The sequence below is a fragment of the Natator depressus genome, chromosome 5 (genome assembly GCF_965152275.1).
Source record: "Natator depressus isolate rNatDep1 chromosome 5, rNatDep2.hap1, whole genome shotgun sequence".
NCBI classification, from domain to species: Eukaryota; Metazoa; Chordata; order Testudines; family Cheloniidae; genus Natator; species Natator depressus.
In genome coordinates, this window is record NC_134238.1 from 16,521,828 (window position 1) to 16,593,916 (window position 72,089).

Sequence of the window (72,089 nt, forward strand, 5' to 3'; positions counted from 1 at the left end):
TGGCTATTATCCAGGATGGACAGGGATGGTGTCCCTATCCTGCTTGCCAGAAGCTGGGAATGGGTGATAGGGGATAGATCACTTGATGATTACGTGTTCTGTTCAGTCCCTCTGGGGCACCTGGCATTGGCCACTGTCAGAAGACATGATACTGGGCTCTATGGATCTTTGGTCTGACCCACTATGGCCGTTCTTATGTGTCAGTGCTAAAATTTGTCTCCTGATGATGTAAGCGGCTCATTAAAGTGCCACACTCACTCCACCTCCATGAGTGACGCAGAGCCTCAATCAGCCTATGCGGGATGATGTAGTATGTGTGTAGACACTGAATTAGTTGTGTTCAACCTCCTACTTCTCTAGCAGCTGTTCACAACGTCCTTGTCCCCGCAACAGTGACCGCTCTGGTCACAGTTTTGAACTCCACTGCCAATAGACTGGAAGCCTGCCACCCCCTTTAAAACACCTTGAATGTGTTTGAAATGCCTTTTCCTGACTGCCCACCTTGGTGAGTACACCTAGCAACTCACCCTTGTGTCTGTTCGACTGCCCAAATGACCATGCTGGCTCCACACACAGAGTGCTACCAGACTCACAGCTGCCTGGATTTTTTGGCCCATGGGGAAGAGAGGCTGTGCAAGCTCAGCTATAGACCAGCCATAGAAACATTGACATCTATAAGCAGGTTGCATGGGGAATACTGGCAAAGAGGCATGACAGGGATCAGCAACAATTCCTTGTGAAAGCGAAGGAACTATTCCAGGCATACCACAAAGTGAGTAGTGCTGCCCCAAAGCTTTTCCAATGAACAGCATGACTTGCCTGGCAGTGACCCCACCAGCACCCCACAGATGACTGTGGATACCTTGGAGGATCCTGAGATAGACGCACCTTCTATGAACAGCAAGGGGGGAGGTTAGAGACACATGAGGGGTGGGGGGAATTCAAACCATGTTGCAAGCCAGGAACCATGTGAAACTCTGCACGAGTCTAGCCAGTCCCACCAGGCAAGCACAGATGAGCCTGCTGATGAAAGGGAAGGGAATTCAGACAAGTGCGTACATGCATTATTCCTTGCAATGTTTTTTTTTTTGCTTATCCTTTCCCTCAAACCTCATCCCCTGTCTGCCTTAGTATCTCCTATAAAAATGGTGCCTGTCCCATCTACAAGGTAAGACAAAGGTGGTCATTGCTTTACTGGTATAACGTTAGAAAATAAAAGGTTAGGGATAGGGTGACCAGATCACAATAGTAAAATATCGGGACACATTGGGGTGCTCTCAGCCCTGCCCACAGTCCACCCCTGCTCCTCCCAGGCTCCGCCCCCACTCTGCCCCAGGTCCCACCCCCTCCCCACCACGCCCTTCCTCATCCCCCGGCCCGCCGCTGGCTTGCTGCGTCCCTCCTCAGTCCCCCACCCACTGCTTGCCTCTTCACCCGCCACTCGCTTGCCACTAGCCTTTTCACACCCCCACCTGCCCCTCACCCCTACGGTGCCAACTTCCCCTCTGCCCAGTGGGTGCTCCCCCCCGCCTCTTCCCGCCCCTGCACCGCCCTCACCCCACCTCCATTCCACCCCCTTCCCCAAGTCCCCGCCCCTGCCCTGCCTTGCCTCTTCTCCCCTCCTCCTCTGAGCACGCTGCCTCCCCGCTCCCTCTGGGGAAAGTCCTAAGCACCGCCAAACAGCTGTTAGGTGGCGGGAAGCGCTGAGAGGGTGGGGGAGGAGTGGCGACGTGGTGCGCTGGAGCAGGGAGAAGGAAGTGAGGAGAGGAGAGCTTGCCTGTCAGTGGATGCAAAGCACCCACTAATTTTTCTCCTAGTGAAAAGGCTAGTGGTGAGCGTGGGTGCTCCAGCCCCAGAGCACGCACAGAGTCAGTGCCTCCCTCCTGCTCGCCTCCTTACCTGAATATCGGGACAAATGGCATCCTGATCATACATTGACTGGGACACGGGACAAAGGGTTAAATATCATAACAGTCCAGATTTTATAGGGACATCTGGTCACCCTAGTTAGGGAATAAATTCTAAAAAGGATTGTATGACAGTGTGGTTACATAATCCACATCAGATCAGTGTCCGGTGCTTACGTAGAGGTAGACCAAACAAAGGTAGAGTCATCATCTGCAAAATGCTTTTCATTCTTTTGGCTTGTTGGGTTAGGCGTGGGAGCTATGCAGAGTATTCTGTTTATCAGAATAAAGATGACTTCGTTATCCTCTTGAGAGTTCTGGATGAAACCTACATTGGAGATACTCTGCAATCCTCTCCTGAAGGTTTTAAGGGATGGCAACCTTTTTTTTTCGACCGCAACAGGACACTTTCTCATACCACTCTGCAGTGCTTTTGGCTGGCCCCATTGCAGTAAACAGCATATAAACATACAGATCCAGGCAGCTTCGGTCTCTGTGCCTTTATTATTCTCAGGAGTGAGGTATCAGCCAAAATCAGCACTGCCTGTGAAAATAGTGCCAATATATCCACAGCCAATTCCCTGTACCCACGCCCAGGGAGGGGGGGGGTCTAAAATTTTCATAGATTCCAAGGCGAGAAGGGACCATTATGATTATCTAGTCAGACCTCCTGAATAACGTAGGCCATAGATCTTCCCCAAAATAATTGCTAGAGCAGATCTTTTAGAAAAAACATCCAGTTTTGATTTAAAAATTGTCAGTGATGGAGAATCAACCAAAACCCTTGGTAAATTGTTCCAATGCTAAATTACTCTCACTGTGAAAAATGTATGTCTTATTTGTGATCTGAATTGTCTAGCTTCAACTTCCAGCTATTGGATCATGGAATACTTTTCTCTGCTAGACTGAAGAGCCCATTATGAAATATTTGTTCCCCATGCAGGTATTACAGACTGTAATCAAGTCACCCCTTAAACTAAATAGATTGAGCTCCTGGAGTCTGTCACTATAAGGCATGTTTTCTAATCCTTAATCATTCTTGTGGCTCTTCTCTGAACCCTCTCCAATTTAACATCCTTCTTGAATTGTGAACACCAAAACTGGACACAGTATTCCAGCAGCATCTTCATCAGTACCAAATACAAAGGTAAAATAATTTCTCTGCTCCTATTCGAGATTCCTCAGTTCATGCATCCAAGGATTGCATTAGGCTTTTTGGTCACAGTGTCAGCCTCTGAGCTCATGTTCAGCTGATTATCTACCATGAACCCCAAATCCTTTTCAGAGTCACTGCTTCCAAGAATAGATTCTCCCCCCCGCCCCATGTACATATGACCTAAATTCTATGTTCTTAGATTTATACATTTACATTTAACCATATTTGCTTGCGCCCAGTTTACCAGGCAATCCAGGTCACTCTTTATCAGTTACCTTTTTCCATTATTTACCACCTCCCCAATCTTTGTGTCATCTGCAAACTTTATCAATGAGGATTTTATGTTTTCTTCCAGGTCATTAATAAAAATGTTAAATAGTGCAGACCCAAGAACCAAACCCTGCAGGACCCCACTCGAATCATACTCATTCAGTGATGGTTCCCCATTTACAATGACTTTTGTGAAAAGTTAGCCATCTTTTAATCCATTTAATATGTGTCATGTTGATTTTATATTGTTCCAATTTTTAATCAAAATGTGATGGGGTAGTGAGTTTAATGCCTTACAGAAGTCTAAGTACATTACATCAACACTGTTACCTTTAGCAACCAAACCTGTAATCTCTTAAAATAGAAATCAAGTTAGTTTGACAGGGACTATTTTTTGTAAACCCATGTTGCTTGGCATTAACTATATTACCTTGCTTTAATTCTTTATTAATTGAGTCCAGTATCAGCTGCTCCATTATCTTGCCAGGGATCAATGTCAGACTGACAGGCCTATAATTACCTGTAGGTTTAAATTCTCATAAAGTATTTCCTGGAACTCCCCCTGTCCTTATGCTATTCGGGGCTCCAGGTTTCAGTTGTGAGTTGGGGGACTCGGGGCTTTAGCCTTGTGGGACAAGTCAGGGCCCAGGGCTTCTGCCATGTGGATTTCAAAATATTTACTGGAGCTTCACTGTGGACAGCTCCAGCTGAATTTAAGCCCTGATTGCCTGTTTATCTTTTTTTAAAATATTGGCACAACGTTAGCTTTCTTCCAGTCTTCTGGAACTTCTCTACTGCTCCAATACTTACTGAAAAGCAACATTAATGGTCCAGCAAGTGCCTCAGCCAACTCTTTCAAAACTCTTGGATGCAAGTTACCTGCTGCTTTACTAGCTGCTGTTTTACATCCTCCTGAGATACTGAAGGAGTAGAAACCGTGTTATATGATATGCCTATATCATCTTTATAGCAATATGCAACAGAACACATCCCTGCTAGGAGATACTCACCATGGTTTGAGCTGGGGAGCAGTGCTGTAGCAAGGTGCTCCATAGCTAAGTGTCAATAAGCATTTCTTATTAAGGGTGTTTATTTGAATAATATAAGGCAGTTTTGAGACATCTTTCCTTTTCCACTGTGACCATTAATCTAATGGTGTATCAGCAACTTCTGTCATGGTGGCTGTAGGGGTGCCTCCTCCATGCCCACTGAACATCTGACCCTGCTTGGGAGTAGGTGGAAGAGGGCTGGGGTGGATATGTTCTGTGAGATCCTCCAGGCCACTATTGCCTCAGATTGTGATCAAAGGGCTTGGGGGTCCATCAGAAGCCAACCATGGAGAAAGACCAAGAATAGAGATAGTGATTGCTGCGGGAGAGGCAAAGGGATTGAGAGGTGCATTGGAAAACATATCAGGACGTAACAGGGTTGCTCAGGCAACAAACTTAAATGTTGCAGAATGTGGCTGACTGACAGGCCCATAGGTCCCAGATTCAGCAGTCTCTCCAGTCCTTGGAGAACTCCATGGTCACTGCTCCCCATAAACCATGTGGCACCTTCCTTAACCCTACTGGTCCAACCTGGGAGCGTTCGCAGCCTGTCCCTGCTTAGGGTGACCAGATCGCAAGAGTGAAATATCAGGACACACTGGGCGAGCGGGGGGGAGCCACAGGTGCACAGCCCCGACCAGAGCCATGAGAGGGGGCGCAGCCTAGGAAGCTGCAAGAGGGGTGTACGGCTCCTGCTGCAGCCCGCACCACAAGCCACGGGGCAAGGACTCAAGGACTCATGGCCCCAGCTCCAGCCCCCAGCAGAAGCCACGGGGACAGGGGAACAGATTTCTCCTCCCTCCTAGTGCCCTTCCCCACAGCCCCACCACCACAACTAAACAATGCCCCACGCAGACCCCCCCACTGCCCAGTGCCCTGACACACAAAGATCTCCCCCACTGCCCAGCACCCCTCAACAGGCCCCCACTGCCTAGCACTCACTCCATCACACTTTGCCCCCTTTCCTGGCCGCACTCACCAGCCCTGCTGGGAAGTTTCTAGCTCCTAGGGTCAGAGCGGCGAGGGGGGGGGTGTCTCCAGACTCTTTACGTGCTGTGCCCGCCACAAGCACGAGCTCCGTGGCTCCCATTGGCTGGGAAAAGCACCAATGGGAGCTGCTGGAGGCGTGGAATGGGGCTTGCAGGCCCCGGCAGCACGCAGAGAGCCCCTTGCCCTCCCCGCCCTGACCCTAAGAACCAGAGGGACCTGCCGGGGGGTGAGGTGGGGAGTCCCAGCAGTGCTTATCTGGGGCAGCTCCCAGGAAGCATCTGGTAGGTCCCTCTGGCTCCTAGGGTTGGGTGGGGTGGGAGGGTGGAGGGCTCTCTGACCGCTGCTGGTGCCTGCAAGCCCCGCCCCACACAGCTCTGATTGGGCAGGAGGGAGCCGGTGCAGCATGCAGAGACCTCCTCTGCCTCTGTGCCCAGGGGCCGCCTGCATTGCTGGCTCCTGCTGGCAGGCGGGCGCGTGCGCCACTGGGGGCTGCCCCAGGAAGTGCCACCACGCCAGCCCCGGGACTTTGGCAGTGATGGTGAGAGGTCCATCCCCGATATTGGGACAAAGGGCGTCCCGACCGATGTGCGGTCGGGATGCTAGACAAATGGGTTAAAATCGGGACTGTCCCGATCGGGACGTCTGGTCACCCTATCCCTGCTCCAGAGGGCTGGAGTGAGTTTGGCACACAGAGCCAGGGGTGTGGCCTATCGCATTTGAAAGTTCTGAAGCCACTGCCCATCATCCCAAACCTGCATTATGATGCAATCCCGGCAATTAGTGCTTGTTTCTCAGGCTCAGAAGCAGCACCACCAGATGTGGAGCTGCTCTGTGAATGCCAACACCAACGTGGCTCTTTTCCCCCACTACATCCATCAGGATCCAGGTATGGTACTCAAATATCTCCACATCTTCCTCATCACAGGTCCGCTTGTAGCAATACTCCCTCAAGCTCTGTGAATTGTATGTCCTGTATCAGCAACATGCATGAGCATCGGGCTGAACTTTGCAGGGTCCATGCTTCTGTCAGAGAGATGGCCGAAACCGAAAAGTGCCCTGTGGGCGTTTTAAAAATTATAGAATATCAGGATTGGAAGGGACCTCAGGAGGTCATCTAGTCCAACCCCCTGCTCAAAGCAGGACCAATCCCCAACTAAATCATCCCAGCCAGGGCTTTGTCAAGCCTGACCTTCAAAATATCTAAGGAAGGAGATTCCACCACCTCCCTAGGTAACGCATTCCAGTGTTTCACCACTCTCCTAGTGAAAAAGTTTTTCCTAATATCCAACCTAAACCTCCCCCACTGCAACTTGAGACCATTATTCCTTGTTCTGTCATCAGCTACCACTGAGAACAGCCTAGATCCATCCTCTTTGGAACCCCCTTTCAGGTAGTTGAAAGCAGCTATCAAATCCCTCCTCATTCTTCTTTTCCGCAGACTAAACAATCCCAGTTCCCTCAGCCTGTCCTCATAAGTCCTGTGTTCCAGTCCCCTAATCATTTTTGTTGCCCTCTGCTGGACGTTTTCCAATTTTTCCACATCCTTCTTGTAGTGTGGGGCCCAAAACTGGACACAGTACTCCAGATGAGGCCTCACCAATGTCGAATAGAGGGGAACGATCACGTCCCTCGATCTGCTGGCAATGCCCCTACGTATACATCCCAAAATGCCATTGGCCTTCTTGGCAACAAGGGCACACTGTTGACTCATATCCAGCTTCTTGTCCACTATAACCCCTAGGTCCTTCTCTGCAGAACTGCTGCCGAGCCATTCGGTCCCTAGTCTGTAGTCGTGCATGGGATTCTTCTGTCCTAAGTGCAGGACTCTGCACTTGTCCTTGTTGAACCTCATCAGATTTCTTTTGGCCCAATCCTCTAATTTGTCTCGGGCCCTCTGTATCCTATCCCTACCCTCCAGCGTATCTACCTCTCCTCCCAGTTTAGTGCCATCTGCAAACTTCCTGAGGGTGCAATCCCCACCATCCTCCAGATCATTTATGAAGATATTGAACAAAACCGGCCTGAGGACCGACCCTTGGTCACTCCACTTGATACCGGCTGCCAACTAGACATGGAGCCATTGATCATTACCTGTTGAGCCTGACAATCTAGCCAGCTTTCTATCCCCATATAGTCCATTCATCCAGCCCATACTTCTTTAACTTGCTGGCAAGAATACTGTGGGAGACCATGTCAAAAGCACATTATGGGATGTGGAAAGTATTATGGGCTGGATAAAGTGGCATGGTGGTAACTTGACCCCTAATACCCAGAAATCCCTGGACAAATCACTACTATCCCAAGGTAGTGAGGCAGAGTGGCCTCCTGCCAAGCCTGAGGGGGTGGGGCTGCTCTCTGCACCTGGGTGGGTGCAGCCAGGCTGAGCCCAGCCCTTGCGTTGAAAGTTAAGAGGTGGGACAAGAAGTATAAGAGGTGGGGCCTCCAGCTCAGTTGGAGAGAAGCCCGGGAAGGAGACAGATGCCTCTTGCTTGCTGCAGGCTTACGGCTGAACCAGACCGTGGCCTGTCCCCAGAGGAGATTGAGTTTGGAGGGGAGCATCTGGGATGGCCGAATAGCCTAAGGAAATGGAGGACCCCGGATGCCGAAGCCCCTCCCTGGATTATGGTAGGAAGCAGCCCAGGGAAACCAGACTTTAGTATGGTTTTGCTGTCGTTGCTTGAGTTGGCGGGTTTCACTGGGATCCCTGCTGACCCATTGGTGAAGCCCTCTGCCACTGGGACCTGGTGGAGTAGGGTGGGCCTGGGTCCCCCTACACCCTGCTGCCAACCCCACCCCTGGGCTGGCAGCCTCCCCATCTTAGGCTGCCACCCCATCTGTTTGCGGCTCTGCCCTGCCTGAGGGCCAGAGCCCCCCCAGACTGCTTGCAGCTCTGCCCTGCCTGAGGGTCAGGGCCCCATACATTGTAGCTCTTGATTTGCTAATTCCTCCTGCAACTGGGCTGACCTCCCAGTGAGGCAGAGTGACCTCCCTCCAAGCCAAAGGGGGAGGGAAGACCGCTAACCCACTACACCCACAAAGCACTGTGAAATGTCCCAAAAGGCACTGCGCTGGAGGATGGCAAGGAGCACACTGATACCTACCTACCTCTGGTGCATCACACTGTATAATGAGGCAAGCACTCCTAGTAAGTATGGCAGCGCCAACGCAACCAGCCAAGTGTGCGTGCACTCAAGTAATATAAAAACTTTGGTGGTGGTACACCACCAAAACTTGTGTCAACCCAACTTTGTAGTGTGGATGTGGCCTAAGTGTTGCAGGATCAAGCACTCAGAAAGTGAGAATGTCTTTGTTAAAAGAAATAAAAGCTTCTAGTTTAAGAAGCTTTGTGTGGGAGGGAAGGAAGTTTGCTTCATTTAATAGTGGTTAACACTATTGTCTGCAAACCTTAGCATAATTTTTTTTTAAATTATCTGTATAGAAACTCAGTTCTGGATGTTATTCCTTGCATTATGCATTTTTATGTTCTTTTATTATGCTCATCACCATAGCAACTGGGCACCTTGCATTTTAAAATCAAGTTACAAAGTAAGGATTAAACCCAGCCTTGGTTAGCACAGAGAGGTGATAGGGAAGTGCTGTTCTGTGTTCTCTGCCAAAAGACTCTTCCTGTCCAACACAGGAGTCCATGCGACAGAGAGGGCTGAGGATGTGCTCTCTAAAGCTCACTTTGCTGCTTCTCTGAGCTGGGGTAGTGTATGGCAAACAAATTAATAACTGATACTCAGTTCCAGCATGTCTCTGTCTCCCGCTGAAATTGTAGAGGCACAACAGGGTGACAGACTAAAATCCAGAACATTCCTGGGGAAAAGATCTGAGAGAAGAAGAAACAATCACTGTCAGGACCCTCATTCACCCTTTCACTGTAAGGACCCTCATTCACCCCTCCACTGTCCAGAGAAAAATAAACAGCTCCTTATGGGTTTCAGACTGTGGCTGCTGACAGATCTAATAAAATCAATATGATCACCTTCCCATTGTCCATTATCTCCTTTGAGCAATCAATCACAGGTATTTCTGTGCCTGAAACCTAAGTGGCATGGTGTTGACAAGTGTGCAAACTCACCAGCCATGGGTAGAAATATCAAGTCTAAACTACAGAAGTCTTCAAAACCCTTTCTTCAGGGCTTGCTTTGTTTCCAAAACACAAACTGGATTGGAAACACAAGACTTTCCAGCTAGGAAGGAAAGGGATACACACCCTTTCCAGAGGGCAGTCCCAGCATCCACCAGCTGTGAGGGCGGAGAATACACATATACACCCTTCCTCCAGAGGAGTCCTTCCAAACTATTATGGTAAGACCTACTTTCGGGTTTCCCGAAATCTGTGTCTGGTGGGCTGTCCCCTCTAAATAGCAGGAGGCCTTAAGAATTCCCATGGGCCACATGCTTGCTCCTAGTCATGTAAGCTGCAACTCTAGCTCCTGGGTATAAAGGTCCCAACAAGACCTGTAATAGGCATACTGGGACACACGTATGTGCTGTAAGGCCCCATGCCCTTATACACAGGGACTGCAGAAATATAGACGATGCGGGCATTGCTCTATTACTATATATTATAGCCCTGCCCCAGAAAATGAGAGGTTCAAACAGGGATAACTGGAGGGACTGTCGATGGGAAATGATGGCTCTTTGCACAAGGGTCTCACCCATATCTCCCAAGCCTCAGGCTTTCAACAGAGTGTCAGGCTTTTGAGAGACTCTTCAGATACAGGGGTGCTTCCAGAATCGCAGGGCTTTTGACTGTGCAAATGCAAAAAGACAGTGAAAAGCTGAGAGAGAAAACCAAAAAGAAAAGGAGTACTTGTGGCACCTTAGAGAGTAACAAATTTATTTGAGCATAAGCTTTCGTGAGCTACAGCTCACAGCTCACTTCATCGTATGCATTCAATGGAAAATACAGTATCTCCCCACTGTATTTTCCACTGAATGCATCCAATGAAGTGAGCTGTAGCTCACGAAAGCTTATGCTCAAAGAAACTGGTTAGTCTCTGAGGTGCCACAAGTCCTCCTTTTCTTTTTGCGAATACAGACTAACACGGCTGCTACTCTGAAACCAGACAAAACCAGAGAGCTCTATCCTGTTTAGGGAGACTACACTGAAGGCAGTTCTTGTGACCTGTCATTACCTACATATCTTTAAAGTAGCCAGGATATACCATTTTCCTTGACTTAAAAACGTTAATTTGCTGTAGACTTTATTGAGTCAAATGGCAAAAGCAAGCTGAGATGGGGGATGAGTGGAGAGAGGGAGGAGAGAAAGGGGTTGAAGGATTGCAGCACGAGAAGAATTTCAGGCTTTTAAATTTCCAGCTGAAGGTGGGTGTATGTAGTTTCGCTGCTGCCTTGGACTGACATCATGCCCTGCTGTGCAGGATGGCACCAATGATCCCCAACAACTGCTTGACCCACCCCCTGTTTAGCTCTGCCGGCCTGAGCATGAGAGGATGTGTCTGGACCAGTTTGCAAGGTGCTGGCCCAGCCCCCCAGTTAATCTATCTCCCCTCCTGCCAATTCAGGCAAATGGTGGTCTCTGTCCTCTCTCCCCTATGGGTGTGAAATAAGAGCAGACACGCTGATTTTCCCTCAGCACCCCAGCTCCACAGGCTGGTCCCCCCAGATACAGAAACAGAGCAGTAGCTGCCACACAGACATGATGCCCCCCCTACAGCAGCTAACAATCCCCCCCAGCAACAGGAGTCAGAAAGGTGCCCCAATAACTGCTCAGAGTTCTGGGCCCCTGAGAACGGGAAAAGCCAAAGGAGATTGGAAAGAAAATTCACTTTTTCCCCGTACGGCGGGGACAAAAACCACAAGATTAAAATTGCACCCATACAAAAAAAGCACCCGCCCGCCTGCATGGAAATGTTATCTGGCGCTTTGCGACCTTAGAGACGGTGGTTGCCTCTAGGCGCATGCGCAAAAAATACAAGCGCTCCGGAGTGATGGTGGAAGCAGGAGGGGGACTCCCTGCTGTGGCGGGGTTGCCCGGATGTTGCGCATGCGCGGAGGCAGCTGGACGTGTCGGCGGCGGCGGCGGAGCGGCAGCAGCTGCAACAACAACACGGCGGAGGCGGCGGTAACGGGGCGGCTGGATCCTTCCCCCCCCGCTCCGGAGGCCCGTGAGCGCCTCCTCCCCACCCAGCCGGGGCCGTCCTGAGGAGACCGGCCGCGCCGCCCGAGGGCCTGGCCCCTGGCTAAGGAGGAGGCGCACCAGGGGCCGCCGCACCGGGGCGGGGGGAGCAGGGGGGGCTCGGGCCCGCCGCGGCCCAGCCGAGCCTGGAGAGCCCAGGTAACGCCCGCCCCGGGTTGTGACCAATCAGACACCGCCTCCCCCTTGAAAGTGCTCCCCGCCCCCGCTCCGAGGTAGCGCGGGTCCCCCTCGGGTCCCCCCTCCCCACCCCTCGCTCGGAGGCTTTCTGCGCCCTGTGGCTGCTTGTCCTGGGGTGGGTGCGCGCCCCCGCGTGGGGAAGGGGCGCTCTTCAGCCTCCCCCCGAGGTCTCTTCTGCCTGCTGCGGCGTGGCCCTCCCCAGGGTTCCCCCTTTGGCGGGAGGGGAGAGCCCCTGGGGCGCCACCCAGCAGTAACGCGCCGCCCCCCTTGTGCGGAGTTCCCAGGACTGCGGCCAGGGGACCCTTGCACCCACACCTAGGTCCTGGTGCTGATCCCACTGCAGGATTGGGGCGTTAGGAGAGCATCCTTCCTCCCTGCTTGCTCCCTTTTCCCTCCTCCGCTCCCTCCAGTTTACAAGTCGTCCCCCCCATTTTCTTGCCCCACTTATTAGGCTCCTCTCTCTGAGCTCCCCCTGTTGTAGGAGGGTGCCCAGCTTGTGCTGCACTCTGCTCCATTCCCCAGCTCCCTTACCCCCCCCCCCCCCCAGTGGCATAGAAGGTTTCTTTTCTTGAGTCTCCTGTTGATCAGTCTGTCCCCAGTTAAGCTCTTCCACCATTCTCATTATTGAAGTGCCTTTCCTGCCACTCTATTCTTTGATACTGTGGCCCACAGCTCTAGTTACACTTCTAAAACGTGGTGTATGGATTTTTTTGTTTATTTGGGGTTTTATCATGTTTGGTTTCTGGCTCTGAGATTGAACACATCTTGTTTTCTTTTATTCTAAATCATATTTTAGTTTACTTTTAAGGTGCCCAGAGGCCTTTATGCTTTGAAGATATTAAGCATACTAGGATCCTTGTGTGTTTTTTAACATAAAATCCTAATCCCCAGTCCATTCTTTTTGTGTGTATGGGTCCCTGTAAACTAGGTAAAGTTGTTTTCAAAGTCTGACTATTCTATTTATAAATAGTTATACTAAACTACAAAATTAATGTAATGAAAAGGGAGACAGCTTATCGTTCTTACCCTCCTTCTGGCCATCATCTTGTTTTGGCTAGATGATTGTTGGAACAAGGCTTTCTTCCACTTTACAGTCATGAACCTATTTTGATTTTTGATTTCTTTGTCTTACAGGCATGTATATGTATTTATTAAAAACAGTATTCATGCACAGAGCAAAGCTCTAAAGAAATCAGTACAAATGTCCCTGAAACTGATCAACATCTAGAATCAGTTTTATAAGTGGATAGGTTTAATTCAATTTACTTTATACAAGAAATAACACAACAGATGTTGAGAAATATCTGCATATTGTGGAGCAGAGCAACGGACCTGACTGCAAAGAGTTTCAAAAGTACTGCACGTATTCTGAAAAATTCTTTTGGGGCTGGAATTTTCCATGCTTGGTCTCACCACAGAGGTGAAGATTTAAAAAAAAAAAAAAAAAAAAACTATCCCTGTGCACTTTTCAGTACAGAACGCACATTAGCCAAGTACCCATGGCTATGGTATCAAGGCATTAAATAAAAATATAAAATTACACTAAATCTGTCCATAAGAGTTTACTCTTCCTTCTGTTGTTTGGTTCAGTCAGCATTATTTTTTCTATTTATGAGATTTTTGCCAGGTTATTGTTCAATCCTTATTGAAGGAAGGCTTTTGCAAAAAGGTGGGTTTGTATTGTGCTCTGAAAACCGTCTGCTTTGGGCTTCCTTTGTTCTGTGTTAAGGAGTTCTACATCTTAAGGCCCTCTGCTAAGCATGTCCTTTCCTCGGCTCCTGAAATTCTCACTCTGGCCTCCGTCAGTGAGAGAGAGTGAGATAGAGGTGTGATGGTGGAGCAGGTAATGTGCTCAGCTACAATCCTGAAGGTCATGGGTTCAAGTCTTGATTGATTTCACACTGAAAGGCAACTTCTAGTTCACCCGGTTGCAACATAGGTACCTGAGCCTTTGTGTTAGGGCCTATCAAAGGCAGTTGGATGCAATGCTGGCCCCATCACTCCCTTGTATACGGTTGGCTATGAAACTGACAAGCCTTAACCGGTCACCCCATGAACTACAGGCTTGGGGAAACTTTTATTTGACTCTGTCAGTGGTAGCATTCCTTGTGAACACAGATGTCTGAGTGTCAGCCTCTCCATCTGTGTTTCTAAGGGCTTGTCTACACTTACAGTGTAGCTGTGCCATTATAGCTCTTAGTGAAGATGCTGTTTACACCAACAGGAGAGCTTCTCCTGTCAGAGTAGGTACTCCACCTCACCAAGAGGCGGTAGCTATGTCAGTGGGGGAAGCCCTCCCATTGACATAGCGCTGCCTAAATGGTGGGGTTAGGTTCGTATAACTACATTGCTCACGGGTGTGGAATGTCTATGCCCCGGAGCAAGGTAGTTATACTGACATAGGCTTTGTCTACACTTGGAACTTAAGACAGTCTGGTCCTAGCTCATTGAGGGTCTAAAAGATTAGATGTAGGTCTTTGAAACGAATCCAAGTTGAATGGCAGCCCAGAGGAATATGCAGCGCCCCAGCATTATGTGTGATCATTAGGGCCCTACCAAATTTCTGGTCCATTTTGGTCAATTTTATGGTCATAGGAATTTAAAAATAATAAATTTAATGATTTAAGGTATTTTAGATCTGAAATTTGACAGTGTTGGAACTGTAGGGGTCCTGACCCAACTCTGAAGGCAGCAGCACAGAGGTAAGGGTGGCCTGGTATGGTATTGTCACCCTTACCTCTGCGCCGCTGCTGCTGGCAGAGCACTTCCTTCAGAGCTGGGCACCTGGCCAGCAGCCACCACTCTCCGGCCACCCAGCTCTGAAGGCTGCGCAGAAGGTGATCCCCCTACAATAAGCTTGTGACTCCCACCCCCACCCCCGTTGGGTAGGGAGCCCCATTTTGAGAAATGCTGGTCTTCCCATGAAATCTGAATAATATAGGGTAAAAGTACACAAAAGACCATGGGTTGGGGACACCAGATTTCACGGCCCATGACACCTTTTTCATGGCTGTGAATTGGTAGGGCTCTAGTGATCATCTTCCTTCCCTGACAAAGTCAGGCTGTTGTATGTAGTACAAATTGGAGTTTATTTGGCCTTTACAAGTCCTTAAGAATAATGGCTGGCTGGAGGGGAGGGGAAATTGAAACACAAAAACTTAGATTAATATAACTTTAAAATGTGATTCTAGTCTGAAAAAGACTATATAAACATGGTACCTATTCATCAAATCTTTTCCATATATGTATTTGATTCATAGCTGTTATCTTAGGTGACAGAGTGAGGGTTGGTAGTTTTTTGTCCACTATGTCTGCTAACCTTGCAGAAGTAGCACAGCTAAGCTAGATCCTTGCATATCATCAGTAGAAAGGTTTACTGTGTTCCAGTTACAGGGCCAATCTGTTACACTTGTAAAATGTTATTGAAAGTAATAGGTGAGCACAGGTGGAGACTGAGAAAAACAAACAGATAAACTCTCTAAAGGCAGTTAAGATTTCAGATTTTGTTGTTCCACAAGAAAAAGAGGCGCTCTGAATTTTTGAACTGTCGTTTTCTGTTAGTTAAATTAAGATGAAATATTATTGCTACTGGAATTTGTCTCAAAGCATTTCTCTGAGTTCCTCTTATTGTGTTTGATACAATAGTGCAAAAGTTTGTTTATTTTCTTTTGTGTTGTCCTTGCTTTAGTATAAGTGAATATGCAATTTCCGCCACCACCATCAGTGAGACAGTCAGAATTGATGTTGTTTAACTTAATTCACATTGAAGAAAAATTCTAATGCCTAAAGAATATTATGGATAACATCCATCTACTGCTTGTCATATGTAGCCATGCCAGTCTAGTGCTATAGTAGTACTGCTTGCTGTTGCTATTGTGTGCTGATTGTGCCAGTATCTACAAATCTGCTCTTTGTTGTTCCTCATTTAGGCAAGTAGAGAGAATTTGATGTGGTTGGGAAAGCATCCACACTTGGGGCCTTTGGGTATATCTGCACCAAGACATAAAGGGTGCTTTGTTGCATATTTATTTGTGGGCTTCACTTTATTAAGTTTATTGTGGAAACTCTCATTCTACCACTGCAGTAGTAGAAGACCATGAAACTAACATTATAACCAGTTAAAATGGAAAGTTTGATAACCAGCTGCTACAAATAAATAATATGTCCGTTGGAAGTTGAAAATAATTTTATTTTTTCCTTCCAGCTTTGTTTCTAAAGGACCAGAAATATTTACCCATGCAAATTTGCCATCCCTGAAGATACATTTTTGGGCATCAATTCTGGGAATTTTTTTCATCGTTGAAAGTTCCATCATAGTACACTCTAGATATTAGATTGTAAGTTTGTGTCTGTTTGATGATGTACGTCACAGTGGAGTCCAACCCTGTTGTGGCCTCTGGGTGCTCCTGCAATATAAATGTTAAATTACAAAATATATAGTTTTTGTAAAGCCTCGAACAATAAGAGATTGTCTCCTTAAAATGTTAGTCTTCGGTCACAGTGGTGAAATCTGTCATGAAGTATATTGTGTCCACTAATGTGCTTGTCTTAGAATGTATTATAGAAACAGATCAAGTGGCTGATGATCAAATGATGACTTTTTTTATCATTGCCTTCAGTTCTGTAGCCCGAGCAGAAACACAGTGTACTGTACATGGTGAATATCTCCATATACCTCCCAGTTGCCTGAAAGGCATCAGTAAGAGCCCGAAGTTGTAATCTTTTTATAGTAAAATTTGAAAATGTTTGAATTCATTTTGAAATCTTCTAAACCTAAAGTTAACCTATTTTAAAATCTCGAATAGGAAGCTCTGGATGATTCAGTGCACAATAACACGAGGTGTATCCAGTTGAAACTTGGCTTGCACACCATCTGCAAAGATAGTATCAAAGGGCTTGTCTACATTGCCTGCTGGATTGACGGGCAGCGATTGATCCAGCGGGGGTCGATTTATCGCATCTAGTCTAGACGCGATAAATCGACTGCCGAACGCTCTCCTGTCAACTCCAGTACTCCACCAGGGCAAAAGGTGCAGGCAGAGTCAATGGGAGAGCGTCGGCCGTCTACTTACGCAATGAAGACACCACGGTAAGTAGATCTAAGTACGTCGACTTCAGCTACATGAATGACGTAGCTGAAGTTGTGTAACTTAGGTCGATCCCCCCCCCCCACCACCACCCGCCCAGTGTAGATCAGGTCAAAGTAATAAACCATCTTCCCCGCTAAAATCAATTTGTTTTTTGATACAGCAGCTGGTTATCAAATTGTGTATTTTAGCTTGGTTGATAAGTTAAAATGTTGCTTGTCTTCCTGACAAAATAATAGTCTTCAAACTTTCTAACTTTTGTGGCCAACAGCTTGCAATCTTTATTCTCCCTCTTAAATCAAATCAAACTATCTTTCAGTTGCAGCTGCTGCTAAAATGTCCCAGTTTGCAAAGCTCTAAAACTTGATACACAGCCTGCTATAGGTTGGCTGGAAAAATAAACTTCTGCTGGCCTTCTTGTCAAAGGATAAATAGTTCAATCATAGGCAATCTATCTGTAGCTGAAAATCTCAAACCCAGTCACAACAGATCTCTCTATTCAGAGCACTGACAGATAGCACGTTCAAGCAAGGACTCTGCCTCAGCTATGCTTAGCAGTACACTTCTTCGAGGGCATTACTTTTGTAGCTGACATCAACTAGGCCCAATCCCTTAACATCTGGGAGTTTAGTTCAGTCACTCTGCTCAGCCCCTCCTCCTCTCTCTATTTATAGAGAGATCAGTACTTTTTGCTGTAGTCACACACACAGCCCCTTCAACCACCCTTTTCGCTGGCGCCTTAATGCTGCTGTGCCTGATGCTCAGTTTACCTCTCTTTCCTTGTCTGGCAGGCAGAAAACCTGATGCTTATAGTATTTCTGCTTGTCTCAGGCTGCTGGACAATAGGATTTTTCTCAGTCTGTGAAATTGTCACGGTTGTAATTTGGGCTAAAGGTCCTTTATAATTGATGGTTATATACAAGGAAAGAACACAGATTAATGTTTAGACCCCTGGTCAGGTATGAAAGTACTTGATTAGGATATGATTGAAACACATCAGAATGGAACTCTGGAATTGCCTTTTTACAAAGTAATTTTTCAGAGGAGAACCTCAATTTAAGGTTCCTAATTTAAAGGCTCAGACATCAGGAAATAAAAAGCTAAGGTTTTCATAGTTACGACTGGCTACATTGTAAGCATTGTGTTTTCGATCCTTTTCATTTTGGTTGGTTGGAGGCTTGGGGGGGGGCACTCAAATGTATGTCATAAAATATATCACTTCTGCACTATGGTTGAATTGAGAACACTAACCCATTCGTTTACTGAGCTAAATACAACTGTATTAGCTGTGCCACAGGAGCTTTGTCTGATATTCCAAGGTACAGATCATTTCTTTAGCACCTAGCTTGGGGTGGGAGGGGGGGGGGAAGCTGCAGCTGTTGAAGTCCAATGTCAGATTGTACATTACCTTTGAATCTATATTAATATTGAGAAGATTGTTATTTAATAATTTTTTCTGGTATAACAGGTTTTTTTCATCTATAACAGAGCAGGAGGGAAAACTAATTTGTGGTGTTGCACATTTAGTTCAAGAGATTAGACTGCCATTTATGGCAAACCCTTTCAGTCAATTTGTAATGTGGAGAGTGATCATTTATCTGAGACCTCAGTGGATTGAAATCTTGCTTCCAGAAATAAGACAAGAACTTTGGGCCAGATTTTTAAAAGGTATTTAGATGCAACTGGGCTCCTAGGCACCTATCTAAAGCTTTAAAAATGCCATTAAATTATGCTTTAGTTAGAAATGTATACTTTAGGATGAAATAATTATCTGAGAACCAAAAAAAAAAAAAATACTGTTCAGTCTAGTCTCGCTGCAGCTTTCTCACCTTGGCTTAATCAGAAATCTGTTTCAATGTTAGCGATGTTATGAGACAGTTATTCAATTTGGCAGCATTTACAGGGGATGAATTACCTCCTCTGAGACAGCTAAACATGCATCTTCCTGGCTGTTGGCCATTACATTGAAAATATAAGAATTTGATTTGGGTTCTAACTGTTTCAGACTTTAGCTCATATACTGTTACTATTCATTTCTGTGAATGGATCTAGATCAGCATATGGCTGTCTTCCTGCCTTCACTCTGCCCCTTCTGATCTTGGGTTTTTTTTCATTGTTGGCTCTGTTTTAAGAATATCTGCTAGTGATACTTTGGCAATCTTGAGAGATGAGCACTATCTTTTTATATTTTACGTTTAAATTGTATACTGGTAAAAGAACTGATAATAGTCACATTACATTTTTAGGGTTAAACCTTCAACTTTTGTATCACATTAATGTTGTACACTTGCCATTAAAAAATCTAGTGCTTACCTAGTATTTCTTCCTTGGAAGAGTTCTAATGTTAAATGCACAAGCTAATGTGAAGCATTTTCTTCCATTTGAACCAACTGTTGGGGAAAAACAAGTAACCCCTCTTCTCTTTTCACCATTTAAGTCCCTCAACTTGTCAAAACCAAAAGTTAGAGTCCCAAGTTTGTCATACAGTATTGAACAAATATGAAACCTTTGTTTTTTCTTTTGGTTCATATGCAAGTGCATTGTGCACCACCACAACTACATTGAATTTAAGCTTCTTGCACATGTTTTCATAAGTCCATCTCTCCCTTTTTATCCACTATTAACTCTGTTCATGTCTATATTTGCTAGCAGCCCACACGGTGCCAGTCTTTATGTGATGTTTGTCTGCTTCTCCCACAAGCATCTTTGGACTTTTCCTGACCTGATCAGAAGGGGTGGTAGCCGTGCAGAACTCTGATCTCTCCTGAAGACTCGTTTTGGCTGTCATGCCTACAGAAACTAATAGTCTGATTATGAGAAGATTGTAGTAACTTTGAAATAATATATATTTCAATTAAAATTTTTCTTACCCAGGCATTATCAATTACATCTTGTTTGCTTTACTTTAATATTATTTCCCTTTTACCCAAACCTTTCTCTCTTCGGTCTGTTTGTCTTAAAAACATGTAAACTCTTTGGGCAGGCACCATGTCTTCATTTGTTTAGAAAACACCTAGCATACTGTGGATGCTGTCAGTTATAATAAATAGTAATGAAGTGGGGGAACCTTGTGGCTGTTTGCCCACACCTTAGGGCAATTATCCAGTGGTATTTTAAATGGTCATATTTAATATTTTGGGTTTGTTTCTTGATTAAATTGACCTCTACACTGATGTGATTGGCTTAACCGCTAGTGTAAATCAGTTGTGTGATGTATGAATATTGGCCCTGAGTCTACCATCTTGCCCAAAGACATTTGTTGGACTGTTGATAACATGTATCTACTTCTGTTGCATCCTTCCTTAGCTTCTCATTTCTATCCTTAATATAATCTAGTTTTCCTTCACCAAGAGCACGTTCTTCCTTCTGTCGCTTTGGGCCAAACAATAGCTTGTCCTGCCTTCACAGTTATGTAGTATGGCTGATTTCTAGTATCTGACAGGCATAATGTTCAGCTTTTTAAAACCAAGTCTGACAAAATGTTTGTGGGTTGTATTTTTGTAAAAAGTGTTAAAGGTCACCTGTCAAGGCAGAAAGTGCCTATTTTTGCTTCCTTTTTGATATATGAAGAAGAACTTGAAAGATTTTTAGATTTTACAGGTGTATAAGCACTGGCAAATTAAGCAAGCAAATTAAGCAAATTAATCAAGCACTGGCAAATTAGTAGGTTTGTGACAATGAAAGAGAGGTTGAGGTTGGGCGGGAGGGATTTTTTTGTCATAATTTAAAACATTGTTTTTGGCTTTTTCATATGCGTGGGGTAGTTTTTGTTTGTTTTTAATTTCAACACTCCTGTACTTCAGCTGAGGGTGTAAGCTCACACTTCAGTTCTTCTCTGAGGAGTCCTTCAGTAAAAGCATGGAAATCATATCCTAATATTGCTAACATCAAAGCAGAAAAAGTTTGTTTAAAAACTAAACCAAACCTTTCATGCCCTCTTCAGAATGAAAAAGACAGAGGCACAAATACTCCCTCCTCCCCACCCCCCCTTTGACCACAGGATATGTCAAGGGGCTTCCTTTGTTGAAACTTCTTGATAATTCTGAGGCAGGGGTGGACAAACCCTTTGGCCTGAGGGCCACATCGGGCTTCCGAAACTGTATGGAGGGCCAGGTAGGGAAGGCTGTGCCTCCCTAAACAGCCTGGCCCCCACCCCTATCCGCTCCCTCCCACTTCCTGCCCCCTGACTGCCCCTCTCCCGGGACCCCCCCACCCCTAACTGCCCTCCTGGGACCCCACCCCCTATCCAACCCCCCCTGCTCCCTGTCCCCTGACTGCCCCGCCCCCTCTCCACACCCCAGGTCCCCCTGGGACTACCACACCTATCCAACCCTCCCCTGTTCCCTGTCCCCTGACTGCCCCCCGGGACCCCCTGCCCCTTATCCAGCTCCCCCCGTTCCCTTACCATGCTGCTCAGAGCAGCAGGACTGGCAGCCAAGCCGGGTGGAGTCAGCCACACCACCATGTTGCTCGGCAGAAGGTTGCAGCCCCGCTGCCCAGAGCACTGGCAGCACAGTGAGCTGAGGCTGCAGGGGAGGGGGGACAGCAGGGGAGGGACTGGGGGCTAGCCTTCCCGGCCGGGAGCTCAAGGGCATTTATGCTGGAGAATTTTGGTATATTAAATAACTCTCTCTTAAATGCGCAGCGTGCTGCACGGAGATTTGCTGCCAGTATTCAAAAGGCCTCATACCATTTTTTTTGTTCCTGCTTTGAGCAAGTCTAAACACTTGTTCTTCGCCCAGGCTAGCTTGTAGTATTACCTTCCTACCGTAGATAAGGAATACTGTCAGACTAGCTGGAATACTAATTTTCCCATCACTGTTCACTCCTTTGGGTGTTCTCTGGGTTGCTTTTTGTATTTCACTGTCCTGTGGTCAAGCTGACCAGAAGCACCCCATCTGCATAAATTGGACTCCTTTTCTGGGCCTCGCAACTTGACTGGCAATGAATTTTTCAGTAATTCACACAGAAAATCCTACCTCTGAGTGCTTGGCTTGGCCTCCATTTTGGGGTGATCTTATGGAAATGGCTGCTATTATCAGGTATATAGCACAGCAGTTGTTCTGGGAATTGGTTCCCAATGGACATTTTGCTTGCACCAGCTTTGTGTGGACATGAGGATAATGGAAGTGAAACAGCACTGCAATGTAGACACTCAGTAATGTCAATAACACACAAATCATTACTAGCATTTTAATTATAGGCAATATAATTTCCATTGTAGATGGACCTAAATGCTTGCAAATTATATCTTTCTTGTTCAGATAACCTTTTTTTGGCAGAAGTATCCACAGGTATGAAAATGAGGAGGCACGTGGCACTTGCCTACCATTGTTAATTTTAAACAGCTGCCTCCTGCTTTGAATTTCTTTGCCTAGTTTAAAAGGATATATCACCCTTCACTACCTCAGTGTAGTCCTGAGTAGTGTTTCGTTCATTCGGGTGGAGAGAAGTGTGACAGTGGAATTTTCAGTTCAGTTTGACTTTTAAGGAAGGTTTTTGAAGAATTGGCTAGTAATAAATTTTTCAGTGGGACAGTAGTATATTGGTTAGCTGTTTTTTCAATCTGTATTTTAAGTACTTAGCTATTGTTTCCCAAATCTAATTGGCTCCCAAAAATATTTTTTCCTTACTTGATACAGTACGTTTGTAGATATTGTATAAAACACTAGTTGTTACACTTCTTTCTTTTTACAAATGCAGACCTGTTAAAGTTGAGTTTTGAATTCCATAACTTAAGCATATTTAGTATCTCGTAGGGTTGCTAACTTTATATAGCTTCTATTTAGGGCTGATCTACACTGAAAACTTTACAGCTCTCAGGGGAGTTGATGTTGCTGTGCTGATCTAAGCCCCGGTGTAGACAGTGCTAGGTTGACAGAAGAATTTTTGCATCAGTTTAGCTACCACCTCTTGGGGAGATGGATTTAACTACAGTGATGGGAGAATCTGTAGTCAAGTGCTATAGCGGTGTGGCTGCAGTTGTGCCACCATAGTATTTTAAGTGTAGACATATTCTTAGAATTTTGTAGTTATGTGCAATACTGTGTTAAAAGCACTTTTTTTCTCAGCCCATATTATCCAAATGAATTATTTTAAAGCTTCATGCTCACAGCAGATGTTAAGCCAGGAGTCTCAAACACTCGGGGTTATTTTCTGCGGCCCGCCAGCTCCCCTCCCCCACCCCCTCCCAGCGTTTACCTAGAGCGGCTCCGGGTCGTCCTTCAGGATAGGTTGTAGATCCTTGATAATGCGTTGGAAACCTACTGACCGCTATTCCTACCTACGTGCCTCCAGCTTTCACCCAGACAACACCACACGATCCATTGTCTACAGCCAAGCTCTACGATACAACCGCATTTGCTCCAACCCCTCAGACAGAGACAAACAGCTACAAGATCTCTATCAAGCATTCTTACAACTACAATACCCACCTGCTGAAGTGAAGAAACAAATTGACAGAGCCAGAAGAGTACCCAGAAGTCACCTACTACAGGACAGGCCCAACAAAGAAAATAACAGAACGCCACTAGCTGTCACCTTCAGCCCCCAACTAAAACCCCTCCAACGCATTATCAAGGATCTACAACCTATCCTGAAGGACACCCCATCACTCTCAGAAATTTTGGGAGACAGGCCAGTCCTTGCCTACAGACAGCCCCCCAACCTGAAGCAAATACTCACCAGCAACTACATACCACACAACAGAACCACTAACCCAGGAACCTATCCTTGCAACAAAGCACGTTGCCAACTGTGCCCACATATCTATTCAGGGGACACCATCACAGGGCCTAATAACATCAGCCACACTGTCAGAGGCTCGTTCACCTGCACATCTACCAATGTGATATATGCCATCATGTGCCAGCAATGCCCCTCTGCCATGTACATTGGGCAAACTGGACAGTCTCTACGTAAAAGAATAAATGGACACAAATCAGATGTCAAGAATTATAACGTTCATAAACCAGTCGGAGAACACTTCAGTCTCTCTCTGGTCACTCGATTTCTGATCTCAAAGTGACTATCCTTCAACAAAAAAACTTCGAAAACAGACTCCAACGAGAGACTGCTGAATTGGAATTAATTTGCAAATTGGATACAAGTAACTTAGGTTACTTTTTATAATGAATCAATCATTCCCAGTCTCTATTCAAGCCTATTTCCCCTTGTTTATTCCCCCCCCCCCCCCCCCAATATTCCTCAGACGTTCTTGTTAAACCCTGGATTTGTGCTGGCAATGGCCCACCTTGATTATCATACACATTGTAAGGAGAGTGATCATTTTAGATAAGCTATTACCAGCAGGAGAGTGGGGTGGGGGGAGAGAAAACCTTTTGTAGTGATACACACCCATTTTTTCATGGTTTGTGTGTATAAAAACATCTTCTATAGTTTCCACAGTATGCATCTGATGAAGTGAGCTGTAGCTCACGAAAGCTTATGCTCAGATAAATTGGTTAGTCTCTAAGGTGCCACAAGTACTCCTTTTCTTTTTGCGAATACAGACTAATACGGCTGTTACTCTGAACTCTTTACCAATGTGTAAAAGTATTCAAATGCCTAAATATGTGGCCTGACTTTCAAAAGTGCTGAGCAGCCAGAAGCTTCTATTGACTTCAGTGGCTGCTGGTGGGTGGCTCAACACTTCTGAAAATCAGGCCACTTAAATGATTAAATAAGGATTCAAGGGCCTGATCTTACTCTCATGGAAGTCAGTAGCAAAATTCTTACTGACTTCAGTGGTGCAAGATCAAGTTCAAAGAGTATAATTTTCAGGCACTTATTTCTAAATGTTGGCTGTTATCTTTAGTCATTTAAGTATTTATTTAAGTTTTCAATTAGGTAGATTCACTTTATTATGTGTTTCTATCTGGAACACTACTTATTAAGGAGTAACTTGAATAGCTGAGAACATTTTACTGAGACTTTTTGGAAAACGGAGAAATTTCACGTCCAAAAGTGTGTTTTGAAAAACTCCTGAAAATGGACAGATGGGGAAAGGTATCTGACATTCTAATTCATTTGTATCAAGTTTGCTATAGAGCTTTGAATTCAAATTGAAATTGAAGAGAATAAATATTGAACAGATAGAACAGTTATAGTTTCATTAACTTATATATTTGTGCTAAATTCATAAAAGGAAAAAAATCACTCTTAATTTGTTTTTGTAATATGCAAAATATTGCTTCATGAAAATTTAAGCCTGCAGTATGAGGGCTGGTCTATGCTACAAAGTTTAGGTCAACTTAACTACGTACCTCGGGGTTGTGAAAATTTTCATGCCCTGCGCAATGTAATTAAGCTGACCTAAGTTCCAGTGTAGACACTGCTAGGTTGACAGAAGACTCTTCTGTCTGTCTAGCTACTGCCTCTGAGAGGTGGGTTTGCTGCAGCAATGGAAAAACCTCATCTGTTCCTGTAGTAAGTGTCTGCTACACTATGATTGTGCTACTGTAGCATTTTAATGTAGCTATACCCTGAGTTTATAGCCTTCTCCATGGTCTTAGCTTGGCAGATGGCGCACAGGTTTCCACCAGTGGAAGCTGTAGGGTAAACAGGACTCAGGCATTTTTTACCACCAAATCATCAAACTAGGTTTGGGTGATTTAGTGGTAGAAATACATGAGTTCTGTCTATGCTATAGCTACCAGTGGTGGAGTTGCAAAGGAGGGAATTGTCCCAGTTTTCTGGGGATACATGCAGCTTGAAGTTGCTAGGTCACTAAAGTTTATCAGCTTCCAGTAAGATGGCATGATTAAACTTACATTTAAGTGCCCAGATGTTACAATTTGCAAGTCATTTTTTTGGGGTGGCAGGAGAGAAATGGGGGGTGTTTATCTTTAAATCTTTGAAGCTGGCATCGCTACTTTTTTTTAAAGCTATTTTCCATGGATCCTCAATCAAAATGAAGTATCTGCTTGTTTAACCATTTTGGGACATGGATGTTTCTGTAGCAGTTTCTATAGAGTACCAGGATACATCTGTTTGATTTGGATAAACACACTTGCTAGTTGTTCAGTTGCATCACTGAATAGTGAAGTGGTGAAGCAGTGGTATTTTAGCTATTTTAATTAGCCTTCCTGGGAATCGTCCTATTTGGATGACTGGGAAAATTCAACTCCAAAATAATATTATTTGGTTGCATGCTCAGTCAGACCATAGTGTGGTATCCTAAATTGTGTAAGTGTTTTCTTTAAAACCAGAGGGGCCAGAAACATAGAATCATAGAACTGGAAGGGACCTCGAGAGGTCATCTAGTCCGGTCCCCTCGACTCAAGACAGGACTAAGTATTATCTAGACCATCCCTGACAGGTGTTTGTCTAACCTGCTCTTAAAAATCCCCAATGATGGAGATTCCACAATCTCCCTAGGCAATGTATTCCAGTGCTTAACCACCCTGACAGTTAGGAAGTTTTTCCTAATATCCAACCTAAACCGCTCTTGCTGCAATTTAAGCCCATTGCTTCTTGTCCTATCTTCAGAGGTTAAGAAGAACAATTTTTTCCCCTCTTCCTTGTAACAACCTTTTATGTACTTAAAACCTGTTATGTCTCCTTTCAGTCTTGTCTTCTCCAGACTAAACAAACCCAATTTTTTAAATCTTCCCTCATAGGTCATGTTTTCTAGACCTTTAATCATTTTTGTTGCTCTTCTCTGGACTTTCTCCAGTTTGTCCACATCTTTCCTGAAATGTGGCACCCAGAACTGGACACAATACTCCAGTTGAGGCCTAATTAGCGCTGAGTAGAGCGGAAGAATTACTTCTTGTGTCTTGCTTACAGTACTCCTCCTAATACATCCCAGAGTGATGTTTGCTTATTTTGTAACAGCATTATACCTTTGACTCATATTTAGCTTGTGATCCACTATGACCCCCAGATCCCTTTCCGCAGAACTCCTTCCTAGGTAGTCGTTTCCCATTTTGTCTGTGTGCAACTGATTGTTCCTTCCTAAGTGGAGTACTTTGCATTTGTCCTTACTGAATTTCATCCTGTTTACTTCAGAGCATTTCTCCAGTTTGTCCAAATCATTTTGAATTTTAATCCTATCCTCCAAAGCACTCTCAACCTCACCCAGCTTGGTATCGTCCACAAACTTTAAGTTTACTCCCTATGCCATTATCTAAATCATTGATGAAGATATTGAACAGAACCGGACCCAGCACAGATCCCCTGTGGGACCCCACTCGTTATGGTCTTCCAGCAGGCCTGTGAACCACTGATAACTACTCTCTGGGAGCGATTTTCCAACCAGTTATGTACCCACCTTTATAGTAGCTCCATCTAGGTTGTATTTCCCTAGTTTGTTTATGAGAAGGTCATGCGAGACAGTATCAAAAGCCTTACTAAAGTCAAGATATAAACAGCTACCATTTTCCCCCCATCCACAAGGCTTGTTACCCTGTCAAAGAAAGTTATCTGGTTGGTTTGACATGATTTGTTCTTGACAAATCCATGCTGACTGTTGTTTATTACCTTATTATCTTCTAGCTATTTGCAAATTGATTGTTTAATTATTTGCTCCATTATTTTTCCGGATACAGAAGTTAAGCTGACTGGTCTGTAACATCTTATAGACATAGGTTATAGAAAATATAGTAGCACTCACAGGAAGGAAACCTTGTCTATAAATTGCATACATACTTGATATGTCAACTTTCTAATAGTAGTATCTCAGTTTTTTTAACGATTTCTTTAACTTGGGGCAACTTATTCTTTTCCACTAAAAAGCTACTGGTAGACTAGCAGCTTCTAACACTGGAAAGTTTAATTCCAACAATTTATAATATTTGCTTACAGATCACAATCCAGTACATTTAATAATGGACATGTCTACCAAATAAACGTAAAATTACCTGTTTCCGAACAATTTCCCCAACATTTATACCCACCCAATCTGTCTTTTGTTTAATCTTACTCATATGAGGTACTACAAATCAGTCTTTCTGGCCCTCTTTTTCCAAATCAGAGCCCACTCACCCAAGGTTATTTGTCTACTCAGCGCCTTTTCTCGTCAAATTATATATAGAGATATAATATATGATCATTTTGTTGTCAAAACTGATTATAAATATATTTTTTTGTTTATAATAAAATGTTTTGTATGAAAGTTTCTATAAGATCTTCTAAACTTTCCACAGTATGCATCCGATGAAGTGAGCTGTAGCTCACGAAAGCTTATGCTCAAATAAATTGGTTAGTCTCTAAGGTGCCACAAGTACTCCTTTTCTTTTTGCGAATACAGACTAACACGGCTGTTACTCTGAAACCTGTCTAAAAAGTTGAAACATAATGCCAAGGTACTGGTTCTGTTGTAGTTCGTTTTGATATGCTGTTAAATTATCCATTGCTTTGATAACATGTTTATCACCTCCAAGCTGTGATGTATTAATGCTTTATGAAAACTCTTCTACAGTAGGTGTACTTTTCTTCCCTAGGTTTGCCCAAGACCCCGTGTGCCTGACATTTTCTTTGATCATCTCTTGTTCGCTAGCCTGAAAATACAGCTTTAAAAAGGATTCCAGGCATATTTGATCTGCCAGAAAAAGCTGTTCCAAATGGACAATATGTCTATTACTAACACACCAACAAGTAATGATGCTTGTCTGAGCATTGTTCACAGCTTGATGTGCCATCGGCAAGGTGGAGAGAGTGAAACTTTCGCAAAACGAGCAATCGAAAGCTTAGTTAAAAAGCTAAAGGAGAAAAAAGATGAATTGGATTCTTTGATTACAGCTATAACTACAAATGGAGCTCATCCTAGTAAATGTGTTACAATACAGAGAACATTGGATGGAAGGCTTCAGGTTAGTCCAGATACAGACACGGATATTTTTTCTACGTATACTAGTTGCGTGGTAGCAAAAGTGGGTGTAATAGGATTGGGGTGCACCACAGAGGCAGAGTGGCTCTATGGCATAATTTTCCCTGCCTTGGAGGCGATAGAAACCCTTATGCAGACAGTTTGTTGGGTTTGCCCCCATAACATTTACCATTTTTCTACTAATACCTGTTTTTTCAAATGTACATGCCACAGGTTACATAGAAAGACCATTTCACATCCTGCTAAGGTATTAGCTTTTTAATCTAGAGATAAAATTCTACAGTTTCTCCCATAATTTTTATCGACAGCCTTCTGGGAGGCTATGATTTGCAATTTCATATAACTTGTGAATTCCCACCACTTTTGTTGTGTTGGCCATTTTATTTTCAATATCGCCTGTCACAGTCTTATACTTTCTCCTGGGAATAATTGCATTAGTTTAAATATCCACTGGGATTTCTTTTTGGATTCTTTCTATTGGATCCAGAGTTTTGGAGGATAAGTATTTTTAAAAACATAGCAGGAGAAATTTTTAGTGAAAGGTATCTGCTCGGTTCTAGCCAGCCTTATTCTGTTATTGGGAAATGAGGGAAAGTCATTTTTTATTTTTTTCCCCAACTTTCCCAGTTGACTTTTGTGTCTTTAACTTTCTAGGTGGCTGGTCGTAAAGGGTTCCCACACGTGATCTATGCTCGTCTTTGGAGGTGGCCTGATCTTCACAAAAATGAACTCAAGCATGTTAAATATTGTCAGTATGCTTTTGACCTAAAATGTGACAGTGTCTGTGTGAATCCTTACCATTATGAACGTGTGGTGTCACCTGGCATTGGTAAGTAGTCTGTCGATTTAAAGTGGAACAGTGGAAGTAAAGTGTAAATATTTTTTCCTTATGTTCTAGAAAATGTAGACCTAAATAAAAATATGAGTGCATAATGACATAGTTAAAGACCAAGTATATTTTGAATTACTTTTACTTCTATCTTTTATTTATTGGAAATAGTTACTGAAGTTTAACTTTGGAATAAACTTGAGGCATAGGGATGAAATTTGCAGTTTTAGCCTTTCGGAACTGAATATGAAGTGGTATTTAGTTCATGTAAACTGTAGGAGAGTGATTTTAGTTTGCGTATTTCTGTGATGTCTTGGCATAGTGTGTGTAGTCACTAACCTCAAATTTCTGTTAGTTTGTGTATATTTATGAATTCAATGTATTGCAAGCTTGTAAATGCATTTCATGGTTTTTAAAGATATTTTTACTTTTTAAAAGATTCCTTTTTTCTTTTTAAAAGATCTTTCAGGACTGACCTTGCAGAGTTCTGGTAAGTAGTTAGTTGTTTATAATTGATAAAGATTTCTATGTAAAAAGAACTAGATTGCACTTTAAATAGCATATTCACAAATGTTCTCACATGCTGAGAGGGGGAGGGAAAGCAAGGATAGAAATGCACTTATTTCCTCTAGTTAGGAGACCTTTCAGAATAGTGGTACGTGAAGCAATCTGGTGTGTGCATCAAAAAAGGTATAGCCTAAGCTTTCAACTTGCCTTTCGTCCTTGCTCTAGTTTCACTCATTTGTAACTTCCCCAAAACTCTCATTTGGAATCAGAGCAAGCATGGAAAGTTACAAGCCAAAAAGTTTTTTGTTTTTGTTTGAACAGAATAAGTCTGGCAGTATAGTATATTTACCATCTGAGCTAGGTGATAGGAGGAAAATAGACTTTTCCTGTGTAAAATAGTATTAAAAACTAAGACTGCACAACTAATTCAGACATCTGAACTCTAACTTCAGGCTTGTGGCAGGTGTGCTGGAGAATAATCATATTGGTAAACTGGGGGGAATGTATTTAAAACTTGGAAACAATTAAACATTTACTTCCAGGTATACTCAGTGAAGCAACATGATAGGGTTTTAGTTATTTCTGTAACTGTATTGTGTATGCAACTGATGCACCGAAGCTAGGGTTTTCTTTTCCTCTTAAAGGACAGATGTGGTGGGATTTTTTGTTTAAGTGCCTGGAAGTCTTGGACATAAACTTAAAAAAAAAAAAAATCAAAAAATCAAATTGATTGGCTAAACTTTACAAATTTGAACTTTTGATAGACTAGACTCCGGGCCAGTTTGCTTTCTACTGAAGGAGTAGAAGCAATTGAAAATGATTTATGTGCACAGTATCAAGTTTGTACCAAAGTTTATAGTACAGTAACTAAATACATGGTATGTATTGGTTACATAATTATATTTTTGTGCTGCTATCTCACTACAGCTATGGAACTGATAGAGAACAAAAGGAAAATATTTTAATATCCTTTGACATTTCTTAAACCAAAAACAAACATGGAATTAATGCAATGTAAAAAATTAGTTTAAAACATTAAATACAGAATGCAAAAGTTAGTGTTCATATAGTTGTAACTCACCCACACTAGCCACAGATACTATTTTGGATTCGTAGTTGTTAAATACGAAGTGAGTTCTGTAGTGCCTTGCCATGTGCACGCACACTTCCAAAGGGTGTTGCATAAAAGTAGCTTGAGGAGAGAGAGGCTTTTTCTTATGTGCAGTGTTGTTGAATTAAGTTTATTATGAGGAGTTTGCATATTCTGAATTGCTTGTTTAAAGTTGTAACTTCAATATTGCATTAATGTAAGTTAACGTGCTTGACAGTGCATTGCCACTTTTCTCACCCCCTCCAGCCATACTCTAATGAACACAAACCAGCATGGTGTTAGAATATGCATAATTTGGGAACGAAATTGCTATTTCAGAGGCAGCAAGTGGAGCTCACCGTTCTTTGGTGTGCTATAAAGTTACTTTTTACAGTTCTCAGCTACTGGATGAATTGCTTATTTATTTGTAAACTAGAGAACGTGCCCCACAATGTTGTACAAGGTCTGTGTAGGTCAGAGATGGTTGCCTAAACTGCTTTTCCAAGAATGCAGCTTTAATACTGTTGTAATTGTTTGGAAGCGGAGCTGCTCCATGTACTTACCTATAAATTAGTAAAATGCACATGCATGCTTAAGGATTTAAACCTTTATTTTTTCATAGCTCCATCAAGTATGTTGGTGAAAGATGAATATGTTCATGACTTCGAAGGACAGTCCTTGTCTACAGCTGAAGGCCATTCAGTCCAGACCATCCAGCATCCGCCAAGTAACAGGGCTTCTACTGAGACTTACAGCACCCCAGCTATGTTAGCTCCTACTGAGTCTAGCACTACCAGCACCACCAACTTTCCCAACATTCCTGTGGCTTCCACAAGTAAGAAACTTAGATTATCTGGAATATAAAATCAGAATCCTTGAATGGCACAACCATTTGATCTTCTCTAAAGTGGACATTGGCATAGGAAACTTGCTTTTATTTTATCGAAGTAAATACACTAATACCTTACTTTGTTATTCCAGTCACAGGTGGCCTGTTGATCTCAGATGTTAAAATGAGATTTTACTTGGAGCCTAGAATTTGAATCAGTTTTTTCTGTTAACATCCCCCCCCCAACTATTACACTGACTGAATTTTCTAAACTACAAAAAACTGATACACACTTCTTGAGAAACCCTTACAAACACTGTTCATTGTTGTGTTGTTTAAGTTATTGACCCTTGAGGAGTACTAGCATGAGTATTGAACAACTGGGGTGGGAATGGAAAATTTCAGTATTCCATTAAATCAGCAGGAGGGATAATAAAACTGGATATATGAAGAAGTAGTTCTTAAACTTTCTGAAGCTGAGGACACCTTCTCTTCTAACTTTTTTGAAAAAAAATAATTGAACCACTTGAAAAATAAGCCTGTAAAAATTGCAGACTCTCTTAAAATCCTCATGAACACGTTGGTATGCCGTATCTAATTTTTCTTAAACGTTTTATGTGAATTTAGCTGTGTGGAAGTGCTCAATTGAATCAGTTATCACATAGCTCTAGAAAATGAAATCCTCTGTACTCAGATCAGGGAGTAGCAGTATGCAAAGATCCCCATGCTACCTCGGCAACATCCCTCAGTCCTTGCCTAGAAAAACCATTTGTATTTTGGGTTTTGTATCGCTCCCATCACCATAGTATCATATTGCTCTAAGAGTGTGAAGATAATTTAGTCTCCATTTCCTTTCAGTATTTGATGCCTCTTCTAAGTCCGTGGAAATCTTATTGAAAATAAGTGTTTCTGGGGCTGTGTGAAGCATGTTGCTTTTTCTGTATCTTTCAAGTGAAGCCTTTAGCTTCTCTTTTTTCCCTATATCGAAAATATCCAAAACAAAATCTGAGCAAAACAAAGATCCATTTTCCTGTTAGCAAATAAAAATGTGCAGAGCAATCCCAGTCATAAGACACAAAATGCGCTGTCGGAATAGAAGAAAAATTAGCTGATGCAAAAAGTATCTTACCTGCAGCTTTCTAAGGTTCTTTCCAGCAAGAAATATATCCTTAAATTCTAGCAGCTTTATTATAATAGCCTTGATAATTGGGATGTGTTTTCCTCAGTAGGATTGTGCAGTTTCCCTCTTATGATAAAATTGTGAAATATTTATGAATGGGAAGTATGTTCTTTTACCAGGTCAGCCAACCAGTATATTGACAGGTAGCCATAGTGATGGACTGTTACAGATTGCTTCAGGGCCTCAGCCAGGAACGCAGCAGAATGGGTTTACAGCTCAGCCAGCTACTTACCATCACAGTGAGTATACACGTACATGCATTCTTTTTAGTTTTCTAAAACCGGTTAATAAATATTCAGGAGAAATAAAGAAATAGAAATGACATGGGTAAGCTCCCTTAAATGTGAAGTAGTCCAGTCCTTTTTTTCTTCTTTTAGATAGTACAACGACTTGGACTGGAAGTCGAACGGCAGCCTACACACCTACTATACCTCACCATCAGAATGGGCATCTTCAGCATCACCCACCTATGCCCCACCCTGGACATTACTGTAAGCATTTGTGGATTTTCAAATTGCTATACTTTCTATGATGTCATTGTAGCATAATGGCAGAATCTAATCTCTCTTGTGACCTTTTCCCCCCACAAGCGTAAATTCTATTAATTATAAAACTATAATTACTGTGTAATGTATTCTGACAATTAAATACGAAAGCTCCATGAGAGTTGGTGAAGTGTACTTTGCGCTGCATCAAAACAGGTGAGAGCAGATTAAAATTTTAGTTGTTATAATGGCACCATCCAGTTTTGCAGTTAAAAACCTGTTCGTATTTCCCTTTTTAGCTTCTGTTTATAGAACTTTATAACTTGGCTGTAAATGCTTCCTTTGACCTTGAGTGTTGGTCCAGAAGTAGATTTTGAAATAATATTTGGCCTTTTTTGGTTCAGGTTCCTGTTTCAGATCCTTTAGAAACATATTTGGAGTAAAGTCTCATTTTCTTAATAACTTACAGTACTTAGGCATTTCTTTTAAAGTGTAATTTATGTGCACTAAAATTTAAAAATATTATAAAAGTTAAAAATCATTGCTGGCTGGCCCCACTACAACCCAATTCATGGGGATATTTGGCACATACGTTTGCACTTACTACAAAACCGACCTGTAAATGGATTTTCTTTAAAGATTACTAGTTAGCTCTTGGCCTCAAGGCAAAATCGATTGATTTTTGTTTTACCATGTTGTAATCTAGTAGGTTTGAATGAAATCAGTAGAGCCTAAAGGTATAGCAGATTAGATAGGTTATCTAAGAGCAAGGAGTGTGGTGAGAAAAGAACAAAAATTAAAATTAGTTTTGCCTGTCCTCCTTTATTATGGAATTCAATAATCTCTAAACACTGGGATAATTCTGGATTTCCTATTATTGTACTTATAAATTATTCTATTTGCAGTGGTTATGCTCTGCACTCTATTCCTGAGCGGGAGTTAAAATCACTTATTGCAATAAATTACTTTGGCAGTTTTCCTGTATCAACAAAACATATTTTAGACTCTGATATTAAGTTTTATATTACTCCCTTCTACCTGGTTCCCACTCCATACTCCATCTTGTTTATCTGAAGTACTGGAGTTCAAAAATATTTCTGGTGCTTAAGTTATTCATAAATGTTTTCAATATTGACTTGGCTTTCCAGTTTAATACTTTGACTTTTCTAAAAATGGATGTTGGTACTCCTGGGCTATCTCCTTGGCCGCCTGCTCCTCTCACTTTGGACAGTCTCATCCATTGACATCTAGCAACTTTGTCATCTTCTCCCAGAAGCCATTGTGCCTTTGTCCATGATGCATATCCCGAACTCATCTGTAAAACGGCACATTTAATCCCTTCTAAAGATGTACTTCTCCTGTGCTGCCTATGAGAAGCATAGCTAATTTATAATAAAAATTAAAACAAATTGTTAAGTTAACGTGCTTTGCCAAGACTAACCTCTCTGCTGATCTCTGTTTTTAGAATGAACTTGTCAGGGCTAGGACCATACCCTCTTCTCTGTTTGGACAGTGCCTAGCACACTGTGGACTCTACCAAAACAAAATTACTCATAAATCTGTATCTTCATGTAAAATAAACTTCATGCTTTTTTTTAAAGGGCCAGTTCACAATGAACTTGCATTCCAGCCTCCTATATCAAATCATCCTGGTAAGTGCATGCTTCTGAAGAATTGTTCAAAGTATAATGGAAAATTAAATGTATTCCATATGGGCCTGATCCAAAGCCATGTATCACCTACTTCAAAAGCTATGCCAAGCATATGTTACAAGAAATAATACATTCTGAGATGGAACAAAATGGATGAATGATAACTGTTGGTATTTCCAGAAACTAAAGGCCGACACTTTCAAAGAATGGATTTTAAATAGAAAAAACAGATTTTTATTAGTTTAAGCAATTAATAGAATCTAAGCAAGTACAGTTTTGGTGTAAAACCTAGAAAACTAGCCAACTTGCAGATGCAAGGTAGTATGCTAACGTTACAATAATACAGTTTGTCCATCACACAGGTTATATCATTTTGTATGATTTAAACAGTAACTTATTTTTTCGTTCATTCATTGGCCTCTGCCACTGAAAGGAAAACTGGCAGTGATTGAAAGCTGAATTTAACTGGTGATAAGACCTCAATGTTTATATAAAAATTCATATTTTTATAATGACCCACACTCTTTGTAATTAAGTATTGTTTCATAAACATAAGTCTGAAATACTTGTTCCTTAAGGGTTTTTGTAAAAACTGGAAGCTTTTGTGTCTGTCCTATTATGATAAAAACAGTATTTCTCCTAGTAATTTGCAGTGATTCTGTCTTAATTTCCTAAAAATCAACCTGTACTATCTGTATATAAAAAGTATAATTAATATGCAAATTAATTGACATTGAGGTGCAGTTAGAATAATTTTTAAATGCAACTGCAAGCTTAAGTTACCATGACCTCATTCCTGCCCAGGTGTTTCTGTTCCATCTCTAATGTGCAAAACATTTACTAGTAAATGATACATAAAAATTTGAAAGCGGAGGCAATTTTGTGTTCATTTAAGCTCACTACTGACTTCTTACATATATGCACAAACTGTTGAAAATTAAATTGCAAGTACAAATGGTAAAAGTTCTGAACACTTGTGTCTCAGGGTTTTGCAGGATTTTTACTGGCACATTTCAGCCTGTTCTTTGTCTTCTCCAGCTCCGGAGTACTGGTGTTCAATTGCTTACTTTGAAATGGATGTGCAAGTTGGGGAGACATTTAAAGTCCCTTCAAGCTGTCCAGTTGTTACTGTTGATGGCTATGTGGACCCTTCTGGAGGAGACCGCTTTTGCCTGGGCCAGCTTTCTAATGTACACAGAACAGAAGCCATTGAAAGAGCAAGGTATTTTGCATGTCTTCTGGAATACCAGACTTTGGTTGTATTTTATATTTATTGTTCAAGATTTTGGTATATATCTTTCTTTTGAAGATATAAGTTCCGTTATGTACATTCTGATTGATACGATACTACAGCTTGTGTTTTCCTGGGCCTTTGGGTTCACACTTTGGGTATGTTCATCCATCTGAGTAGTGCATGAGTGGCCCAGGAGTGTGCCCCTTGATGTGGCATATTTCATTTGTTGGTTTATATAATTGTGTTTGAAAGTTGTCATAATTTTAAGAACAATTTGTGTCCTTGTGCTTGGGGAGAGAAGATTTAATCTATTGAGGGTAAGGGCAAGGATTAGACTAAGTGAAGCACACAGGTTCTTTAGAGCATCATAGGCAAATGGAAAAAAGATACTTGTTTTTCATTCTCACCTCACACTTAAGTTTTGGTGAAGGAGCAGAAAAAGGCCTTCAGGAACTCTTTTGCTCGTGATAAAGTCCTTTCCCCACGAAACAAACAGGAGTACAACAGGACTAAAATAATTTCAGGTGTTTATAGTTAGTTAGCTTAAAATATGGTGCATTATTGTGGCATCACCAAGAGGTCATGTTGCTGTATTGGAGCATTGCTTCAAAAGATGTATACGCTGCTGTTCTCTAGTGCAGGACTGTACACTTGGATGACTTTAGAAGAGCTCTGTGTAGCTTGAAAGGTGGTATCTTTCACCAACAGAAGGTGGGCCAGGAAAAGATATTACCTCACTCATTTTGTTTCTCTCATGTTTTAATACAGTATGGCTACAGCAACGCTGCAAACACTTTAGGACACTTGTCAGTGTGGATCCTTATTCTGCTGAAATAGGAGGCCCAAGTGTTGTATTTGCTGAGATATAGTTTTGGAATGCAGATTCTATGTCTATAATTACTTTAAATGTTCCTTGACCTACATTGCCTATCCATGCTGCTACTTCCATAAAGTTAATGTTACATGTACAATGCAGTGTGCTCATTATACAGTGGATGTGATATACCTTCATGCTTTGTTGCATAGCTTGCAATGGACTGCTGCTGCTGCTGCTAAGACTTCAACAATCCCAATTCTTTGAAAAATAGTTAATTATTCACCTTCTAGGTAAATTATTTTACAGCCTAGAATTTAGATTATGGTGTAGTGGACTGCTGAGAACTCTTAGGATTTGTGTATGGCTCACAAATCTTTAAGGAGGTTCTAATGTGTAGTTTGTGAACATAAGTACATTGGACCTTTTTCCCTTTTTCAGGTTGCACATAGGTAAAGGGGTGCAGTTGGAATGTAAAGGTGAAGGCGACGTGTGGGTTAGGTGCCTCAGTGACCACGCAGTCTTCGTTCAGAGTTACTACTTGGATAGAGAAGCAGGGCGTGCACCAGGAGATGCAGTTCACAAGATTTACCCAAGTGCATATATAAAGGTTGGTTTGAATATCCTGGATGACAGTTGTAGGAAATAACAAATGAATTTGTTCTTTGTAGATGGCAAAGAAATTGTTTTATGAAGTGTTGAAAGAAATGTAAACCAAATAACCTAAATTATTTTTTCCCACTAAAAAAAAAAACTGTTTTAGTCTCTAACTAGTGCCCAATGAAGTTTTGTTTGTCTTATTGTTGATGAATGGCTTTTTAAATTGGCAGTGTTTATTTAGATGTTATGGAAGCAACCGACCATTTCATAATTCTGTCACAAGCAATCTTAGCAGTGATATTGCATTTTAGCAGTTTTTGTTCAAATGAGTTAATTCAAAAAGTTGGTTACTTAAGCTTATAATACGGTCCAATTTTTTCTCATTTTGGAAAAAAGATATTTTGAAATGTAATATTAATCTTGAAAAAATAGCTAATTTTTTTAAAAGCATTGACATGGAAATATTGAACCAATGAATCCACCAAAAGTCAAACTTTTTATACAAAATCATATATTTTTCTACAAGATTTCAAATGTAACCTACATTAAAATGAACATTCACTTTACATACATCTCAGGGTAAAACGAGGTTTAAAACCAAACTACTTTGCTGGGCAACATACCCAGAGCTCTGGATTTCTTTCATTCACTGCAGAAACCCTCAGTCTCTGAGAGCAGAATTCTTGTGTATTTCAGTAACCTGTCTGATCATAAAAAAGCAGTGTGCCCCCAAACTGAAACCTAGCTGTTCTAATTTGAGGCCTACCATGTGTCCGTATTCTGTGTAAGTAAATTTCCATATTTCAACAAGGCTGTGACAAAAGCAGATGGGGACTCTCAAAGTTTAGGAGGACACATCTCTAATTTTTCATTTATATGCCTTGCTTTTTTAAATTAAGTATTAAGCTATGACCTTCTCCTGGATTTTGTCGGTTTGTGACACTCTTAGGCCCTGATCCTGCAATTTGATCTACACAAGTAGCCTCTTTAGCCCACTCAGATTCAGTCAGGGCCTCAATGTGTTGGGCTTTTTTTAAAGCTACTAGTGCTCAAATCTTGGAAGAGTCTGTAAAAACAATGGATAGAATTTTTTTGACCCTTGTATGTTCTAGAAATAAAAATTCAGTTGGTAAAAGCTTGCCTGTAACTCTGTGGTGTTACGATTTTTAATTTATCTCATACGTAACAGCAATGATAGCACTGGCTCTTATGAACTCTTTCCCTCAGTGGTTAAGATAAATCTATGTAATGCAGGACTTATATTTTTTTAAAGGTGTTTGATTTACGCCAGTGTCATCGTCAGATGCAGCAGCAGGCTGCTACTGCCCAAGCTGCAGCTGCTGCCCAGGCTGCAGCAGTAGCTGGAAACATCCCTGGACCAGGATCAGTAGGTGGAATAGCCCCAGCTATCAGTAAGTACACTAAGTAATTCCTTTGCTCTTTTTAAGGAAAAACACCCTACAGAGAATGGGGACCATATTATATCTCTGCTTATTCACACTTCAGACTTACTCTTATTTTTATCAAGTAAATAAAGCATCCATTTCTGTAGCTTCTCTGCACATGAAGCTCCCATTGTGAAGTCTGTGGAAATTCCGGGTGTGAACGGGGCTGCAGAATTTGTATAAAAGCAGTGTGACAAAGTACGCTGCTTCCGAGGCACAAAGGTCAAACAGTATAACTATTTTCCTCTAAACGAAGTTGTATCTCCCCCTCCTAAAACAGAGTGTGAAAAATTTCCCAGAGAGAACTAAATGTACTAGTCAGCCGCCAAAGAAATGTGGGGGGAAGGGGGGGGAGACTGGGGCCCATCACTGAGGTCTAAGGGAAACAGCCATGTAAGAAGCCTGTTCTGGAGGAAGGTGCTGGGATCTGTCACTGAGCTTGCCCTGAATTTTGCTAAGAGGAAAGTTTTTTGTTTGTTTGTTTGTTTGTTTTTTTTAAATTGGTGCCTAAGTTTAGGCTCCTAAGTCCATATTTAGGCACCTAAATAAGTAGCCAGACTTTGGAAAATGCTGGACACTTACTTAAGCAAATCAGTCTTCTCTAGCTTCTGTATTGCTGTTGGCAAGTAGATATTTCAAGCCATTTCACAGAACATTGAAAATTATTTTGGCCACAACATTTAACTTGTTATATTAACAGAAAGCACCAGTCCTATTTAATGATCACTTGCCGTATTAATCTTTTCTTGTGTTTCATTAAACATGAACAAAACAATATAAAAAAGAAACAGAATAATTTGGGTAAGGTTTTTTAATTTAAATATGGAGTACATTTTTGTCTGCTTTTAAACATTAAACATTTTAAACAGAAAAAATCTTCCTTGAAAAGGCAATCTATTGTCTGTACCAACCTTACACTGTTGGGAAATGTTTATTGCGAAGCTAAATTCACTGAAATAGAGGTTTAAAATGGAAATACAAACAGTTCTCATTAATAGCACATTGAAATGACAATTATGGCTTTAGACCCCGCTCTACAAATATTTTAAAGAAATCACGTTAGCAGCAAATAAACTGCAGTAGATGTTGGAGCTTTCCCAACACCATTTGTACAGTCCTGTTAGGTTATCATGTTGAAGTGAAAAAACTGAGATTGGCTCCATACGTGTGCTTGTACATAGAAGGTGCATCTGGATAAATTACATACACAAATTTGGAAGTCCTTTTTGCTTGCTTTTGTTTTAATTTGGATGTGTGTCTTTTGGGCCATTTTGAATCAAGATGGCACAGCTATATATTGAATTGTCAGTACTTTCTCATAAAGCTGACAGTCTACTGTTAACTTAATTCCAGACATAAGTATCTCTAGTGTACTTAACTTTCTAAAATGGGCTTTTAAGGCTGGTTTGCATCACATAACTGTTCTCAGGCTAATTGGTTGTATCTGGCAGCTTACTCGGGCTACAGGTACATGTGTCTGTAGCACACATCTAGAAACGTTGATTGGTGTGGTTTGTGGAGAGGGAGAACTGTACATGAAGGAACAGCTGAGCAAACAGGTTACTGTGTAGAATTGGCTAGGTGTTGCGTAAAACAGCATGTCTGAGGCAACTAAATGCACACGAACACTTACTCAAAACCTCTTATTTAGGTTTGTCGGCTGCTGCTGGAATCGGCGTAGATGATCTTCGCCGCTTATGCATACTCAGGATGAGTTTTGTGAAAGGTTGGGGACCTGATTACCCAAGACAGAGCATCAAAGAAACACCCTGTTGGATTGAAATTCATTTACACCGGGCCCTCCAGCTTCTAGATGAAGTACTTCATACCATGCCTATTGCAGACCCACAACCTCTGGACTGAGATCCCTCTGCGCACTGCTGTGGGCCGTTATATTGTCGGGATGGTGGATTGTAAAATACAATTCTGTTTATAACCTGAAGATATATTTTACTTCTGTTCTGCTTAATCTTTTAAAACCAAGTTTTAAAAATGTGTTTGCCTTCTTGCTCTTTTAAGAAAGAAACTGAACATGCAGAAATTGGATTTCAAGTTACTTTTTCAGAACTTTACTGTCACAACAGGTGGCTCAGGGCTTAAAGTAAAGCCTATATGGATATTTTCAAAGAGATTGAACACAGTACTGGTAACTTTGATCTGCTCTATTATGGCAACTTGCTGACAAGCCCCATGAGACCCTTTTGTATGCAGAATATATATATATATATATTTATATCTGAAAATTCTTTCTAATCACCATAAACATTTACCTTAAAAGAACTTTAAAGTTACTGAAATCTTGCATTTAATTCTTTTAGGGAACAAATCATTAGCAACAGAGATTTCTTTATCTTGATGAGTATCTTGCTGTGGTTTTCCAGATTGAAGGGTACAAACTGCCAAAAATTAGGAGTATGTTGTTGGTAATAATTAAAAGTAGCCTGGAAAAAGAAATGTTTCTTTTCCTTTACTGTATTTTAAAAAGATGTCTTAGATTTTTATTTATATAGGCACACAATTTTTAAAACACTAACAGGAGTGGATACTTTCAGTGCTGGCACTCAGTTTAAATATAACATGAAATATCCGATCTGTAAAATTGCCAATTAAATGACATAATGAATATCTAATGGTAGGAACATATTTTCATAACTACTGCTGACTTCTGTGTCCTAAATACAAAGGAAAAAAAGTCAGACTAAAATGGGTAGTTTGATTGTTTATACTTAATTTGAAAAGTGATAACTTGCATATACCATTAAATCATGTATATTATGACATCAGTATTTAGGATCCAGTTTTTGTATCTGTTCACCATTTCCACTCAGGGCAAGATGACAAACTTGTTTTTATACCTCTTGGTTATTTTAAGCCCGATGCCATCAATGACCTCATCAATTGGCAATGACTTTGTATAGAGAATTTAAAGTAGAAAAACTTGCAAATGTATTGACTGTATGACAGCTACAATATGTATGCTTTCTCTCTAGTTAATAGTATAAATAAAATTCTGAAAACCCCAGTTTATACAATTGTATTTTGTTTGCTTAGATTAAATATTTTCTTCTACACTTTGAGTCCACTAATCTAGAGTGGTTGGTCACTTTCCCTTGAAAGATCAGCAGCAGCCAATAGCATTAAGATTTATGTAACTTCCAACCTAAATTTTGATTTTTCATCAGGGCTCTTCTAGCTTTTCTTTCTTTTGCTACATCTCAACAAGTACAGAAGAGTTGTTTCTTAGCAACTGGGTGTGGCTATGGGATTTTTTAACAGCATTTGTGTGGGGAATTGGAACTGGAAGAAATGGCCCAGAACTACTGAGTGCAAATCCAGTGTTGCATTCAAACACCGTTAATTCAATCTGCCTGCATTGTTGTGTTGAGCCAATCTAATAGAACAGTTTCAGCAGGTAACACAATAAGAAACAGTCTTGAAACAGATTATTCAAGGGTTTTTTTGTTTGTTTTTTTTGCCATGTTCCTTGCATCAAATCAAGAATCTGCAGAGGACAATGATACCATTTAGATAGAGCCCTTTTCATCCATAGATCTCAAAGTGCTTTACAAAAGTGGTCAGCAGTTGTCATTTCCGTTTTACAGATGAGTACACAAGTCAAATGACTTGCCCAAATTAGTGACAGCTGGGGTGCTTTTCTTAGGTGGTAGGATGCTTCTAACCATTTGGTCAAATATTCTGACTCATCCAAAAAACAAACTAAAAAAGGTCTCTGGGAGAAGGTTTTTTCTGTTGGTGGATAGTGAAACCTGAGTCTACTCTTACCCATCTGGCTGCTCTTAATCCTGGATTCTTGGTTCCTAACCACTTGGAAAATGTACAAACTTTTGACAAGTTAATTGTCGTGGGGCAGTTTGCATGAACTGGATTCCATGCCACTTCCCTATGAAGAATTATGCATCTCCTAAAGGCACTCATCATTTCAGTTTATAATTGTTGATCTTTGCACAGCTACATGGAAGAAATCCTCCAGAACTTTGCATATACCTGAGTCCCCAAACATTCTGCCAGCTTGATAGTGTAATGCAAGATTCCCGCTACCTGATTTAAAATAAACCAAATCAAATACTTTATTGTGGCCTGCAAAGAATCAACAGATTAGGCTGTATATACAGAGGCATCACAAACAGGAGCAACGATCTCTCCCTTCATTTCTTGTAAACAGCATCTGGAATACTGTGCTCAGATTAGGCAAACGAGAGTATTCAGATTAGAGCAATACATTCAGATGACTAAGGGGTTAACCAAAAATACAAATTGCAGGTTTATAATCAGGAAGACTTTCCTGCCAGGTCTGTGAGATGGTGAAACTGTGTGTGGATGCCTCCTCCTGGAGACACTTAAAACAAATAAGAACAATCTTGAGCTTGCAGGGGGATGGACGAGAGCAGCAGTTCCCAAACTCTTTGGCTGCAACTCCCTTTCAGAGATTCATGTCCCATGTGTACTCTTTCTTTCTAAGAAACGGTATTTCTGTTGATACCTGGAGTCTGGAAGCTCATTCCAGCTAGGGCACCCTGCTGGTTCTAGGCCCATGAGCATCTTCTGTCCAGGATATGTGCCAGACAGTCTCAGCAGGATACACAGCTGGGCTGCATCCCTCTCCTCATACCCCCATCTCTGCGATCCCCTAGAATCACTCTCAGGCTGCAGGCTCCTCTGGTCATGGTACGATTCCCAGCATGCATGTGGAAATAGTGACCATAATATAATAACATTTAACATTCCTGTGGTGGGAAGAACACTGTGGCATTTAATTTCAGAAAGGGGAACTATGCAAAAATGAGGAGATTAGTTCAACAGAAGTTAAAAGGTACAGTGACTAGAGTGAAATCCCTGCAAGCTGCTGGACACTTTTCAAAGACACCATAATAGAGGCTCAACTTAAATGTATACCCCAAAGTAAAAAACACAGTAAAAGAACTAAAAAAGAGCCACTGTGGCTTAACAACCATGTAAAAGAAGCAGTGAGAGATAAAAAGGCATCTTCTAAAAAGTGGAAGTCAAATCCTAGTGAGGTAAATAGAAAGGAGCATAAACACTGCCAAATTAAATGTAAAAATGTAGTAAGAAAAGCCAAAAAGGAGTTTGAAGACCAGCTAGCCAAAAACTCAAAAGGTAATAACAAAATGTTTAAGTACATCAGAATCAGGAAGCTTGCTAAACAACTAGTGGGGCCCCTGGATGATCAAGATACAAAAGGAGCACTTAAAGATAAAGTAATTGCGGAGAAACTAAATGAATTCTTTGCTTCAGTGTTCACGGCTGAGGATGTTTGGGAGATTCCCAAACCTGAGCCATCTTTTGTAGGTGACAAATCTGAGGAATTGTCACAGATTGAAGTGTCACTAGAGGAGGTTTTGGAATTAATTGAGAAACTTAACAATAACAAGTCACCGGGGCCAGATGGCATTCACCCAAGAATTCTGAAAGAACTCAAATGTGAAATTGCAGAACTATTAACTATGGTTTGTAACCTGTCCTTTAAATCAGCTGCTGTACCCAATGACTGGAAGATAGCTAGTGTAACGCCAATATTTAAGAAGGGCTCTAGAGGTGATCCTGGCAATTACAGACCGGTAAGTCTAACTTCAGTACCGGGCAAATTAGTTGAAACAATAGTAAAGAATAAAATTCAGACACAGAAGAACATAAATTGTTGTGCAAAAGTCAACATGGTTTCTGTAAAGGGAGATCATGTCTTACTAATCTATTAGAGTTCTTTGAGGGGGTCAACAAACATGTGGACATAGTGTACTTAGATTTCCAGAAAGCCTTTGACAAGGTCCCTCACCAAAGGCTCTTACGTAAAGTAAGTTGTCGTGGGATAAGAGGGAAGATCCTTTCATGGACTGAGAACTGGTTAAAAGACAGGGAACAAACGGTAGGAATAAATGATAAATTTTCAGAATGGAGAGGCGTAACTAGTGGTGTTCCCCAAGGGTCAGTCCTAGGACCAGTCCTATTCAACCTATTCATAAATGATCTGGAGAAAGGGGTAAACAGAGAGGTGGCAAAGTTTGCAGATGATACTAAACTGCTCAAGATAGTTAAGACCAAAGTAGACTGTGAAGAACTTCAAAAAGATCTCACAAAACTAAGTGATTGGGCAACAAAATGGCAAATGAAATTTAATGAGGATAAATGTAAAGTAATGCACATTGGAAAAAATAACCCCAACTATACATACAATATGATGGGGGCTAGTTTAGCGACAACTAATCAGGAGAAAGATCTTGGAGTCATCGTGTATAGTTCTCTGAAGACGTCCACGCAGTGTGCAGCGGCAGTTAAAAAAGCAAACGGGATGTTAGGAATCATTAAAAAGGGATAGAGAATAAGATGGAGAATATCTTATTGCCCTTATATAAATCCATGGTACGCCCACATCTTGAATACTGCGTACAGATGTGGTGGTCTCATCTCAAAAAAGATATACTGGCATTAGAAAAGGTTCAGAAAAGGGCAACTAAAATGATTAGGGGTTTGGAACGGGTCTCATATGGAGAGAGATAAGAGGCTAGGACTTTTCAGCTTGGAAAAGAGGAGACTAAGGGGGGATATGATAGAGATCTATAAAACCATAAGTGGTGTGGAGAAAATGAATAAGGAAAAGTTGTTTACTTGTTCCCATAATATAAGAACTAGGGGCCACCAAATGAAATTAATGGGTAGCAGGTTTAAAACAAATAAAAGCACGTTCTTCACTCAGCTCACAGTCAACCTGTGGAACTCCTTGCCTGAGGAGGTTGTGAAGGCTAGGACTATAACAGGGTTTAAAAGAGAACTGGATACATTCATGGAGGTTAAGTCCATAATGGCTATTAGTCAGGATGGGTAAGGAATGGTGTCCCTAGCCTCTGTTTGTCAGAGGGTGGAGATGGATGGCAGGAGAAAGATCACTTGATCATTACCTGTTAGGTTCATTCCCTCTGGGGCACCTGGCATTGGCCACTGTCGGTAGACAGGATTCTGGGCTGGATGGACCTTTGGTCTGACCCGGTATGGCCGTTCTTATGTTCATGTGGAAGAGCCTGAGTGGGCAGGAGGAACTACCTCCCAAGGGGGTGCATGGGCATCGGCCTCTGGAGAGGTTAGCAGACTGAAATAGGCCTACACCTCCTGTGCAGGGAGAGGCCATGCCCCCTTATTTCTCATCCCTCCCTCCCTCGTTCTTCTGGCCTAGAAGCAGGAGCTACAGATAGTGAAAGGACTGTTGGGTCCTTGCATCTCCTGATAACTAGGGCCCTGCCAAATTCACAGCCATGAAAAACGCATCACAGACTGTAAAATCTGGTCTTTTGTGTGCTTTGACCCTATACTATACAGATTTCATGGGGGGAGACCAGCATTTCTCAATTTGGGGGTCCTTACCATAAAGGGAGTTGCAGGGTGGGAGGGGGATTGCAGTATTGCCACCCTTACTTCTGCGCTGCTTTCACAGCTGGGTAGCTGGAGAGCGGCAGTTGGCCAAGTGCCCAGCCTGGATTCTTTACTTTTCAGAAAAGCACTGATACCAGGAGGCTTGGCACTCAGTTGCCTTTAAAGTAGAATGGTTGGGATTATTTCCACCGTATTTGGCCTGTTTCTCCACAAAGCTTAAAATTGAAGTTTAGGTTACTTAGGCCTCGTCCCCAATGGCATTAAAATGATGGCATTTAGATGCCAAAGTTAAAGGATTTGAAGATAAACAGTGCCAATTCAATGATTTTTAAATGGTTCAAAAGATTGTTGAACAATTTTCTTTGCCAGGGTAAACTGGGAACACAATCCCCTTTGAACTCCTGTTTAGGCTCTGTCTATGCTGTGAACAAGGGGTGTGATTCCCCGGCTTGTGTACACATACTCACGTTAGCTCCTGTTGAGGGAGCGTGCGTACAAATAGCAGCGTCGCCATTCGATGGCATGGGTAGTGGCAGTGCAGGCACGGCTGAGCCATGTCGAGTACATACCCGCCAGTTTCAGGCATGTTTATTCAGCACAACCGAGCCATGCTTCTGCTGCCATGGCTGCACTGCTATTTCTAGTCGCGCTAGCTTGATGAGAGCTAGCACAAGTATGCGTGCGTGAGCAGGGGAGTCACACCTCTCGCTCATAGTGTAGACATACCCTTAGAAACCATTTACTAGGCTTAGTCTTCAAATGATTCTTCTAGACTTGATTAGAGAATAGTTTCTAATCGATTTCTAATGGCTAGAATGATCTAGCCATTTAGCTCCTTGCATGGCCCCCGTTGCTGCACTACCTACTGGCTTTATCCTCTGAACACCCTTCTAAGGTTCATAGAATATCAGGGTTGGAAGGGACCTCAGGAGGTCATCTAGTCCAACCCCCTGCTCAAAGCAGGACCAGTCCCCAACTAAATCATCCCAGCCAGGGCTTTCTCAAGCCTGACCTTGAAAACTTCTAAGGAAGGAGATTCCACCACCTCCCTAGGTAACGCATTCCAGTGTTTCACCACCCTCCTAGTGAAAAAGTTTTTCCTAATATCCAAGCTAAACCTCCCCCACTGCAACTTGAGACCATTACTCCTTGTTCTGTCATCAGCTACCACTGAGAACAGTCTAGATCCATCCTCTTTGGACCCCCCTTTCAGGTAGCTGAAAGCAGCTATCAAATCCCCCCTCATTCTTCTCTTCTGCAGACTAAACAATCCCAGTTCCCTCAGCCTCTTCTCATAAGTCATGTGTTCCAGTCCCCTAATAATTTTTGTTGCCCTCCGCTGGACGTTTTCCAATTTTTCCACATCCTTCTTGTAGTGTGGGGCCCAAAACTGGACACAGTACTCCAGATGAGGCCTCACCAATGTTGAATAGAGGGTAACAATCACGTCCCTCAATCTGCTGGCAATGCCCCTACTTATACAGCCCAAAATGCCGTTAGCCTTCTTGGCAACAACGGCACACTGTTGACTCATATCCAGCTTCTCGTCCACTGTAACCCCTAGGTCTTTTTCGGCAGAACTGCTGCCTAGCTATTCGGTCCCTAGTCTGTAGCGGTGCATGGGATTCTTCTGTCCTAAGTGCAGGACTCTGCACTTGTCCTTGTTGAACCTCATCAGATTTCTTTTGGCCCAATCCTCTAATTTGTCTCGGGCCCTCTGTACCCTATCCCTACCCTCCCGCGTATCTACCTCTCTTCCCAGTTTAGTGTCATCTGCAAACTTGCTGAGGGTGCAGTCCACGCCATCCTCCAGATCATTAATGAAGATATTGAATGAAACCGGCCCCAGGACAGTCCCTTGGGGTACTCCACTTGATGCCGGCTGCCAACTAGACATGCAGCCACTGATCACTATCTGTTGAGCCTGACGATCTAGCCAGCTTTCTATCCCCGGATAGTCCATTCATCCAGCCCATACTTCTTTAACTTGCTAACAAGAATACTGTGGGAGACAGTGTCAAAAGCTTTGCTAAAGTCGAGGAATAACACGTCCACTGCTTTCCCCTCATCCACAGAGCCAGTTATCTCGTCATATAAGGCAATTAGATTAGCGAGGCATGACTTGCCCTTGGTGAATCCATGCTGACTGTTCCTGAGCACTTTCCTCTCCTCTAAGTGCTTCAGAATTGATTTCCTTGAGGACTTGCTCCATGATTTTTCCAGGGACTGAGGTGAGGCTGGCTGGCCTGTAGTTCCCCGGATCCTCCTCCTTCCCTTTTTTAAAGATGGGCACTACATTAGCCTTTTTCCAGTCATCCAGGACCTCCCCCGATGGCCATGAGTTTTTAAAGATAATGGCCAATGGCTCTGCAATCACATCCGCCAACTCCTTTAGCACTCTCGGATGCAGCACATCCGGCCCCATGGACTTGTGCTCGTCCAGCTTTTCTAAATAGTCCCAAACCACTTCTTTCTCCACAGAGGGCTGGTCACCTCCTCCCCATGCTGTGTTGCCCGGTGCAGTTGTCTGGGAGCTGACCTTGTTCGTGAAGACAGAGGCAAAAAAAGCATTGAGTACATTAGCTTTTTCCACATTCTCTGTCACTAGGTTGCCTCCCTCATTCAGTAAGGGGCCCACACTTTCCTTGGCTTTCTTCTTGTTGCTAACATACCTGAAGAAACCCTTCTTGTTACTCTTAACATCTCTTGCTAGCTGCAACTCCAAGTGTGATTTGGCCTTCCTGATATCACTCCTGCATGCCTGAGCAATATTTTTATACTTTTCCCTGGTCATTTGTCGAATCTTCCACTTCTTGTAAGCTTCTTTTTTGTGTTTAAGATCAGCAAGGATTTCACTGTTAAGCCAAGCTGGTCGCCTGCCATATTTGGGGAAGTACTATTTCCCTTTTTACAGATAGGGATTTGAGGTACTGAGAGATGAAATGTCTGAGGTCACAAGGAAGTCTGTAGCAGAGGCAGATATTGAACCTATGTCTGAGTTGTGCGCTTACCTTAACTGCGAGACTGTACTTCCCTAGCAATTTATGAGATGTCTATGCTCTATCCACACTGGCTAGGCAAATATTATTTAAATTTTATTTCCAGGAATTTTTTTAAAACTTTCAGTGCCAGTATGAATGGGATCTTTGCCTCTTCTCTGAACCGTTCAATTCTTATGTACTTCCTGGTGGTCTCTTTTTTTGGAAAATGCTTTGTTTCTCCTGGCAAATTAGATGGCATGCCCTTTGGCATGGACTGTCTCTTATTTGGCATTTCTACAGTATCACATACAGTGAGGTCCACTTTCTGACTGGGACTTCTTGGTGCTTATATAATACAATTAATTAAAAAAAAATACCCAGGATGATTCTTCCTTTAGGTGGCATCCAGATTTTACTTGAGTCAAAAAATTTCCACTTCTTCTCCTGTGCTGCTTAATTTCTATTCCTTCACATCGTGAGAGGGAGCATCTTGGATGTAAAGTACTGTCAACATCCAAAGGAATTCCATTCATTTGGGTATGTTTTATTTTATAAACAAGACTGAAGAAAAACAGTTGCTAAAAAGAGTTGTTTTGTTTGACCATGCTTGTTTCTGTGGTGTATGTATCTGGTGGTTTCTGTGTCTGGTGACAGTTAGGGTCTCTTCTAGGAGATTTCCACTCTTCTAGGGGCAGAGACTTACAAGGCGGCTATCTGATCACTTTTGCGTTCTTCTGAGGCACCATTGGCTGGATTCCTCTACCTCTGGTGCAACTAGTCAGAACGTTGTTACTGAACATGGTACCTTCCTTGACATTCTCCATGAGACACCTCTACCCAGATGTTCCAAGATCTAGATCGGTGGACAGTGAGAAAGAATACTTTGCCCTTTCATAGGGTGTTACCTATTCAAAGCACTTTGCAAACACTATCAAAGAGTTTACCTACCCAACATTTCTGAATCTCCGATCTGGAATATCCCATTTTATTCTGTCACTATTTTTACTGTGCATGTTCCCGCTGAGTTTCACAGGGATTTTGACTCTGCTTTTGAGTTGTCTGAAAACTTAATTTGGGGATCCCCGCTAACAGTAGGAATATGGTCCAGAAAGTGCTGAGAGATTTGATACTGTTGGCTGCTAGTTACCTTATGCACATGTGAGAGTGCTTCATCACTCTGGAATTACAGGACTCAACATTTTGAAGGTCGATGAATTCATCAAGTACTTTCTGGCTCCAGTACCTTTATCCTTGGTGTTTGATAGCTCTACTAAGCCAAGACACAACTGGATTGATTACTGTAAAGTATACAGAGCCCAAAATGCACCATGGAAGTTTTCTTTTGAGCACAAAAGCCTAGTGAACAGTAATGCTTGTAGCCATTGCCTTTTTGATAAATGGTCAATAGAATTCCCAGTAGTTCCTTTGTAGCTTATTGTATGTTTTTCACTAGACAGTTTGTGGATAATATACTGTAGTTAATTTTCCTGAAAATTCTGTAACAGAGTATGTTTTTGATTAAAAAAGGTAAAGATTCAAATCTTTGGCTGCTTCGTTATTTTGTTCAGTGGATGGCTTCTATGCATTTTTTTAATTGGCTGTCAATACTGAAAATTGAAGCAATGAGGGAGCACCGTTTTAGCTAAGGTAGCCATTTTAGGCTGCATCACATTAAAGAATCCTTGCTTGGAGTGCATGTACTTTAGTAATATATTTCTGCCAACTATGGCTGTGTACTATTTGCATTCTAGTGCAGTTCACAGTGTGGTAGGCACTGCCTGTACATGAGGACAACTAGGGCTTGTGTAAGCACAGAACTTGGACCAGTTTAACATCAATTAATTTAAACTGCTGCGTCTTTTGTGTGTGTGGACACACTTTTATATTGGTTTAGAACTTGTTTTATTGATTTAGTTTATGCCTATAAATTTCCCGACACAAGATGAATATACGTAAATTGAGTGTAAACCAGCATTAGAGCGTACACCCAAGTTGCACCAGTTTAAATTGGTATAAAATCACATATTTAATTATATCATTATAATTCTGCTGATATGGTTTTATGTTAACATTGCACCTTGAGTCTGCACACAAGGTCAAGGATAATTCCATAATCTTAATCTAAAACCATAGTTTCTGAATTATCTTGTGTGTGAGAAGAACTTTAAACTGTGTGCTCTTTTTATTCTTTGCAAAATGAATAAATTCTTTCCTGGCTTGCCATTCCTCCTTCATCTTTGGCTTGGTGTCCTCCATGAGGACTTCCACACCTAGAAAATTAAGGGGCATAATGTATGTGTAGCATTTAATAGGAGTATTTACTGGGATGGAAAAGTTGTGCAGGGGACATCTCAGTTGTGGCATAGTTTTTAAATGCCTAATTCTGGGGCAGATGTCCTTCCTTTTGCTTGCAAAAGACAGTCATGGAAAAGGGTAATTGTTATGGGGAAGAGATTAGATGCATTTTCAAAACCCAACTAAAAGTTTGGGAAGCTTAGAATTTTAAATGTTTGGAGTTGAACTGAACAGATTTTTGAAGACTTGAAGCTATGGAACAGTTTAATGGGAAGGGCAAAGAACTTTCCCTATAAAGTTATATTATAATTGTCAATGCTTGTAGCTTTATCCTCTCACTGTTGTTCTTTCTATAACTCAAGAAAACACAACTACTTGCTTCCACACACAGATTATAAATGGAAGGAATGTTTTTCTGTCAAGACCCATAGATGTGTACAAGTTCCAGAATAACAGCAGTGGGACTACCATGCAACAGAATGACAGACAGCAGTGTTATGTTTAAGCTGTTGGAACTTTTAGAAACACATCTAATACCACATAAGTGTACAGTTTGGTGTTCAAAATAAATATTGTCCTATTAAGTGACCAGTAATAAGTCAACAGCATTTATATGGAATAAAGAACAGTAGCATAGACTTGTCGCTCTTGAAGAAAGACCTGCATTAACTGAGGAAGCCAAATACACTTTTAAAAGTAAAGGTCATATTAATGCAAATGTATTGTTCTCTAAAGAGATGGAAGGACGCTTCATGTGTAATGCAGTATGTTAGTGGATGACAGGCCAGAACGCTAATGCAAGTTTGTAATCCATTTTACAACAATTAAGATATCCTTTGGTTGTTTTGCTTGGAACTTACTTCCCCTAGTTCCAGCCAGTAAACTGTTTATCATTCCAATCTGAGGTACTTTTTGTATGGCTGATTCAGTATTGAAACACATCTAGACTGAAATCCATTGTAATGAGTGATGTTTTCTTGAGTGACCTAACTGATTGTCATCTGTGTATTCCCCAGACCACAGTGACGGGCAGCTGCTTAAATGAGTGAAGCTGTCATTCTTGTTTAGCAGATGAAATCCAGAAACATATAATTCCATTCTCAGCTCTTATTGGGCTGGTAACACTTGAACTGTGATTCTTAATAAATGAACTAATATGCTAATGATGTTAGGGCTCAACTGTTTTGACAATAAGAGGATAACAGATGAACAGAGTGTATTCAAGGCTGTAATTGATTTGGGGGCACCACTGACATTTAAACAGCTCATGAACGGCAGCAGAGTCCCATGAGTATGGTCAACTTTCCCTTTCTTCATCTGCCCCAAGTCCTTTGCAACAATTCATCCTTTTCTTTCACCTAAGTAAAAATCTATAGGACTCTGCTGTAAATATCCTTTATCTTTCCGCTTTATGTACATACCATTAATATATAATCTGACCATCTAAACTGTGGTTTGTATGTGTATTTTTACATAGTGTGTGTGTATATATACATATACACACGTAATAAAGAAGCTTATATACAATATATAAATAATATAAAACCTAATAAAAACCATCTGTCCTTTTTTCCTCTCTGCAGTGCATCTAGTTATCATTCCAGAGCAAGTCATCCCTAACGTCTGCAGTTGCCACAAGGTATTTTTCCTCCAGCATTTTTAATTCTAATTCATCCTCTTTATTACACAGGGAAAGAGATCCTTTTTCCATACATCCCATCTGTTGCCCCTTTTATCATTTCTCTTGTGCTGTGAACTATCTAAAGGGGCACCGATAGCTATTCTCTTTCTAGCCTCATGGGTCAGTGCTTAGCCCTTACTATAGGGCGTACTCCTTTGCAAGAAGTCACCCATCCCCTTATTTCCTAGTCTGAAGAGGGCAAATTGAATGACATCATCCAGGTTGATTAGACTTCTCGTAACTGGTAATGGATTCTTCTATTGCCACTGAAGGGGGACGCTGAGCTCTTGCTTCCTATGTCACTGCTTCAATCTCTGATTTACATACCCAAGCGGTATCAGTTATTTTTAATTCTGACTGGGTAGTAGGAAATGGGATTCTCTTAAAGCAGTCTGCATCACTTAATTTTAAAGGGATGGTGCATAATTCCAGCTATCAGTTTTGGAACTGTCTTTAACCAGCTGTTCACATAGCCCTAGATCCAAAGCTGATTGAAATGAATGGGAGTCTTTCCAGGGACTTCAGTGGGTATTGTATTCGGTTTTTTAATTTCTGGTTATCTAAACTTAGCATACTCATGGCTCCTTCTGAGAAACGAAATTGCCAGCTGCCTTTTATGTTCAATAAAATCAGTTTATATGATACATACTGATGTTAATAGAAACCCACAGTCTTTTTAGCCACAGTAAGAAATTAAATCCTATTTCCGTAATAGCAGCAGGAAAAAAGTGATTAAAAATGGTGAAGTGGAAAATTGATATTTGGATTGACATTTGAACCTGGTGCTTTGTCCTTCTGTTGCACATTTGTTACTGTTTTAACCATGTGTTGCTGAATGCAACAGTAGTTGGAGGATCTTAACTGAGTATGTTATCTACCTTTTCCCCCCAATCCCTCTGTTTCCTCATAAATACATGTGTATTTGGAAAGAATTCCCTACTAATTAGTGTACCAAAACATCAAGCAGAGAGCCCTAAAGCATTATGGTCTGGAAGAATGGGATCTGGGCTAGGAACTAGTTCTAATTCTGGCTTTATCACCAAATCACTCTGTGGCTTTGTGCAAGTCCCTCCCTGCCTCAGTTTCTTCATCCCCAAAATGGGAAACGTACCTACCTAGCTATCTCACAAGGGTGTTGTAGGGATTACTGAATTGTGTAGTGGCTTTGTATACGTAAATCATGAAACACATGCAAAGTGTTATGAGTCTCCTACTAATATCACTATACTGTTACTGCTATTAGTGTCTTTCTTGTGCCACTTGGCTGCATTATTACACCTGATTGAATGGGCAAGGCATGCAGAATTAGGTTTATTACCAATGTCACACTTCCACTTAATTACCTTGACTCAAGGGTGACCTGATCGTTGCTTCACAGTGAATATTATTAACTGAAGACTAGGAGCTGTGCTCTTTCCTTTGCACTAGAATTATATGCTATTACATGAATCCACTCTTTGGAAGCACTAGTCATTTAAGAAGAATTTGAGCGTTCCCATTCAGAAATCTTATACTTAATGACTTTTTAAAAAGTATTGTCCTGATATGCATTTCCAATAACTTCACAAGCCTATGGTCCACTTGAAAAGTGATGATTGGCTACTATGAGTGATTATCTGAAGTTTCCAAGTATCTAGAATGGACTGATAGAGAGGAGGAAAAAATATTGATTGAAGTAACTATCAGAACAAACCCCTCATGCTTGACAGTGCTTTCACAGACTGAAAAAAAAATTCCACTCATCAGTCTGACCCTTATCAACACAGAATAGTCTTGACTAACAAAGCATGTGGCATCATTCAGGGGTAAAGGGCAACATGCTCCATTGAGAACCAATATTGATGAAGGTCCCAAGAATGACTGTCAAACCTCTCAAATATCTGTTTCTGAATCTCTGTGTGAGTGACTATCTTCTCTCCAGATCAGGACTGGTTTCTAAATATCTCCAGATCCATTTGATTGCAAACTGAGGGGTCTCAAGTAAATGGTATGTGCTGTACTTTTCTTCAATAAGATGGCACAGCACCATCTAGTCAAGATGGAACAGGAAGTGTTTAGGAGCAAGTCTTGCTATATTCTACAGCAAACTATTGGAGATCCAATTTAGCTAATACGTCTTCTATATTTCACAATCTAAAAGGTTTTTTTTTGTATGATACTACAAACAGATTTGAGATGCAATCATTTGATTTGTCTGCTGCCATTTTTAAAATTACAGGAATTCTGAAATGCCTGAGCAGTGATTTAAAAACAAAATACTAGGAAATAATGCAACTAAATGAGTTGAGCATTCATTGCCAGTCACACTATCTCAGATCAATGAGCTGAAAGATGGCCCACTGATTAGAGCATTAACCTGGGGTATGGGAGACCCAATTCAATTCCGGCTGTACCATGGATGTCCTCTGTGATCTTGGGCAAGTCAGGTAAGCTTTCTCTACCTGCATTCCCTGCGAATAAAATGGGGATAAAAGCACTGGTTAACCTTTCAGGGGTGCACATCAAAGATAGGTGCTCAGATACTGTAATGATCAAGCCTGGTCTACATTTAAAAATTAGATTGCTGATGTGCCCTGAGCAGTGCACCATGGTTAGGTCTACCTAACCCTCAGTGTAGATCCGCTAGATCAACAGAATAATTCTTCCATCGACCTAGCCTACTGCCTCTTGCAGAGGAGGATTAACTACAGCGATGGGAAACCCCCCTCTGTCCGTGTAGGAAATGTACATGCTACGGCAGCACTGCCTTAGCTTTGCTGCTGTAGCGGCTGTAATGCAGACATGGCCTAAGTCAGCGGTGCGCAAACTGCGGTCCGTGGACCACCAGTGATCCGCGAGCTCCATTCAGGTGGTCCACGGATAGTTCCCTCTAAGGTGCGTGCCTGGGTGGCCGCACGTGAGAACGAAGGGCCACCCACCTAATTAGTGGAGCGGCGCAGGCGTGGCTCCACTAATTAGGCGCCTGGACCCTGGAGAAGACACACATGTAAGGTGAGGTGGTGGCCTTGGGGGGAATAGGGGGTAGGTGAGAGGGGGCAGTGGGTGAGAAGAGAGGGGTGGGGGGAATTTGGGACATGCAGGGCTGCGGCGGCCAGAGAAAAAGGCGACTTGCCCCAGCTCAGAGGTTGCTGGGGAGACACGCCCGCTCTTTCCCAGCCTCAGCTCGGGGGCTGCTGTGGCGGGGGAGAGAGGGCACATCCATCGCATTCGAAAGGTAAGACTACTGATATTAGAATATGAGTTGTGTGCTTTTATTTGTAGAACAAAAAATGTTTATTATTAAGGTTTTTTTTATATAGGGCTTTTATCCAAAGCACTTTACAATAGTTAGCTAACGGTATAAACAACATTTGGAAAGACCCTTAAGTGGTCCGCCGAGACCCCCAGCAATTTTCTAGTGGTCCGCGAAAAAAAAAGTTTGAGAACCACTGGCCTAAGTATCTTAGACAGGTAGAAAATATTTTTTAAAAATAAGCATATGTTCAAATAGTGTGTGTTTTAATTACTATTTTTTAAAATAACATAATTTGCCAGGATTGAGTCTGTGGTGAGAGTATTTTCCAATTAATCGATTTCATGAAAAGTGAGTGAGTTTCTCCTCCCCTTTAATATTCTTTGTTTTCTCATTCATAGAATTTAAGGCTGGAAGGAACCATTCGATCATCTAGTCTGACCTTTGTATCACAGGCCATTAAATTTCACCCACTGACTACGCTTGTCTTTGGCTAAAGCCTATCTTCCAGAAAGGCATCCAGTCTTGAGCCTTTGATAGTTTGTTCCAATGGTTAATCACCTTCACGGTTAACATTTTTTTGCCTGATTTCCAAATTAATTCACCCGGCTTCAGTTTCCAGTCATTGGTGGGGATTGTGCCTTTCTCCACTAGATTAAAGGGCTCTTTAGTGCCTGGTATTTTCTTCCTGCACACTGTAATCAGGTCACCTCTAACTCTTCTTTTTGCTGTGCTAAACAGATTGAGCTCTTTAAGTCTCTCACCATTAAGGAATTTTTTCCAGCCCTCAAATCATTTTTGTGGCTCTTTTTTCTGCATCGGCTCCAATTTTTCAACATCTTTTTAAAAATGTGGACCCCAGAACTAGAAGTGGTATTATTATTATTATTTTATTATTATCTGTCATTTGTTTTACTGGAGTCCCTAGTTATGGACCAGAACCCCCTTGCGTTAGTTTTCCAGCATTGGTCTCACCAGTGCCATCTAGAGGTAAAATCACTTCCCTGCTCCTAATCACTTCCCTTGTTTATATATCCAAGGGTTAGATTAGCCCTTCTTACCACAGCATCATACTAGAGCAGTGGTTCTCAAACTTTTGTATTGGTGACCCCTTTCACATAGCAAGCCTGTGAGTGCAACCTCCCACCCTTATAAATTAAAAACACTGTTTTATATTTAACACTATTATAAATGCTGGAGGTGAAGTAGGGTTTGGGGATGGAGGCTGACAGCTTGCAATCCTCACGTAATAACCTCGCAACCCCCTGAGGGGTCAAGATCCCCAGTTTGAGAACCCCTGTACTAGAGCTCATGTAGAGTTGCTTGTTCACTATGACCGCTTTTGTGTTTGGTGTAGGTGAGGTGGATGTGGAATTGGTGAAGGAGTAGGGCTAGCCCCATTGAAAAGATCTATTAAAGAAACCCCTGTTGGGGAGATAATCAATTAAAGACATCCAGGTTGGTGATTTTTGGCCAATGTCTGGCCTGTCTGAATAAAGCTGATATGATATAGTTGATGATTCTGTTGTGATCTAACTCTGAGACCTGCATGGATGATGCTGCAGGCCCAGTTTTGGCATGACTGATTCTGAGTGATCCACCAAACTCATGCAGGTTAATAGGAGTGCAATGGCTATGTGTGAATTTTTGTTGCTTTGATTCTTTTCTGTTCATAAGATGAAGATGAGTTTATTTTCAGAATCATCCCATACTTGTTCCTGGGTTCTGCTGGTGTATAAAAAGTATATGAAATGTTACCTATCTTCAGCTACATACACCACAAGCAATGGTCCAGCTGAACTCTTCAGGATAATGTATAATATGGAGCCTCTGGACTCCTTGTCCTGTTGGTGGTTCCTTCATTTGGTCTCTGTCATGAGTTCATATGACATGGTGGATTTGTGAGAACTTACCGGCGAGGAGGAGGCTCCAGGCTGGCATCCCCAGCTCTTGTTACAAGAGCTGTCTGCTGCCAGAAGTCTATGATCCAGTGTTTGAATCTGTCTGGTGCCTGAGGACATGTATGGTTTTGGGTTCCCCAAGGCCCATCAGTAGTGGCTCTTAACACCTTGGTTGCATTTAAGCAAATTGGGTAGCGGTGGTGCTGTTGCTGGCAGGTATTATCGACACCTTGCTTATTGGCAGGAGGGTACAGCTATCCTTTAATATACAATGGTTCATCCCCTTTCTCAAGAAACCATCTTTGGTATGGGCATGCTTCCTAATTACTGCCTGGTCTCAAGTCACCCCTTCTTTAGGGCAGAAGAGAATGTGCTGGCTATTCAGATCCAGGGACATCTGGACACTCCTGAGTATGTTTCAAGGGTTTCCTTCCTTTGGACTTGGGGAAGCGAATGAAAGACCTTCTGGAGATAATTCAGGGTCAGCTGTCCATTCTGGACGTGTTGAAGTATCTCGGCCGCTTTCAGGGTTAGTTACACCAGGAATTGCCCTCAGTTGTTGAAACATCTGGAATCACTCACCAATGTATTTCAGCCATACCTAGAAATTAGGGGTCAGGTTGTGAGGATGAATAATTGTGCTGTTGCTGGTGGATTTGAAATGCAGTGTCCCTCCATGTTCTGTCCTGTTTCCTGTGCTGTTCAAAATACACAGGAAAACTCTTTGTGAGGAAGAATGATTTCTAAGCATGAGTGTATCATCCATGTGTTGAAGGGATACAGAGTCCAGCTAGGTATCTCTTGCTCTGTGAATGCCCCCTCAGCCCCGGTGGGATGGTTGAATAACAGGGGTATTTCTACATTGCAATCTGAGGTGTGATTGCAGCTCAGGTAGCTGTGCCCCATGCTGTTCATTGTCAGGTGTGTAGTCTGAAAACTCTACCTTGTTAGAGGGGTTCTCAGTCATAGGTAAGGCTATGTTTTAGTCACGGGTATTTTTAGTAAAAGTCATGGACAGGTCATGGGCAGTAAACAAAAACGCACTTCTACTTATATACCCCTGACTAAATTTTGGGGGTGGGAGGTGCCACGGGTGCTCGGGGATAGCGGTGGCCCCGGGGGTGCCGTGGATGCTGGGGTGGCGATTGGCAGGGCTGGCAGGCTCCCTACCTGGACCCATGCCTACCCAAAAGCGGTGACATCCCCCTCACTCAGCTCCTAGGGGAAGGCTGCTGGGCGGGGAGGGGAAAGAGGCACGGTGGCCCGAGTCTGCCCCAGCAGCGACCAGTGCGCCTGGCCCAGCAGCTGCCTGAGCTGCTCAGGTGGCCCCCAGGCCAGGCACACCGACCGCTGCAGAAATCACAGAGGTAACGGAAAGTCACAGAATCTGCGACCTCCATGACAAACTCGCAGCCTTAGTCATAGGGCCTGATTCTGGACTCATTTACATTGGTTCAAATTCGCTAACTCCAGTAGCATTCCTCCTGCTTTACAATGGTGTAAAATACATCAGATTTTGGCCCTTTGACTCTAGACCATCTCTGCCACATGGATTTGCTTGAATATTTTGTCTGTTTTTATTTTACATTGTGTTTTTAAATATTAAAACTATCCATATTCAGGTATACATCTGCACCACTAGCTCTTGCATTATCGATAAAATGATTATACAGAATTGTGGTTGATCAGCTGTTTGGGGGGAAAAAACCAGATCAGACTGCAGTGAAGGATGTGACCGGCAATTCAATGAGAAAAATCTCTTCATGCTCACAGAAATGCCTTCAGTGGAGGAAGGAAGAACAGAAGAGTAGCTTGGTTTTGAAGCAATGTGGGTGCTACACTGACTAATTTGAGGTTGTGCTGAGATTGGTTTGCGTAACCTGTGCTGATTAAACCAGCCATTTATTTTGATCTTTTCCTGAGATGCCTGCATTTTCTCCCTGTTCACATCTCTGTACATAAAGGAAAAATTAAAAAGCCAGCTGTACCACAGCATATGTAGGAAAGGAACAAATGCCTTTGATTATTTTAATTTTATCAAGAACAAGCAATAACATTCCTCAAGTTTGGATTACACCTCGTGCATTGATTATGCCCCCTACTGAACCAGCGGCACCTTGGTGTTTCCTGGAGCTCTCTCATTCCAGCACTAACTCCGCTTAGCGTGCTAGATCTGTGGGGAGCGCAGCATCAGATAAGATGGCTGTAGAATGGCGCCACAGAAACGCGACCCATCTGCTGCAGGCTGGCCCAGCCCATCTTGTGTTAAGTAAGGGTAGTCTGAATTCTTTGCAAGTGTACAGAGCCCTTCACCTGAGGACCCCAAAGCACTTCACAAATGTTAATTAGGTCCCGCAACACCCCTTCACAGCAGCTAAGTATCCCAGGCAGAAAGAGGTTAAATGGTGTGAGCGAGGTCACAGAGGGAGCCAGTTGCCGAGCTGGGAACAGAACTCAGGACTCTAGGCTCCTGCTCTAGCTTCTAAAAATGGCCTTCTAGAAAAGTGCCTTTAAGAAAACAGGTTGCTGGTTGTTTGCCTTGCTGGTACCCAGGCCGTAGGTAGCGGTGTGTGCATTCTCTCACCCAGCAGTGCCGCATCACCTCCTGCTTCCACAGGCCTGGTTACTAGGTGGTTCAAGTGAGGTGAGAGGGTTTTCGTCCTCTGCTTTGTCCAAGTCCTGCTTCTGCTTCCTTTAGACCAGCCCTTCACCAGCTCTGTCAACAGCACTTGCCCTTTCACCCCAGCTGCAGTCAAGAGCCTAACAAAGTCTAACGTTGCTCATGCCCATCCTTTCAGGGATGTTCTGTCCCAGTGCCGTCTGGCTTCCTTCCCTCAGACTCTCAAAGGGCATGAATATCACCCCCTCCCCGCTTGCTCTCCACCAGGACCTGCTGGCCAAGGGTTCAAGCCCTCTAGGGAGGAGCACAGCATTAGTCAGTGAATGTGATCTGTGGATGCTGGTACATTTTGAATGTTTAGGAACTTGTTTCCCTGAAACCTTTTACTTAAACTCTCTGCAATTCTTTAGTGAGCTGAGCCTGAAATGTTCATGTCCATTAGATTTTTAAAGCTCTAGCTGGCACGCTGGTAAGTCTTAGCATTTGGCAGCTGCTTGTACATCAAGACAATGATAGTGCAGCTGCTGCGAAAAAGCAAGTTAAACACTCTGAGTTAAATTCCTCCCTGGTGAGACTCCATTGGCTGCAGGGGATGAATATGGTCTTTTTGACTCTAGCTTTCCCAGCAGTGCATTAAAATCACCAAACGGGCACAAAATGTCAAACGACAGAGGGATTTGTTTAAATTTTATTAAGCTTTTGAGATTTATAAGGTTGGCAAATTAATAATTTACATACCAAGCCAAACCATGTTAATGAACGTTGTTTAGCTTGCAAAGTCAAGCCCTCAAATGTTTGGAAACATTTGAATTAAGACCCTCTTCATATGCAGTATTAGACAGTCCTTAATTACATGATCACACACCTTTTTTCCCCCCCACAGAGCCCTGGTCTGCCTCAACACGCAGGACAGAAAGTGCTCAGGGAATGAGGCAGTTGTTTAATATTTCTTTTTATCTTCCTCTTTCGATGTGTGGCCCCAGGCCTTTCTCTGTTGCACACCACTCAAATTCTGAATATGGAATTGTTCATTTTGTGTGGTGGGCTTTCCCATAGTACTTATCACCAATATTGAATGCCCACAGAATATTGTTGAACATGACTTCCCTGTGAGTAACAAAGTATGTCTAGCTCCACTTTATAGATAGGGAAACAGCTTGTGACCAAAAGTGTCCACTAACTTTGGGAGTTTCAGTGCTGAAGTGACCAAACTGAGGGCCCGATTTTTCAGAGTATGAAGGCACATACAATGCTACACTAGATACTAGTCACCAGACCCCAAGGCAACAGAAGTAGTTTCTCCATTTTACATATAGGGAAACTGAGACTTGCCCAAGGAGTCTGACAGAACTGGGATTAGAATTCAGGATGTTCCAATTCCTCACTCAGTTCTTACTCTTCCTAACCATCCTCCCTGATCGCCATTGACTTTGGCTCTAGAGGGGAGTTCTCTGCATTTCTGCAACTCAGCCCCCAGGCTCTCAAAATGAGGAACACACCGTAACCAGCTATGAAAAGTCTGGTTGAAGTAACTTGCCCAGCAGCCCATAGGAACTCTTGGGCAGAAGAAGGGATAGAACTGAGTTCTCCTGGGTAGCAGTCACCTGCTTTAACCATGAGACGACCCTTTCTCTTCTTACCATCCCCTTCCTCATTCACTAAACGGGTTCCAGATTCTGCAACAAATGAGCCAGGGGTCCTATAGACAACAGCCTCCTTCACCACACAACCCTAATTCATCTCCAGAGCAGATCTAGCCTAGGCATTGAACGAGGCAGGGGTCCTGAGGATATACATCGTATGGGATGATGTAATAAGATTGTATCATAAAACATACGCACAAGCAGGCCCAACTGAGGTTGCCCAGAGAATCTTAATGCTGGCATTTCCTACCTTCTGAGGACTTGCCTTTGCAACTTTAGTAACCTTCTTTTCACACAGTTGCTTTATATGTAATTATATTGCTGTAGTACCCAAAGGTCCCAAGCAGGCCCCGGCTCCATGGGTGCCACCTATGGGGCTAACTGCTGTACAAACCACACAGTCAGAGACTGTCTCTGCCCTAAGGATATTCCAGTCTTGTTACACTAACATTCATTCACTTGGTCTGCCTGGTTATTTTTGTTTGCTTGATTGTTTTTAAATGAGGGGGGGAAGGGACCCGAGGCCCTCCCCCCAAATCTTTCTGCTGCTTTCACTGAGCGCTTCTCCAGTATGGAGCTCTGGAATGCCACAGTTACAGACTGTGGCCGCGGGAGCTTTCACTTTGAATGACTCATGCCCTGTACTGCTTAATTAGTTTTGCATTAAGAGTCTTTGCAATGTCATACACGTAGTGTCATTACATTGGGTGAGGCTTCAGCATCTTGTGCTAAGACTAGAGCTGGCTGCTTAGAGTGCCCCTGGAAAGGTTTAGGGCCAAATTATGGCCACCTTCCGCATACTGGTGTGCCATTAGTCAGTGGGATGACGCTTGTCTGTAACTTATCAGAGTGGAGGGGAGAGGGTGTCTCTTGTGTCTCTTCCCCCCCCCGGAAGACACAAGAGTGTGGAGATGGAGAAGCCTCCTTCCTTGCTGATTTTTAGAAACAAGTTGTATACGCGTGACAATAAAAGTGTTTGAATGTCAAACCAGCTCACTGTGGTTTTGTGGGGGTGGGTTTGACACTCAGAGATGCCAGGAACGAATACCTGCAGCCTTAGATTTCTTTCAAAATGATCCTTTTGTGCCATTTGATCCATTTTGCTGGAGCTCTACTAAGACTGAGCACAAGTCCTCCCTATGTAGCTCCCCTTGGTCTGCAGCAGCTTCTGAGTTTGATGGCACCATAATAAAAAAGGCAGGCACTCTAATCACCTGCTGGTTGAATACTGTGCTATCAAGCAGTACAACCCTCGGGAGAATGCAGTCATTGCTTCAAATGAAATGGCTCATTTCACTGCAGAGTTCTAGTCAGGATGGATGCAGCTCTGGGACAATATTACTGCTCAGCTTCTGCAAATATGGTAATGAAACAAAAATATCGGCCTTAAACAATGATCTCCAATCCAGGACGGCTGTTACGTTTTAGATTAAAAGAGAGTTTTATTTCACAGCTTCCAAGTGCTTTACAGACATTAACAATTGAATTCCCCCAAGAGCGCGACATAGATGAAGAGCATTATCCTTCACTGATCACAGTCTATAAGTACCTACATGGGGAACAAAACTTTGATAATGGGCTCTTCAGTCTAGCACACACAGGTAGAACGTGATCCAATGGCTGGAAGCCAGACAAATTCAGACAAGAAATAAGGTGCAAATTTTCAACAGAGAGTAATGAAGCATTGGAACAATTTACCAAGGGTTGTAGTGAAATCTCCATCACTGGCAATTTATAAAAGATATGGTCCAGTTCCAACAGGAATTAATTCAAGGAGGGCCTGTGGCCTGCGTTATGCAAGAGGTTAGACTAGATGAGCACAGTGGTCCCTTCCAGCTGCATGATCTCAATCTATTTTACAGCTGGCAGAAACTGACAAACCTTGTCTTCAGTAAGGTTTTGTTCTGACAACTTTCTCACTCATCTGAACAGAACTGTGTGCGCCAGCTGGTGTTAATACCACTGTGTTCTGTAGATCTCCTCTGAGCAGCTGGGTGGAGTTGATGTAGTGGTTAAAGTGTTGGTGAGTGCCTGGACTGCTGTCTCACCTAACCTCACCTCATCTTTGCTACCCCTAGAACTTCTTAGCAAAAAGCCTAGCAGAGAGACAGCCAGGAAGGTGTAAGTGACATTGTCAAGCACCAGTTGAAGGAGTGGAAGCCAGATATCCTGGCTGTCAGCCACATAGCTATGATCTCCGAAACCAGGTAGGTTGATATTTCTCCTGTTTCTGAGCCGGAGCTAATGCCACCTTCCCTACCAATCCTATCCCCTCTGTCTAATAAGACTTTTTTAAAAAGTGTCTCACCTTGTTGTAACTGCCTGGAAACCGGAGATGGAACAGACTTAGCACCCAATTAGTCCTACCCCAGATTGTTTCTTACATTCTGCTGAGTTGCCCATTCCAAGTATTACGCGGGCCTACCAAAGGGGCTTTCACCATTTTCCTTGGGCAGCAATTCCATAGTCAGGCAGGTCTCACTGGGAGGAAATCTCTCCTGATGCTCAGATCATTCTGACAATGGACCCCAATCCAAGGTTTTCTTACCATATCCATGAAGTCACTAACAGTAGAGCCCAGAGAACGAGGAGCGGCCTTGAGTTAGTTAAATAGGATGTTACTTTTGAAGCAAAAACCTTTTAAACCAAACTATGAGTCTACTCTGAAAAGTTTCTATATAAAAATGGCACTTTCCAACTCAACAAGCTGCTGCTTGTTTGCGGTCAGCTGATACGCCTGTGGCCAAGGCAACCAGCCACTAGATGGCCCCATTGCGCCACTTTCTGCTGTGATGGAAACAGCTGCTTCACGTTTAGCAACCGGGAAAAACCCATCTATTTGGCAATTATCTAGCGTGACCTTTCAGCCGGCCCTTGCTGCTGCAGGCACAAGGGGCATTTTTCACTTCCAGTTCAAGCTGACAGGTGCCTGCGTCTGCCACCAAGTGAGAGGCGGCGCTGGGACAAAAGTGGTGCAAACTTCACCAAATAGGCAGCGTAGAAACATTACGGCTAAGGCCGTGTCTTTGCAGTAGCATAACAAGCTGCCAGCTGGGGTCATGAGGCTAAGCTGGACGCAGCGACATCAGCAGGGGCTGAGAGTGGCCAATGGCAGGCTGCAAAACGGTGCCGGCTCTGCTGCAGGCTGTTGTACTAAGTGGCGTTGTGCTGGGTGTGAACACAAGTGTGCTCAGAGATGGGCCTTGCCCTGAGGAACTTACGTGGAAAGAGCCAAACCAGACAAAGGATGGGCTGGGAAACTGAGGCACTGGATGGTGGCAGTGACTTGTCTGAGTTCAGACAGGAAGTCTGGGGCAGGGCCTCAGCAATGGGCTAGTAGGGCTCCTAATTGGATTCCTGTTTGTAGCCTTGGTGCTGGCTTGCTGAAGCTTTGCCTGGCAGCTGTTCCAGTGGCTGTTGTGTCACACTTTGGCATTAGGCAATGCCACGTCCCAGCAGTGCCAGCCGTCCCGCCGGCAGTGTTTCTTATAATGCCACTGCTGAGCCTGCCGCCTCCCTGGGAGAAATGGGGTGAGGGTGGGTGGAATGCAGTTGTTCTGGCATGAGGCTCTAACCATCCCTCACGTCCCAGCTCTGCTCTGCCGAAGCCTTTGTGTTCACAGTGGGTCTAGAGGGGCTCCCCTCCCCGCTCACCTTGCTCGTTAGAGAAAACGGGGGAAAGTTGGCAGGAGGGAGCCAAAAAAAAGCCCAAGATCTGACCACCAAGAAATGGAAATTTTTTTTTAAAAAAAGCCCTCAGCTGGCGTGTGCAGCAATACTCAGCTAAGGCACCACCACCTGCCAGGCGCTGCCCGTCACCCCCACGTCTCCGTGGAGGATGGGTGGGTATCTGGACAGGAGATCTATGACACAAAACACAGTCACTATGAGCCTTACAGCACATTCTTTTTTTAATTTTATTGTAAATAGTTGCTTCCTATATAAAGTATGCTTTCAGTGCATAAAACCACATATTAGAATAGGTGCCAGGCTAGTGCTATGTTTGTACATTTATTTAATAAAACAGTCTGTTCCATCGCCACTGACTCTGTGGGTGCTCTGGGGCTCAGGCACCCAAGGAAAAAGAATAGGGGGTGCTCAGCACCCTCCATCCACACTGATTCCAGCCCCGAGGCTGGCTGCTGATCAGCTGTTCGGCGGGTGGGAGGTGCTCAGGGGAGGGTGAGGGGCAGAGAGGAGGGCGTGGTGGGCCAGCCTCCCAGGGGTTAGGGGCTGGAAGAGGTAGAGTGAGGGGGAGGGCTGGATTGGGGGGGGGAATAGGCGGAGTGAGGGCAGGGTCTCAGGGGAAGGGGCAGAATGAGGGTGGAGCACCCATCAGGAAAAATACAAGTCAGCACTTGTGGTCTGTTCAATAAAAAAGTTGAGGTCCCTCCTTCGAAGGCATGTTGTCTCTCACTGACCCTCATTTCAGCATCCCGAGGTTGAGGTCTGATGGGACGTAAGCACCAACTTACTTTTGCAAAATGGGCCTGTCTTGGTAACAGCCAATCGACTGTCACACAAGTAGTGGGAGTTTCTGCTGCTCCAGGAGGAGGCCGTGCCTTCTGTGCTTGTTGCTGCTGTAAAGCTTGAGCTGTCCATGAAGTTACAAGGGACTATTTTTATATTTACTTCAAACAGTTTGATATCAGTGAGCAGGGGGAAAAGAAGACAAACTCCTTGGACCTGCTTTCCGAGGGTTGGGTATGTGTCAAGCTGCAGCTAAGCCCTTTACTCTGGGAAAACACTACAGACATTTGCAGTAGTTACTCTCAGGAATGTTTTTCCATTGCCCTATTAGTCCCTCAATGTAATGTAACATGCTGCACAAGTACAAGAGCATATCCATGAGTGCTGCATTCAGTCACTGATTAATGCAAGCCATCATTCAGTGCCAGCACAGTTTCGGCAACCAAATCATTTGGATTAAAAATAAAGTGGCTTTCCCCTCGATGGTGACAGGTTTAGGCCGACATTAGACATAGATCACGGCCTAGAGAAAGTTACCAGCTCATTAATAAGAAAAGTAAAGATTTTGAACGAAATCAAAGAACAAAGGCCAGGATCCTCACAGGTGCTTAAACACCTAACTGCCACTGGGAATCAATGAAAACAAGTGGCGTCAGGCTCCTAAACATCTTTGAGGAGCTGGGCAAAAGATGTCCGCAATCTCATGCATTTTTCTGCCATGGGCCGTATACAGTAAGTACGTAAGTGGGTAAACTGTGAGTGGCCCCCATAGTGCTCATGTGAATAACAAGAACAGCTGCTTAAGTTGAAATAAGAAGGCAGCACGCTTGTAGATATAGTTTGGAAGGGAACAGGCTGAGCTGACAGGAGGGAAGGAGCTTCGTATACTATATAGCAATGGACTAACACTAATGCTCCAGCTCAGAACACGCTGAACTTTGGAACAGTTCCATGCCAGACCCAACCTTCACCCCTGGAGCCTGTCTCTCATGATAGCACGTCTACTACAAGTCAGCCCATCTCAGGCTATTGCTAAGATTTCTATGAGCATCCTACTTAATCCTTCTGCTGCCAGATGTGTGGGTCTAGGTCTGGGGATGGGACAGGGACACGTGTTTGATTATTATAGACCCATAGCTTCTCATGAATGCTGGGATGGAAGGGACCTCAAGGAGGTTAGCTAATCCATCCCCCCTGCACTGAGGCAGGATACCTAGACCATCCCTGATAGGCGGTTGTCTAACCTGATCTTACAAACCTCCAGTGATAGGGATTTCACAGCGTCCCTGTCCTGTTTTAGTTCTTAAATATCCTTATAGTTAGAAAGTTTTTCCTAAAACTCCAACCTAAATCTCCCTTGCTGCAAACTAAGTCAGTTATGTCTTGTCCTGCCCGCAGTGGACATGGGGAACAACTGATCACCATCCTCTTTGTAATAGTCTTTTACATATTTGAAGATTCTTATCCCCTTCCCCCCTCAGCATGGGCAGCGCATGACTCCTCAATTTGGGGAGGCCGCCTGTGGCCCTGCTCGAAAGTCTGCCCCCGGCTCAGCCTTCTCCCCCAGAAGCCCCAACCATGCCTCACTCCTGGCCCCACTCGGCCCCCTCCTCTGGGGCCCCCCCCGCCACCTGCCACTCGTGCCTCTTCGCCTCCTCCCCTGGCTCCTGCTCGCCAGCTGCTAATGTGCCTCTTTGCCCCCTCCACCACTTGCACCCTCTCACCCACCCACGTCTCTTCGCCTCCCTCCCCTGGTTCCCCTCCACCTGCTGCTCGCCCGTCTTTGCTCGCTCCCCCAGACCTCCCCACCTGCCTGTTGGCCAAGCCAGCCACTCACGGCTCAGGGTGCCTCCTCACCCGCTCCCGCAAGGCTCCCATACAGGCAGAGTGGGGGCAGGCAGCAGCGGAGCCTCGGGGTGAAGCAAACAAGTGGGACAAGGCGGGGCCTCGGGGTGGAGCGTGGGTGGGGCCACAGCCAGGGACCCCCCCCCCTTTGGCAGCAGCGTGCTCCAAAGGCAGCAGGGAGGCTGTTTGGGGAGGCTTGGCCTCCCCTGGCCTCTTATACCCGCTGCCCATGCCCCTCAGTCTTCTTTTCTCAAGACTAAACATGCCCAAGTCTTCCAGCTTTTCCTCGTGGGGCCTGTTCTCTCATCCTCTTCTTTTTGTTGCTCCCCTTCGGACTCTTCATTTTGTTCACATCTTTCTCTGGCTGCCTAGCCAGAGCTTAATTTTCACTGGAGCTTGCTGGGGCTGAGCCCTGGCACCTCTTTCAATACAAATTAAGCACTGGGGGAGGGGGCAGGGGGAGGCAGCAGGGCCCTGAGGGGTGGGAGCCCCTGGGAGTCAGGGGTGATGCGGGGGAGGGTGAGCCTGCTGGAGCCAGGGGCCACACATGAAGGTCAGGGCCAATGGGGGCACCTTGCCCACGATGGCTGGGGCACCAATATACAAGTTTTCCCAGGGTGCTGTTGGCCCCAGGTAGCTCTTAACGTGGTCTGGCTCCAGGTTCTTGCCTGGCTGGGGGTGGAGTCATGGGGGGGTGGGACAGTAGAGGAGGAGTAGGGCCGTGTGACAAGGGGTAGGTTTTGTGCAAAAGTTTTGGTGCCCCAAAGAATCTTAATCTGCCTCAGACTGTGGATGCAGTTATATCCATATAAATGTGCTTATACCAATATATTTTCTCAGCTCCTCTACTGACTTGCTGAGTGACCGTGGGCAAGTCATTTCCTCTCCTTGTGCCTCAATTTTCCCCTCTGTAAAATGGGGGTGATGATACTGACCTCCTTTGTAAAGTGCTTAGAGATCTACTGATGAAAAGGGCTAGATAAGCCCTAGGTATTATCATCATCATTATACCAGTACAAGGTATATTTATTCTGATAGAATTGTAGCCATGTTACAGGTTGTACTTGCATAACTATATTGGTTAAAAAAAGCAACCCCTCCTACCTACCAGTGCTATTGGGACAAAAACTGTGTGTAGGTCAGGTCTTCGGAGCACGCATCCCACTGATTTTCCATGAGACTTGTTTTCCTAAGTCATTTTTAGACCCTTTGAAAAACACCTCTCCCGCCGTCTCTAATTTTACCTGCTCATAGTACACAGTCCCAGCTTTATCTGGCCTACAGACAAATGCTACTTTCACGTGAACTAATTCCAGTTAGCAAACCAGAACTGGAGACCGGACAGTGATCACCTAAATTTTAAATCATACCCATGCTTTTGTTAGTGACCGTATTCCCAGCTCACTACACAAACATCCACACCCACGCGAGGAATAGACAGTAACGCTAGTGCCATTCACAAGTTAGAAAATGAGAGCAGCACTTTCAGCATGACCACGCCTGCTTATAAATCTGGAGATTGCTATACTATGCTATTATTTCGCCCTAATTAAACTCAGATGCTCAAGCTCGTGGCTACGTCCAGCATGAGAATATAGACTTCACGGGGACTTGCTTACGTTAAAAGCGAGTACGCAAAGGCGAATGCGAAGTGTAATAAGTAGTACTTCATTTACAGAGATAGATTATGAAGCTGCTGCTTCTTCAGGAATACACAAAAAGAAAAGGAGTACTTGTGGCACCTTGATGCAGCTGATGAAGTGAGCTGTAGCTCACGAAAGCTTATGCTCAAATAAATTGGTTAGTCTCTAAGGTGCCACAAGTCCTCCTGTTCTTTTTGCGAATACAGACTAACACGGCTGTTACTCTGAAACCTGTCATTATTCAGGAATACAATAATTTATAGGTGCCTGAGGGCTAATCTGCTTATCTTTATGGTTTCTGGAAATTCTAATTAACTCTAAATCTTTTTTTTTTTTTGGCAGCAGGCCCCATGCATCCAGGTATGGGCTTAATTTATCTATTTAACATCCCCCCGTCCCATCATACTCTGCCAAGCTAGCAGTGGCTCCCACCACAGCACCTCATCTTGGGCAACAGCTGCAGTTTCTCTGTAGTGATCTGGCACTGCTTTCCACTCGAGCACTGCAGCATAGAGCTAGCTGATTGTGGCAAGACGTGTCCACAAAAATTCATGCATCAATTGTTGCCTGTTTTGTATGATTTTGCCCTCTCCCAAAGGTTTGGATTTCTACCTCATCGCAGGACATGGGGACATTTTTGCTCCCACATTCACACTTGTAATAGTTGAAGAAACAGGAGAAAGAATTATTCAAAAAGTTATTGATCAGAAGATTAACTGGGAGAGAAAAGATCTGGAGGTCTAATTCCCACCTCTGTGCCTGGCTGGCTTTACAACACACCTGTGAAATATCACTGTTTTCATTTATAGACAGGGAAGCCCAGGCTAAAGTTAAGGGATGTGTTTATGATCAAACTGCAAGCCAATGTCACAACGAGGTTAGAACCCATATCGCCCCCGTCCCCTACTCAAAGTGGTGGTCCGTGGACTGGTGCCAGTCCGCGAGCCATCGGCTGCTGGTCTGCACGCACGTTGGGGAAAAAAATTGCCGGTCCCCCACATCAGATAGCTTGAGAAGCACTGCCCTAGATGATAGCTAAGGAACCCAGGCTGAGTGACATACCTGTGCTCATAA

At 43.1% G+C, this 72,089-nt stretch overlaps 1 protein-coding gene across 1 annotated transcript; it reads left to right on the plus strand.

Moving 5' to 3' along the window:
• The first annotated feature begins 11,591 nt into the window (after positions 1-11,591).
• SMAD4 (SMAD family member 4) lies at positions 11,592-42,343 on the plus strand. The gene is made up of 12 exons (XM_074952365.1): positions 11,592-11,682; positions 28,253-28,621; positions 29,293-29,467; positions 29,928-29,957; positions 31,687-31,899; positions 33,193-33,312; positions 33,451-33,564; positions 35,160-35,210; positions 36,249-36,432; positions 37,700-37,868; positions 39,132-39,270; positions 40,955-42,343. Exons 2-12 carry the CDS (start codon positions 28,373-28,375, stop codon positions 41,164-41,166), a joined length of 1,656 nt encoding a protein of 551 aa, XP_074808466.1. The 5' UTR covers positions 11,592-11,682; positions 28,253-28,372; the 3' UTR covers positions 41,167-42,343.
• The last annotated feature ends 29,746 nt before the right edge of the window (positions 42,344-72,089 follow it).

Coding starts and splice junctions, on each gene's coding strand:
- SMAD4 (XM_074952365.1), top strand. CDS start 28,373: ATGGACAATATGTCTATTACTAACACACCAACAAGTAATGATGCTTGT. Junction 29,958..31,686: donor ACTGACCTTGCAGAGTTCTG/GTAAGTAGTTAG, acceptor ATTTTTTCATAG/CTCCATCAAGTATGTTGGTG. Junction 35,211..36,248: donor TCCTATATCAAATCATCCTG/GTAAGTGCATGC, acceptor TGTCTTCTCCAG/CTCCGGAGTACTGGTGTTCA.